The sequence below is a fragment of the Sarcophilus harrisii genome, chromosome 2 (genome assembly GCF_902635505.1).
Source record: "Sarcophilus harrisii chromosome 2, mSarHar1.11, whole genome shotgun sequence".
Taxonomy (NCBI): Eukaryota; Metazoa; Chordata; class Mammalia; order Dasyuromorphia; family Dasyuridae; genus Sarcophilus; species Sarcophilus harrisii.
The window spans coordinates 251,325,832-251,397,920 of NC_045427.1; the positions used below are offsets into that span (position 1 = coordinate 251,325,832).

Consider the following 72,089-nt stretch of genomic DNA (forward strand, 5'->3'; position numbering starts at 1 on the left):
TTAAATTACCATAATTTTATTGCTGTCATATTTTCAGTCATCTGGAAAGAAAGAAAACTTGGAGAATTTTCTTCTCTCTCTCACTCTATCTTACCCTCATCCTCAAATCAAATCAATTCCCAAATCATTTTAGTTATATTACCAAAACATCTTATGAATTGGTCCTTTCTTTCTTTTCACATAGTTGCTTTCCTGGCTGTAGGTGATAATCTAATTATTTTGACAATTTTTAATGGAACTGAACTGAAATGCAATAATTGAGACTTTTAAAATAGCTTCCAAATTGGTTTCATTATTTCCAGGCTTTCCTATCTCCCATCCAATACTGACATAGTTGCTAAAATACTTTTCCCACTGCTAGTGATAGATTTTAACAGCTTATTCTTTTTATTTGCTTCCCAAAAAGAACAAATGAAAATTCTTTATTTTATTATGAAAATACTTTATGTTGCATTAAAAAAGAATAATTAACTTTTTTTGCTAATCTTGTTTACTCTGCTCTCTCCTCTGCACATTTCCAGGGATGGTCTAAATGTTTGCAATACAGTTGTTGATTGTCAGTGCCAGTTGAGATCTTTGTTTTTATTCATGTTTTACAAAACTTAGTGCTGCTTTATTCAAAAGCCTCCTTTAAGCTATACAGTTGAAAGTAATCTCTCCTTCCTCACTATTTATTATCCCTATTGGTCTTTTGTATTACTTTACCTTCTACACATATTTCATTATATACTTTTAATCTTGGGGTCAGGATAGAGTTAGGTTCAAAACCTTCCTCTGCTCCTTAATAGCCTTGTGGTGATAGGCAAATAATTAAACATTTGTAAATCTCAGTTTGGTCATCTGTAAAACAAGAATAAGTGCACAATATTGACTTTACAAGACGGTGTGGAAAATCAAATAGGATAGTGTGTCTGTGTGGTTCCTTTTAAACCCTAAAATTCACTGTAAATGGCAATCATTCTTTTTTATTACTGACATATGTAATGATACCTTTGAGATATATATATGTAGATGACATATATATATATATATATATATATAGAGAGAGAGAGAGAGAGAGAGAGAGAGAGATAGATGATATATATAATGATACCAAAACATAACCTGATTAATGGAAGAATCCATTACTGTTTTCTTTGTAACTTTGTATACTGCCAAGGAAAGTGCAAGGGCATCATAAGCATTAATAAACCTAAACTTTAGATTTATTTATAAATAATTTATAAATTACAAATATAATTTATAAATAAATAATAAAAAACAAAATTTAATTAAAAGATGCGATTTTGAATATTTTAGAGAATGGACAAAAACTTGCAGTCTCATGGTTCTTATAGGGCCTAATAATGGTCATCCAAATAGTGCTTAAGAAGGAAATTATCTTTATTGTAATTCCTTGGCCCAGGCATTCACATTAGTAAGGAACTATATTTTCCATTCAATTAACAAATCTATGTAGAAATCTATTTGGTAGACAACTATAAAACAGGAATCCTAGTGTATTAACCTTGGTCAGTCAACCTACCAGCTCGAGATGAAGATCTCAAGGAGCAGCCTTTTCACTGAGACATATTAAGATAATGAACAAAATGAAGTTTTCCCCACCCTGTGCTACAAGAAGGAAGAATATATATATGAACTTTCAAAAGGAGGGAAAAAAGATGGGAGATAATTTTGGATAATAACAAGCCTAAAAAGCAGAAGAGCAATCCTTATGAGAATTATTAAGGAACCATTCTGATTTTTCCCTAGGTTTCAAAAGGAAATAATTATCATCTCATTCTGATATTACCAGATGAATTTGACTAAAGGAACAGAAATTTTACCCACCTGTACTTAGGGGGAAAAAAGGTTCTATACAGCATATGTAAGGAGAAAAAAAATCTAGAAAAAGACATTAATGAAAGTGACAAGAATTTTTTGAAAAAGTAAATGCCTCATAAAATTAACATGTTTTAATAGATGCATATAAATCTCTACTAAACTCCTCTTCATCACTCCCCTATTTCTGTCAATAGCAACACCATCTTCCTTGTCACCTAGGATCCAGATCTTGAACTCATTTTTGATTCCTTTTTCTCTCTCTCTCTCTTACACTACAAGGTAGTTCTTTGTCTATAGTAACTGTTGTCTTTATTCCCTCCTGCTTATTCATACTATTATCACCCTAGTTCAGAAATTGATCTACCAGAGAATTATATAATTTTCTAACTTTTATATCACCTTTAAGTCTCTTCTTTGTCCAGTTTATAATCCACAAGTTGCCAAAGTTATATTCCTGTAACCAGTGACCCAGTACTAAACCTGTAGTTCTATGCAGATATGCTCCAATTTCTTAGAAATTTTGTTGGATTAATTTGAGACAATTTTGGAGATGTGTATTGTTTCAAATATTATGGAAACTATTTTTCCATATAGACTAAAATATCTATGCACTTTGAACTAGAGACTTTTCTGCTAGATATATGCCTTCAAAGGAGCACTAATGAAAAAGAGACTCCATATATCAGTACACCAAAATATTTATAGCAGTATTTCCTTTGATGCTGTGGTAGCAAAGAACCACAAACAAATAATATGAGCATTGATTGAGGAATGACTAAATAAATTGGGGTAGATATAATAAAATATTAACATGTCATAAGAAACAATGAGTTATAAGACTAAACAAATTTGGTAAAATTTCTAGGAATGAATGCAAAGTAAAATAAGCAGAACCAGGAATATAATACTCATGTTAATGACAACCATGGCAAATAGAGACATGTCAATGGAATTTGTTTGGAACCACCAAAGAAATGAAACTGGATATTGTGAATTTTTTCCCCCAAATTGATGGGTCTGAAAAGAAGAGATATGAGAACTCATATACTGCCACATTTTTATGGGGCATTACAAATGTATTGTATTGTACATTACAAATAATAACAGATTGTTTTCACATGATGATTTATCCTCTTCCTGTTAAAAATCATTTCCTGTTTGAAATGCTAATGCTCTAGGAAGGGATGGAAGTAGAATGCAGAGGAAAAATCTAGGCAATGTAAAAGTAAACAGAATGAATAAAATTTATTTAGAAATAAATATGGCTCTCTTCAACAATGAGATGATTCAAACCCAATTCCACTTGTTCACTGATGAAAAGAGCCATCTACACCCAGAGAAAGGACCATGGGGACTGAGTGTGGAACACAACATAGCATTCTCACTCTCTCTGTGGTTGTTTGCTTGCATTTTGTTTTCTTTCACAGTTTTTTCCACTGACTTTTTGATCTGATTTTTCTTGTGCAGCAAGATAACTGTATAAATGTGTGTGTATCTATCTATCTATCTCTATATATATTGGATTTAACATATATTTTTAACATATTTTACATGTATTAGACTACATGCCATCTAGGGGAGGAAATGGGGGGAAAGAGAAGAAAATTTGGAATAGAAGATTTTGTAAGAGTCAATGTTGAAAAATTACCCATGTATATGTTTTGTAAATAAAAAATTTTAATTTTAAAAAAGGAAAAAACAGAAAGACTGTCTGATACTTCTAAAATATAGTTTTTGATACATATTCAATGATCATTTTAGACCGAGTTTCTTCTCCCCTTTTCAATTGTCTATAATGACATCAGGCATTGTGGGGGGAAAAAAAGATGACCTGAAAGCTGCTTCCAGAGGTGGTTGTTTTTTCTTTAAATACCTAGAATTTCTGTTTCTTTTTTAATGAAATGTGTATATGTGTGTATGTATTTCACATGAATAAGTGCTTATCAGTATGTGCAATATGTCCCCATCTGAACATCCCTCTCATAGGGGTCCATCTATGCCCTGTATATTCATCCTTAAATTGTATAATATGAATCAGTGGCTGGTTATTACTCAGTTTCTCTTTGTAAAAGTATTGAACAGTGCTTGGTTTTAGCACCTAAAATCTTTTTAGACATTCATGGGAATTTGGTAAATTCACTTGAGGATTGAAAATCTAAATTTCAAATCTTTCTCCCAAGCAATTATCAAATTAAAACTAAGTCATGTTTCAATAGATAGCAAAAGATCACAAAACTAAAAAATGTAAGAAATTTTCAAAATCAAATTCAAAGGACAATTTTTATATGTATTTTCCTGAAGTCTTCTATAATTTTGATTTTAACATTTAAATTAATTGCAGTTTTGAGGGTCTCCAAATCAAGAGAAAACATTCAGATGCACAAAAATTGGCAGAAACACAAGTGAAAAGCATTTCTGGTACATTATTTATACACTATTTTGCAAAAAAAAAAAAAAAAAGAAGAAGAAGAAGAAGAATTTTTACTTGTAAAATCTATACTTATATGAATATGTGTATGCATGTGTATATGCATAATTGGTCATTCTGAGAGTCATCCTCTGAGTCCAATAAAAAATTTGAATTACATCATAATTTTAAAAGGTTGGATTGGAGCTGATATGCCGGTTTCTCAGTCTAATCATAGCTGCTTTCATCTCCTTATTCCTCAAACTATAGATAATTGGATTTAGGAGAGGAGTGATAACTGAGTAAAACACTGAGAAAAACTTGTCTAAGGAATAACTACTAACTGGCCAAGCATAGATTAAGATGACTGGTCCAAAGAAGAGTGTTACCACAGTAATATGAGCCGTTAATGTGGACAAAGCCTTAGATAGTCCAAAAGGAGAGTGACGCCGGACAGTAATTAATATCACAGTATAGGAAATGATCAAAAGAATGAAGGAGATCAGAGAAAGCAGCCCACTGAATGCAACAACAAGCAGCTCCAAGACATACGTGTCAGTACAGGCAAGTTTCAACACCAGAGGAAGATCACAAAAAACATCATCAATCACATTAGGTCCACAGAAGGGCAGACTCACCATAAAGACCATTTGGCTCATAGTGTGCACAAAGCCAACTGTCCATGAAAGCAGCACACTTCCTACCAGAATTCCATGGTTCATAATAGTCGTATAATGGAGGGGCTTACATATTGCAATATATCTGTCAATAGCCATCACAATGAGAAGAGTCATCTCACTGCCTCCCAAAAGATGAGCCAGAAACATCTGTGTCATGCAGCCCCACAAAGAAATAGTTTTTCTTTCCCTAAAGAAGTCAATGATCATCTTGGGGACAGTAACAGTGGAAAGAGTCATGTCAAGAAAGGAAAGATTGGCCAGGAGGAAGTACATGGGGGTTGAGTGCAAGTGGGAGTCCAGAGCTATGATAAATATAATGAGACAATTTCCAGTCAAGATTGATACATAAGCAAAGAAGAAGATCACAAAAAAGAAAATCTCAAGCTCCCAAGAATTGGAAAGACCTAACAAAATGAATTCATTTAGCACAGAATTGTTCTTCATCTTCACCAACTTATTATATTTCAAGCATCCAGAAGATCTCTGTAGGAAAGACAATTTGAAATGAGTCACAATTTTAGGTACGTTTTCTTGGATATCTGGAAAAGGAAAAAAAAATACACATCAAAAACTTGATATTGAATACAAAAACCTCTGTGAAATTCTTTTGTTTAAATTATTTAATTTTTAACAACTACTGTTTCCTCAGAAATATCCTTAATAATAATAGATAGAACACAAAGAGTTGTCATGAAAATATTTACCAATAAATAAAAGACTTTACTGAATAATATAATAAGTTATTGTGGACATATACAGCAAATTTCTATATCTACTGTAAATATGTTCTAGGTGAGGTTATCCATCTATGACAGGATACAATTTAGAAACAAAAACAATAAAGCATTAAGTAGACACCGTAATACTGACCAATGGGAAACAAAATTTCCCAGACAGGAATGACCATTGTAATTTGGATACCATGAAGAATCAGGCTATTAAAAAGTTCACTATGTATTCAATAAACCTTTTCTAATCAGAATTAAACTACCAGAAGTAGAAACAAAAATGAACAATAATCTTGGTTTAATGAATAGCTCCATATTATTCCTGCTTTTCTTCCTATTTAAAAGCTCCAGTATTTATTAGTTTGAATTCAGACACATGATAAATCATTTTTTTAAAAATTTTATATGCTCTAGTTATCAGGATTACTCTCTTGGATTCCCTCCTTCAGCTTTAAGATTTTCCTTTATAATATTTTAAAACATTTTTTCTTGTGTGTTTTCCTAAAGCATTGACTAATCCCTGACTAACCTCTTGCAAATTCCTGTTGGTTCTCATGTCCTGATAACTCTCAAATCTTTCTCCTCTTCTCTCACACAATTAATTACCTAACAATTTACACCCTGATCACCTTCTAACTTGATAAATATTTGTTCTACTGAATTGGATTATTTTAAGATCTAACTTGCGTCATTGATATGAATCATTATCAGCTGCAATCTACTTTTCTTACAGCAAATAACCTTCCTAAGTGACAGGAAATGTGTGAAAATTCACTCAATGGATTCTGCTAGCTACCCATTACAAAAAGAATAAAAAGTTTCATGTACTGAATGTTACTCTATTACAAAGTTATTTTCTAGAGCTCTCTCCAATGCTACTTCATTTTTTCTATCATCTCAACTATCACTACTGTTCAGATACATACTAAATAAATATAACTATCCCTGTCTTCATCATGAACTGAAATTCCACATTTCTATCTAAAAACTGATGATCTCTACCAGAATAATCTGTCAAGTGTCTGAAACTCAACTTGTTCAAAGACATGTCATGGATCAATTTCTATCACTTGTCTTCTTGTTGATGGTGATGAATTTCTGATCAAGTCAAAAAAACATTAAATAAGCAACTAGTACACTATGTATGCTATATTAAATGAGGCAGTTGCCAAGACAAAAAATAACAACATCCCTAAAAGAAATTTAGATGATAAACTAGAGGAAAAGGTCAAGGTACAGTAGAGAGCACATAAAAATGATTCTCTATAATCTAATCTCATCCTGAATAGCTTGTCTCTATACTTTTACTCGTGTTATCTTCAATGCTTGAAATGTCCTTCACTAAAGTTTCCTATTTTTAATGCTCATAAATAACCAACTAGTTAGTACGTTGTATAGAGATCTTGTCATGGAGTCAAAATGATCTTCATTCAATCCAGACTCAGACGTTCACTAGCTGGATCATCAAGAACAAGTCACTTTACTTCGATTTGCCTTAGGATCATCAACTATACAACATGGATAATAACATTACTTATATTGAAGTTTTTTGTGAGAATTATACAAGGTTATATTCCTATAGTTTCTAGAAAAGAATAGCTGCCATATGCATGCTTAGTCCTCTATTTCTTTCCTCCGTGTTATATCCTATGCTACCCAATTCTATATTGATTTTTTTCTTTCTGTCAATATCTTTCTTCTCTTTTCCCCAGCCTTTGTTCAATCATTTGGAAATTCCAGATGCTTCTATGTTCCTATCATCATTCTAATTTTACTTCATAGTCTCCAGCCAATTCTTAATTTAATTTAGACCCTCATCACTTTTCTCCTTGAAAAGTGTTTGTTGAGCCTTTTTTAACCTCATACCCCTATTTTATTCTGTCAATTTTGCATGAGCTTATAGGTCTACATGTTCTCCAGATAGAAAAAGCTTTGTGTGTACATGGCTATAATTAAAATAAATTAAAATGAACAATCTAAATTCACTTGAATTTTTTTTTTACTCTTTCCCATATCTAATCCAGTCTTCACAAACTTGCCAAAACAATTTTTATAAATGATAGCACTGAGCAATTCATGATAAATATTCTCTAGTTTCTTAATATTATAAGTAAAATATAGTATGAACTTTGAAGCCTGACATCAAAGGCTATTCATGTATACTATATTATAGGTAAAGAGGACAATTATCTGTGAACTGATATCATTTTGTCTTCTCTCTCTGAGTAATTACAGACTGTCTTCCATGTATCGATCATACTCATTCTTCATTGCTGCCTTTTCAAACCTGCTTCCACACCACTTCTTCCACAAAGCTTGACTTTATCCACACAACTCAGTTATTTCTTTCTCTTACAACTTATTCTCTTATATTTTCTCCTTCTCATGCTAAGCACTCTCTATTTATACCACATTTATGCACATGAGAGGCAGTACATTGGAGTAGAAAGACCATAATATGTGGTTTAAAAAAATGTTAATGCTGTCATTGACATTGCTAATATTTGAGTGGCTATGCTCAAGTTATATAAGAGTTGTTCATTTTAACATCTGAAAAGTGGAGACCATTATTATTGTAATGAATACATTGAAGGATTTTTTAAAGGATAATAAATATTGTGGGGAAATTCTTGACAAACCTAAAGACAATGTAAATAAAAACCATTATTATTATTGCATCCAATAGCTTTACATTATTAAATTGCTAACTCTTTCAGTTCACAGTCTATATAATTTTCCTTTTTTATGCCACCAATGTGAAGGGTGTATTAAGCAAGAGTATAGAATAAATTTTAAGAGTACTTGCAGAATTGAATAGAAATTTGTTAACTAGATCAAGAAAATAAATGACAAGCACAATAGATCTCCTTGACTTCATGGTATCTAGAAAAAAATTGCTCAAGTGCTGGCTAAGAATGACTCATTCTTTTTAAAATCATATCATTCCTGTATTGGAATAGATATCTGACCTTATCTAATACCAAACAAATTTTTAATGCATAAGAAGATAGGCCTGAGAAAGTTAAATTGTATTCCCTCCTTCAGGGAAGAATACATTTTTTCTAAAGTCTATTAGATAGTTGTTACACAGAAATCCCAATATATTAGCATTGGTTATTCAACTTACCATCACTGGACAAAGATTTCAAAGAGATATAATAAACACAAGGAGACTTTGATCCTCCTGATTATTTTTCTCTGAATTCATGGGAAAAGCTTTATATACATAGTCATGTGTCTGTGTGTGGGGGGAATTATGAGAAAGCCTTTATGTAATAATGAGCTAAAAATCAGAAAAGCAAAATCCCAGGGGAGTTTATAGAGCCATATTTTTCCCCTAGGCCACATGAGAAAGAATAGTTCCCTGTTCATTAAGGTCTTTAGTAAATTTTGCAAAAGGACAGAAATTGCACATTTAAACCTGCTTTTAAAAATATTCTCCTGTATATCACATGGAAGAAGAGAAAGACTACTGATGGAGCATCAACTAAGTACATATTTAGTCACTGGAGACTCTTCCCTTCCTATCTCTCTGCCAGAATTTGTCTTCTACCCCAACACCTTATTAAATACCAAATGCAGGGTCCTGGTTCAGTTATAAAAGTTGTAAACCAAAAATTCAACACCAATAAATGTCTATTGGAGCAGTAAATACCTAGGAAATGATAAGGAATTCAGACTCCTTTTCATTAATTTTTTATAAAAATAAAACCTTTTTCAACTCCTACCCATTTTAATCTGTCAATTTTGCATGTATTTATATGCCTGTATATTATCCTCCAAATAGAAGAAACTTTGCATGTACATAGGTGTTCATATATTGTCTCTGCCACTAGATTTGGGGTTCTTTAAAGGCAGGGACTGTCATATGTCTTTTGGGGAGTATCTCCAGTAACTTTCAAAGCACACAGCATGCAGCAGGCATTTACAAATCTTTATTAATTATTAAGTAATCCTACTGACCACCACATACTCTATCACAGGGCTTCTTCAACTTTTTCCACCTATGACCCCTTTTACCAATAAGTTTTTACACAACCATGGGTATATATTCATATAAAATAGATATACAACTCAAATATTTACTGATAATAAGTCATAATTTCATAGCCTCCACATTCAGTTATACAATTACCTACAGTGTCATGGGTCATAGTTTAAGAAGCTTTTCACTATGATACAGTGACACTGTCCTCTTTGCTGTTCCTTGAACAGGACATTCCATTTTCCAACATCAGAAATTTTCACTGCTTATGTTCAATACCTGGAAATTTTCCCTCATCATCATCTTCTCCTAGTTTCCTTGATTTTCCTTCAAGTTTCATTGTAAACTCCATTCAGAAGGAAAAAAAAACTTTCTTTTTTCTCATAATATCTTCAATATTATTCAACTTCATATAGTATATGTATACATAATTGTTTACATATTTTCTCCATATTTTTCAGTGAAGTGCAAGAGTGACAGAGCGATTGTTTTTATTATATTCCAGATCATTAGTATTGAACAGAGTGCTTAATAAATGCTTTTTGAACATTAAAGAGGTGGGCCAAGATGGCAGAGTAAAATCAGAAAGTTTCTTGAGTTCTCCCATTTTCCTTTGAAAATCACATGAAACTAAGCCTCTGAACAGAGTTTGATGGAAAGAAAGCACTCTCCAGTTTCAAACAGAGTGAAAAAATTTCAAGAAACAATATTATCACTGGGTGAAAAGATTGTTCTGGGAAAGGTGATGATAAGGTCTTAAAAGAAGGAATTAAGATTGTAGTGTGCTTTCTAGAGTCCCCCAATTGGGGTACCAAAATGTGCTATGCTTTCTAAAGTCTCCACACTGGGGTGCCAAAATATACCATCCTAACCACCTCTCTGGAGGATCTCAAGACCAGCCCAAGTCCTTGGTCTTAGTGGAGAAATGATAAAGGCAGGGGACCCACTAAGATGGTCAAATAAGGAGTCCATTTATTTCTAGTCTTCTCAGCCCCTAAATACCTTAGTACTATTACATCACTATGGCACACTGAGCATGTGCCAACTATAGAACTATTATATCACCACATCCGCCACAGCACATTGTGCAAATGTTAACTATAAGCATCCTGATGCTATTGATATGTAAATCCTTCTTTACTGTAAGAATCCCTTGCTTCAAGTAGAACATAAGTGGTCATGCCCTTCTTGACTTCTCAGGAATGGCGAGAGGCACTAAAGGGAGATGGGGAACCAAACCAGACATTTACTGTCAGCAGGTTCCTTCTGGGCTAAAGAGTCTTATACCTTACCCAGAGTTCCCCCCTATCTGCAGCCCTCTATAAAGATCTTCAGTCCTGCCACAGTAGAGGAGCAAATCAGTGGGGCAGCTTCCAGTCCCAGTTCAGAAGGCAAATTCTGTAAAATAAGGCTATTTCTTTTTGAACAGAACAGGCAAAGCTAGCCCTTGAAAACACAAGGGGATCCTGTGCTCAAAGTCAAGATTCAAAGATGCACAGGAAGCTTGGGTCAGTTCCCCCTTTGTCCTAGGAGAAGAGCCTGAGCTTAAAAGTAACAAAAGAGGAAATTCCAAAAGGAAAGAAAATGAGGAAAAAACAGAAAAGAATCTTGATCATAGAAGGCTACCAGATCAAAACACAAACTCAAATGAGGATAAAATGTCCTCAGAAGAAATCTCAAAAAGTGATATGCGTTGCTCTCAAGCCAAAGAGGCTTCTTGGAAATGCTCATAAAACACTTTAAAAGGAAAATAAGAGAGATATAAGAAAAATGAGAAAGAAAATGAAAGGTATGTATGAGAGAGTCAACAGCTTAGAAAAGAAAAAAATTGTCTGAAGAAAACAACTCTTTAAACAGTAGAAGTAAGTGATTGGAAAAAGACATACCAAAGTCTACTAAAGAAAATCACACATTAAAAACTAGAACTGAGCAAATGGAAGCTAATAATATTTTGAGACAGCAAGAATCAAAGAAACTAAAAAGAATTTTAAAATGGAAGAAAATGTGAAATACCTCATTGGGGAAAAAAAACAGCTGATCTGAAAAATAGATTCAGAAGAAACAATTTAAAATTTAGTGGAGTAGCTGAAGACCATGACCAAAAAAACAAAAACAAAAACAAAAACAAAAAAACAGCTTAGATAATACTCTACAAGAAATCATTAGGAAATTTCCCCACTATTCTATAAAAGAGGGGGAACTGCTGATTGAAAGAATCCAATGATCACCTTCAGATAGAGATCTCACAAGGAAAACCCCAAAGAACACAATTGTAACAACTACAATCTCAAGGAGAAAAAAACACATGACTGCGGATAGGATGGAGAGAACAAAAGTACATACAGAGGAGAAAATATGATGAAGGGAAACACAGAACTGGTAATCATAATTGTAAATGTGAATGGGATGAACTCTCCCATAAAACAGAAGTGAATAGCAGAATGGATTAAAAAAACCAGAATCCTGCAATGTGTTGTTTACAAGAAAAACATTTGACATAGAGAGACACATACAAAATTGTTAAGTGGGAGCTCAATTCTCTGAGACTCCACAACTGTGGATCATAGCATCTGAAGGAGTTGCAGGGCAACCTTTGCTGACACAGGTATTGCAAACTGGGAATAAAATTTATTGGAGGCAGAGGGAAGAGGAGACAGGTCAGACAACACAATGGCCTCTCTATCAGAGAGGTCAGAGAACAGCAACTGCCTCTCAGTCTCCTTGTATCATTCTGTCACATCAGGAGATCTATTCTGCAGGTCTGGTTTGGATCTCCAGCAGCCACTGTCAGGTGGCTCCCGGTAGCACAACACAACATAAAGACAAAAGGCTGGAACAGAATTTATTATGCTTCAGCTGAAGAAAAAAAAAAAAACAAAATAGGGGTAGCAATTCTAATCTTAGATAAAGCAAAAGTAAAAATAGATCCTAAGAAAAGTAATAAGGAAGGAAAGTATATCTTGATAAAGGGTACCACAAATTGTAATGGGCTGAGGCTTGAGTTGATGCACTAAGGTCCCAAGCACGTGAGGCTAAATAGTAATTGGACTATACTCTAGTAATCTACATGCTTGGACAAAGAATGGCCCCCACCCACTCTCTGTGTAAGTCCTGATGTGTTGTATAGGAAATGATGATTTTGGTGGGTGGAGGCAAAGAGACAGGAATAGAGGCTGGGAGAGATTGGGCCTGGGTTCTATGCTGGTAGCTGCTGGTCATGTGGCTGCTGGTCTAGCTAGCTTCTTGACTCAGCTGCACACATTGCTATAGCTGATTCTCTTCCACCTCCGATCTTTCTTCATTGAGAATAAAGATTGACGATTTTCCCCTAACCTGAATTCCTGATTCCGGCTGATTTTAAAATACATGGTCTTCACAACAAATAATAAAGCAGCAATAATATTCAATGTGTATGCACCAAATGGTAGAGCAGGCAAATTCCTAGAGAAGATTTCAAGCTAGTTACAGAAAGAAATAGACAGCAAAATTATTCTAGTGGGGGACCTCAATCTTCTCCTCTTAGAATCAGATAAATCTAACCGCAAAATAAATAAGAATCTAGGGAGGTTAATAGGATCCTAGAAATCCTGGATCTAATAGACCTTTGGAGAAAATTGAATAGGGATAGAAAGAAATGCACCTTTTTCTCTGCAATACATGGCATCTACAAAAAATTAACCATATATTTGGGCATAAAAACCTCACAATCAAATGCAGAAAGGCAGAAATAATAAAGGCTTATTTTTGAGACCACAATGCAATAAAATTATATTAAATAAAGGGGGAGGGCAAGATAGACTAAAAACCATTTGGAAATGAAATAATCTAATTCTAAAGAATAAGTGGGTCAAACAACAAATCAAAGAAACAATCTATAATTTCATTCAAGACAATGACAATGAGACAAGATACCAAAACTTATGGGATGCAGCCAAAGCAGTTGTTAGGGGAAATTTTCTAAATAGCTACATGAATAAAATAGAGAAAAAGGATATTAATTAATTAGGTTGCAATTAATAAAGCTAGAAAAAGAACAAATTAAAAACCCTCAGTTAAATACCAAATTGGAAATTCTGAAACTCAAAAACAGATTCATAAAATAGAAACTAAGAAAACTAACTTTTGCATTAATAACTAAAAGTAAGAATTGGTTTTATGAAAAAACAACAAAATAGATAAACTTTTGGTTAATTTGATCAGAAAAAGGGAAGAAAAAAACCCCAAATCATCAGTATAAAAAATGAAAAGGGTGAACTTACCACCAATGACAAAGAAATCAAAAGCAATAATTAGGAGCTATTTCAACCAAATGTATGGCAGAAAGTCTGACAATGTAACTGAAATGGATGAATATTTACAAAAATATAAATTAACCAAGTCAACAAAAGAGGAAATAAAATACTTAAGTAGTATCATTTAAGCAAAAGAAATTGAACAAGTCATTAATGAACTCCCTAAGAAAAAATTTCCAGGACCAGATGGATTTACAAGTGAATTCTACCAAACATTTAAATAACAAGTAATTCCAATACTCTGTAAACTATTTGGAAAAATAGAAAAAGGAGAAGTATTGCCAATTTCCTTATTTGGCACAAATATGGCACTAATGCCAAAACCTGGAAGACCAAAACAGAGAAAGAATATTACAGACCAATCTCCCTAATGAATATTGATGCAAATTTTTTAAATAAAATATTGGCAAAGAGATTACAGCAACTTACTAGCAGGATAATACACAATAACTAAGTGGAATTTATACCAGGAATGCAGGGCAAGTTTGATATCAGGAAAACTATTACTCTAATCAACCATATCAATAATAAAATCAATAGAAATCCTATAATAATCTCAATAGGTGCACAAAAAGCTTTTGAAAAAATATAGCACCCATTCAGATTAAAAACATTATAGAGCATAGGGATAAAAGGAGGTTTCCTTAAAATACTAAGCAGTACCTATCTAAAATCTATAGCAAGTATTATTTGTAATAAAGAGAATTGAGTGCATCCCCAATAAGATCAGGAATTAAACAAGGATGCCCATTATTGTACTAGAAATGTTGGCTTTAGCAATAAGAAAAGAAAAAAAAAAGGAATCAGAATAGGCAATGAGGAAATAAAATTATTACTTTGTAGATGATAGGATGATAAACTTAGAAAATTCTATAAAATCATTCAATAACCTACTAAAATAATTCACAGGTTTAGCAAAGTTTCAGCTTATTAAATAAACACACAAATCATCAGCCTTTCTATATATTACTGAGAAAGCCCATCAGCAAGAGATAGAAAGAGTAATTCCATTAAAAATTTTGGTGAACAAAACAAAATGCTTGGGTGTCTACCTGCCAAGAGAAACCAAACTATGAACACAAGTACAAAGTACTTCTCACACAAATAAGGTCAGATCTAAATAATTGGGAAAATATCAATTGTTCAAAGCTTGGGCCAAGTTAAGATAAGAAAAATGACAATTTTGCCTAAATTGGTCTACTTGTTCAGTGCCATAGCAATCAAACTATCAAAACATTATTTCTAACTGTGTTACCCTGGACAAGTCACTTAACCCCAATTGCTTCAGCAAAAAAAGAATAAACCATAAAAACAGCTAATGCTTTCAATAAAGAGAATAGCAACAATGAGAGACTAATTAAGACACGTCATCTGAAACAATTAAGAACTTTAATAAAGGTACAAGATGAAAAATAAACTCACATAAATATCAGCATTTCTCTATATTACCAACAAAATCCAGTAGTAAGAGAGAAACAGAGAGAGACAGACAGACAGACAGAGACAGAGAAGCAGAGAGAGAGAGAGGAGAGAAAGAGATAGAGAGAGAGACAGAAACACACAGAGAGATAGAGAGACAGAGAAAGACACACACACACACACACACACATACACATATATATATATATTATATATATATATATATATAGAGAGAGAGAGAGAGAGAGAGAGAGAGAAAGAAACTTCCATTCATAATAACTATAGAAGAGAAAGAAAATTATAGGTCACTTTCCCTAATAAATATTGTTGCTGAAATCTTAAATAAAATATTAGCAAAGAGATTATCGCCAGAATAATACTCTATAACCCAGTAGGATTTATATCAAGAATGCAGGGCTGGTTCATTATTAGGAAAACCATTAGGATAATTGACTGTATCAATAACTAAGCTAACAGAAATTATATGATTATCTCAATAGATAGGGAATAAGCATGTCACAAAATTCAACACCTATTCTTATTACAAATACCCGAGAGCATAGGATAAATCAGTTTTCCTTAAAATGATCAGCAGCATCTATCTAAAATCCATATATCTAAAATTAAACATTAAATATAGTGAGGATAAACTAGAAGCATTCCCCAAAAAAAAAACAGGGATGAAACAAGATTGTCCACTATCACCATTACTATATTACACCATTATACCAATATTATATTAGATGTTAGATTTAACAAAAAGAGAAAAAAAAAGAAATTAAAGGAATTAAAATTGGTAATGAAGGAAAAATTATCATTCTTTGAATATGATATGATGGTGTAATTAGAAATCCTAGAGAACCAACTAAAAATACTAGAAACAATAACAAATTTTGTAAAGTTGAAGGACACAAACCAAATCCAAATCCATATAAATCACTGTCATTTATATATATTTCCAACAAAGCCCAGAAGCAAGAGATATAAAGAAATAGTTCATTTAAAACAATTGTAGATAATATAAAATATTTGGGAGTCTTCCTGCCAAAACAAAGAGAGGAACTATATAAACACAGTTACAAAATCCTCTCCACCTAAATATAATTAGATATAAACAATTGGAAGAATATAGTGTTCATGGAGAGGCCAAGCAAATATAATAAAAATGATAATCCTACTTAATTTAATATCCTTATTCAGCATGAAGAAATTACTTTACAGAGCTAGAAACAATAACAGCAAAATTTATCTAGAAGGACAAAAGGTCAAGAATTTCAGGGAAATTAATGGGAAAAAATGTGAATTAAGGTGGCTGTAGCAGACCTAAAAATATGCCTTAAAAAATAGCAGTCATTAAAAGCATTTGGTACTGGCTAAGAAATAGTTGATGAATGGAATAAGGTAGGCTTACAAGACACAATAGTCAATGTCTATAATAATCTAGTGTTTGGTAAATCCAAAGACTCCAGCTTCTGGGTTAAGAACTCACTATGGACAAAAAATTCTGGGAAAATTGGAAAATTGTATAGCAGAAACTAGGCATTTACCAACACTTAAAAACCTATCCTGAGATAAGGTCAAATGATTTAGACATAAAGGGCGATATTATAAGCAAATTAGAAAAATGAGGAATAGTCTATGCGTCAGATCTGTGGAGAGGGAAGGGTTTATAGTCAAAGAAGAATTAGAGAAAATCACGAAATGCTAAATGGATATTTTTCATATGACTAGGAATGGTTTTAATTTCTTCATCTGAAAATTGTCTGTTCATATCCTTTGACCATTTATCAATTGGAAAATGGCATGAATCCTTATAAATTTGAGTCAATTCTCTGTATATTTTACAAATGAGGCCTTTATCAGAATCCTTAAAGGTAAAAATATTTTCCCAATTTATTGCTTTCCTTCTAATCTTGTCTGAATTAGTTTTGTTTGAACAGAAACTTTTTAATTTAATATAATCAAGATTATTTATTTGGTGTTCCATTATAAGTTTCAGTTCTCCTTTGGTCACAAATTCCTTCCTTCTCCACAGATCTGAGAGATAAATTATCATATATTCTTTTAATTTGCTTATAATATTACTCTTTATATCTAAATCATAAACCCATTTCAACTTTATCTTGGTATATGGTGTTAGGTGTGAATCAGTGCCTAGTTTCCAATTTTCCCAGTAGTTTTTGTCAAATAGTAAGTTCTTATCCCAAAAGCTGGGGTATTTGGATTTGTCAAACACTAGATTGCTATAGTTACTGACTATGTTGTCCTGTGTCTATGTAGCCCAATAGTATTGACTACGTAGCCTATGTCACTGATAGATTATTCTATTTCTTAGCCAATACCAAATGATTCTGATGACTGGTGCTTTATTATGTAATTTTAGGTCTGACACAGCTAGGCTACCTTCATTGGCATTTTTTTCCTAATGAAAAATTCCCTTGAAATTCTTGAACTTTTGTTCTTCCAGATGAACTTTGTTATTATTTTTTCTAGATCTGTAAAATAATTTCTTGGGAGTTTGATTGGTATGGTACTAAGTAAGTAGATTAATTTAGGTAATACTGTCATTTTTATTATATTTGTTCAGCCTACCCATGAGCACTTGATATTTTACCAACTGATTAGTTCTGACTTTATTTGTGTAGAAAGTGTTTTATAGTTGTGTTTATATAGTTCCTGACATTCCCTTGGCAGATAGATTTTCAAATATTTTATACTATCAACAGTTATTTTGAATGGAATTTCTTTTTGTATCTCTTATTGCTGAACTTATTGGTAACATACATAAAAATGCTGATGATTTATGGGTATTTATTTTGTATCCTGCAACTTTGCTAAAATTGTGAGTTGTTTAGTAGTTCTTTAGTTGGTTCTCTAAGGTTCTCTAAGTATATCATCATATCATCTGCAAAGAATGATAAGCAGGTTTCCTCATTTCCTATTCTAATTCCTTAACCAAGTTCCTTTGCTTTCAGAAAATCAGATTCTAGGTCCTTTGATCCTTTAAGGTGGAAGATGTTAGCTCCTGGGTAATCCTGATTGTAGCTCTTCGGTATTTAAAGTGTTTCTTTCTGGTTGCTTGCAATATTTTTCCTTTGGCCTAATAGTTCTGAAATTTACCCATGATATTCCTTGGAGTTTTCATTTTGGGTTCTCTTTCAGGAGATGATCAGCAAATTCTTTCAAAGGCTATTTTACCTTGTGATTCTAGGACATCAGGGTAGTTTTCCTTTATGATTTTTGTAAGATAATATCTAAGTTCTTTTTATCATTATGGCTTTCAAGAAGTCCAATAATCTTTAGATTGTCTCTTCTAGATCTATTTTCCAGGTCAGTTATTTTACCTAAGTGGTATTTCATATTTTTTCTATTTTTTCATTTTTTGGGTTTTTTTTTTTTTTGACTGATTCTTAAAGTCTTATTGAGTCATTCACTTCCATTTGTTCAATTCTATTTTTTTTTAGTGTATTACTTTCTTCAATTACCTTTTTTAAACTTCTTTTGCATTTGGCTAATTGGATTGTTTTCTTCATTGCATTTTTTTTCCATTTCACAAATTCTGTTTTTGAACATGTTGGTATCTTTTTCATATCTATTTTGTTAGAAGTTATATACTTTCCTATTTCTTCAAATCTATTTTTGTTGAGGAGTTATGTGCTTTTCCCATTTCAACAAATCTATTTTGTAAGGAGTTTTCTTCAGATAATTTTTGTTTTTACTTTTCCATACCCACTTGCAAAGTTCTCATTTCCTTTCCCCATTTTTCCTCTAACTCTCTTTTAAGATCCTTTTTTAAATCTTCCCCAGAACCCTTGTGAAATGGGGACCAGTTCGTATCTCCCTTTGGGACTTCATTTGAAGTTGATTAGCCTTTAGGAACCTCACATTTGGAGGTTTATTATCTCTCTCCATAAAAGTTGTCTATGATCAGAGTTCTTTTTGCTTTTTTATTCATTTTTAAGGAGTTGAGATCTGTTTTTAAGGCAGATAACTGCTTCAGTTTGCCCTGGAGTCAGTGTTTCTGACTGACTTCTAGTCCTGGGTGATCAAGCATGGTGTCTAGGCTCAGCTAATTATAATTTACCTTTTGTAATTGCTTTTGGGTGATCTTACAGGAAATCTGCTAACACCTGCTTGCAACCAGGACAAAGTAGCCAAAGAACCTCACAGAAGATTCTCTGGCATGTGAAAGCTATAGCACTCTGGCTCCCTGTCCCAGCTCCTTGTCCTGGGCTCCCTATGCTGTGGTCTAGGCTTGGCAAACTGTCCCTCTGCCTGTTTGAAACATGTGATGTTCTTTGTTTAGGCTTCCTTAGGAAACCTCTGGGAGCAGTCTTCATTTCAGTTTAGTAATTGTTGGAATCTTTACAAAGTGTTAAGCCATTAGAGTTGATAGAGACAATAATTATCTCATTTAGCATGGTTCAATATGATTGATTTGATCTTAGAAGGAGATATTTTGGGCCAGAACTTGAAACAAGGTACTAAGTACAACCGATAGAAACGCTGCTTGTGTTTACACCTCTAGAGAGCTCATAGAAGTAAGAAATATTTAAGTTCTCATTGGAGTTCACATGTTTGGGAGATTTCAGAATTTAGAAAGAGATATTTGAATTCACACCTCCCTTGAAGCTCTTAGGGCCAGAGAGCACACTGGGAGATATCCCACAATCCCACTCTCAGAGAAGCAGCTTAAATACAGTTCCAGTGAGCCACTCGGGAGAATTTCTTTGGAACATTGACTGGGGTCGGAGAGGAGCACTCTGGGAGGAAGCCCACAAGCCCTATCTTTGAGGCAAGAGAGATTCATTGTATCTTCCAACTTGGTGCTGGCTGGAGGCTGAAGAAAGCAGAGGCAGAAACCAAGGACAAAGCTACAAGAGCTCTTGGAACCAAGCACAGAGATAGGCCTGAGCTAGCCAGGCTGTATTGAAGGACACAATAAAAAATCTGAACTTTTATCAGCTGACTGTGATTTTGGATCTTATTATTATATTATTATTATTTAAAGAAGAAAAAACACCAACATTTTGAGCAGACAAAATCTCCTCAACCCAGAAATTAGAGTGAGTACAACAAAGAAATTTTGTTAAAAGAGTTAAAGTAGAATTTCAGCTAAGATGGGACAGATATTTAGAAAACAGCCTTCTGTTTCTGTTCAAGGAAAATGTTTAGAGAGCATTGTCAAAGTTATGGAAAGCCAAGGTTTGATTATAATTTTGGAGCAGATCACTGAACTTTTACAAACTGTTAAGAATATATATCCTTGTTTCTCTCTGGAAAAAGAATTGGATTTAGACAAGTGGAAATTAATAGGAGAAAAACTGAGTGAATACTACAGATCTAATTCAAATTCAATGGAGTGGAAATTAGAAGGAGAGGATATTTGTCAATTCTGCAATAAAAATGCAATTTTCAAAGACATACTTAATACATATAATTTTATATAACTGGCTATAAGAAGTTATTTAAGTGTTAGAATGAAGAAAAAGAAAGTGCAGCAGGGAGAGCTGCCAACTAAACTAAGTGATAAGCAGGAAAATTCAGATAAGAATAGAGTTAATTACAATTCTGAGTGTGATACTTCACAGCAGGAGGAATTAGATCATTCCTCATCTCATCACCCTCCTCCCACAATTAACCCTTCATGGGTGGAGGAAAAAGGGGGAGGGAGAGAGGTAGAAACACAGTCAGCTTCTCCTGTGAAGCAGAATATGACAAGATTAGAAGAAGCATTAATTAAGGCAAAAAATGAAGGAGAAGATATATCTGATTTTATAAATGCATATCCTGTGATTGAAAAGCTTGACTCTTCAAGTCAAAAGGAAAGAAAATACCGTCCTTTTAATTTGGAAAAAATTAAAGATTTGAAAAAAGGTTGCACTTTTTATGGGGCTTCATCCTCTTATGTGAAGATGTTACTAGATAATTTGTCTTATGAAATCTTAACTCCCAACGATTGGAAATCCATAGCGAGGACATGCTTAGAACCTGGACAAAATTTGTTGTGGCTTTCAGAGTATCATGAATTATGTAGGATTCAAGCCCAACACAATAGGCAAACAGGAACTATTGGCAAATCACTTTTGACCAACTAGCTAGTGAAGGTCAGTATGCAGAGAATTCAGAACACATTTATTATCCCATAGCAGTGTATGAGCAGATTTCTAAGGCTGCAATAAAAGCTTGGAGTTCTCTCCCTGGACAGAAAGATGGAAGAAAGGCTTTCACAAAAATAGAGCAAGGTCCCAATGAACCTTTTGCTGATATTGTGGGACATTTGCAAACAGTTATAATAAGAACCATTGGAGACAATGCAGCAACAGAAATGATGACCAGACATCTGGCTAAGGAAAATGCCAATGAGGGTTGAAAAAGAATTATATGGGGACTAGACAAAGATGCTCCTTTAGAGGAGATCATAAGGCGCTGTGCCACAGTGGGCACAAATACTTATTATGCCCAAACTATGATGAAAATGGAAAGACAGAGTCCCTCTTGGCAAGGGACTTCTAGAGAAATTCGTCGATGTTTTCAGTGTGGAAAAGTTGGACATTTGAGAGCTCATTGTAGATATGGAGATAGAATGAGAAGACAGGTTGAGAGAATGAAACCCAAAATCCCATGTCCAAAATATAGCCTAGGCTTTCACTGGGCCTCGGAATGTAGATTGACCCAGAGAAGTGAGAGGCAGGGCCCAGCTCTTAAGTATCAATCAAAGGACAGGTGGGGCATGATAGCAGCTGAGGTTACACCCAGAGAGTTTTTAGAAATTCAGGACTCTGATGTTATTAATCAACAGAAAAGTAATCAGGATTACAGTTGGGAAGAATACAGGTTTTTTAACCCAGAAGAGCAGTGTCCAGTGCAAACAGTTCCAATGTAATTGCCAGATGATGAGGAGAAATCCCCAAAGTGGTAAATAGAAGGGAGTTAGATAGGTTAACTGCTTGGGGAAGAGGGTTTACTTGTATCTCCACAGGAGGAGAAGGAATCAGATGGGTGCCAACGAGCCGTATTCACCTTGTCCATCAGAGAGAAACAGAAAAAGAGAAAGACTTCAAAACAAAGAAGATTCAAGAAACATCTGATACTGAAAGAGCATGGCTGATAATGAGACTGTTAAAATAACTTAAAAATCTTCATGAATCATTGGATTTTCTAACACAAGATGAGACTCTTTCAGTTCTTGAAAGCCAGCAAGAATCATTGGATTCCTTGAGATGAAAAATTGTTGATGAGACTATTGCAGTACTTCAGAGCTTACAGAAATTATTGGATTCCTGGCACATGAACTAATGAACAATGGATTCCTTTGGGACTATTTTTAGGACTTATGGAGATGTATAATTCTGTATGTTGATTCATGTTATGAAAAATTGTTTACTTCAAACTTACAGGAATTATTGAATTCCTGGCACATGAATTAATGGGCAATGGGTTCCTTTTGGACTATTACTAGGACTTATGAACATGTGTAAATTCTTCATGTTGATTTATGTTATTTGTTAACATTACTACTAGCCTGTGTTATATTGCTATGTGCTTATGTAATTATGTGTAATGCCTCCCATATTGATGGATTTATGTACACCTTGTTTCATCCTTGTTTCAAGTGAGTCCCTCTAGAAACCCACTAATCTGATTTGATTTTCTATTTTCCTTTGGTGTTTTCATCTCCCTTCCTGAGATGTCAGGGAGGGCGTGACCACCTTCTTTTTATAGTGTTTTCACTCCTTTTTTGAACAGTCAAGGAAGGCGTGATCACCTTTTTGGAGTTCTTACCTCCTTGAGAAATCAAGGTGATTATGATCGCCTATGTTCTAAATCAAAAGAAAAGGGGAGATGTTGGAATCTTTACAAAGTGTTAAGCCATTAGAGTTGATAGAGACAATAATTATCTCATTTAGCATGGTTCAATATGATTGATTTGATCTTAGAAGGAGATATTTTGGGCCAGAATTTGAAACAAGGTGCCAAGTACAACTGATAGAAACAATGCTTGTGTTCACACCTTTAGAGAGCTCATAGAAGCAAGAAATATTTAAGTTCTCATTGGAGTTCACATGTTTGGGAGATTTCAGAATTTAGAAAGAGATATTTGAATTCACACCTCCCTTGAAGGTCTTAGGGCCAGAAAGCACGCTGGGAGATATCCCACAATCCCACTCTCAGAGAAGCAGCTTAAATACAGCTCCAGTGAGCCACTCGAGAGAATTTCTTTGGAACATTGACTGGGGTCGGAGAGGAGCACTCTGGGAGGAAGCCCACAAGCCCTATCTTTGAGGCAAGAGAGATTCATTGTATCTTCCAACTTGGTGCTGGCTGGAGGCTGTAGAAAGCAGAGGCAGAAGCCAAGGACAAAGCTGCAAGAGCTCTTGGAACCAAGCACAGAGATAGGCCTGAGCTAACCAGGCTATATTGAAGGACACAATAAAAGATCTGAACTTTTATCAGCTGACTGCGATTTTTGGATCTTATTATTATACTATTATTATTTAAAGAAGAAAAAACACCAACAAGTAATCACCACATAAGTAGCCAGGGGTTAAAGTCCAAATTCTTTATTATCTCTTTCAAAGTCTGGTCTCCTTACCCGGGGCCTGGTTAGCTTTCTTAGAGGCCTATCTCTCTCCTTGGTTCCAAGAGCTTGAGCTCCCACCTGTCTTCTCTGCCCTCTGAATCTCTCTGAATGAATCCTGGCTTAGGCTCCTAGCTTATATGCTCTACACTGAGTATAAAACAATCATTATATCACTAGGAAACTATTATTTGTTGTAAGATTAAATCAATCATACTGAATTTAGAGAACATCATGCTAAACTAGATAACCATTGTCTCATCAGTTCCACTAAATACCTTGTTTCAAGTTCAGAGTTCTGCTCCATAACAGAAACAGACACGTTCTGAAGTTCTTCGAGGTGTCTTCTTCGGGAAATGTGTTGTACTGAAAATATTTGTGGGTTTTGTCACTCCAAAACCAGTTTAGAGACTTAATCTATTGTTGGTTTGAGAGAAGGTGAGAGGGGGTCATCGTGTTTGCTCTTTGCCATCTTGGCTCCACTGTCATCATATCTAAACTATATAGAGAATTGACTCAAATTTATAAGAACACAAGTCATTCTCCAATTGATAAATGGTCAAAGGATATGAACAGGCAAATTTCAGATAAAGAAATTAAAAGCATTTATGATCATATGAAAAAGTACTCTAAATCACTATTGATCAGAGAAATGAAAATTAAGACAATTCTGAGGTACCACTATACACCTCAAAGATTAGTTAAGATGACAGGAAAACATAGTTATAAATGTTGGAGGGGATGTGGGAAAATTGGGATGCTAATACATTATTGGTGGAGTTGGGAACTGGTCAAATGTTGTGGAGAGCAACTTGGACCTATGCCCAAAGAGTTATCAAACTGTTCATACTCTTTGACCCTGAAGTGTCTCTACTGGTTCTGTATCCCAAAGAGATTATAAAATAAGTAAAATAATCCACATATGCAAAATTTTTGTAGCAGCTCTTTTAGTAGTGGCAAGGAACTGGAAACTGAGTGGATTTGAGGGAATGGTAATAAGTTATAGTATATATTTGTTATAGAATATTATTGTCTTATAGGAAATGATCAGCAGGATAATTTAAGAAAGGCCTGGGGAGGCTTACATGAACTGATGCTAAATGGAGTGAGTAGAATCACAAAATTATGTGATAATCAACTGTGATGGACTTGGCTCTTTTCAACAATGAGATGATTCAGGCCAATTGTAACAGACTTGTGGTGGAGAAAGCCATCTTCATCTAGAAGAATATTATGGCAACTGAATATGGATCACAATATAGTATTTGAAACTTTTTGGTATTGTTTTATTGCTTCTTTTGCCTTCTTTCTTATTTTTTTCCTTTTTGATCTAATTTTTCTTGTGCAGCATGATGTGTAGAAATATGAAAAAAAGAATTACATGTCTTTAAGATATATTGAATTGTTTACTGTTTATAGGAGGAGAATGGGAGTAATGGAAGTAAAAAAAAAACTTTGAACAAAGGATTTTGCAAGAATGAAAGTTGAAAACTCTCCTTGCATGTATTTTGAAAATTAAAAGCTATTATTTAAAAAAATAAAGAACTTAAAATTTAAAAATAAAATAACTGTAAATAATACAAATCTCTTGAGAGTCTAATTGCTGTGGTAAACTCAAGAACTATGTGAACACCATTATAAAACACTTTCCACACTAATAAATTCAGATGTAACAATTGGAAAAAAAATTGTTCTTGGGTGGGTCAAACTAATATAATAAAAAAACTCTACCTCAATTAATTACTTATTCTATGCCATAGGAAGCAAAATACCAAAATTATTTTAACGACCTATAAAAGTAATAACAATTTTTTTGTTTTTAAAGTTTTAAAAATAATAACAAAATTCATCAAGAAGTTCAAAAGTTCAAGATTATCAAAATAATTAATGAAAAAATGATAGGGAAAAGTAGTCAAGCTATATTATAAAGCAGCAATAATCAAAACTACTTGATACTGGCTAAGAAATATTGGTGGCCCAGTGGAATAGATTCAGTACCCAAGATGCACTAGTAAATAACTATAGTAATCCACTGTTTGATAAATCCAAAGACACAATATTTTAGGCAAAGAGCTCACTGTTTGGTAAATATTTTAGCAACTGCCAGGAAAATGGGAAAACACTAGGTATAGAATAACTTATTTTAATTTATACCAATATAAAGTCAAAATGGGCACACAGTTTAGATATAAAGAGCAATATCATAAACAGATTAGGAACTCAAGAAATACTCTGCTTGTCAAATCTCTGGATAAGGAAGAACTTATGACCACAGAAGAGATAGAAAGTATTATAGGATAAAAATTGATAATTTTGATTATATTAAATTATTTTACAAATAAAATTAATACAACAAAGGTTAGAAGAAAAGCAGAAATCAAGGACACAATTTTTATTGAAAAAGTTTCTGATAAAGGTTTCATTTCTCAAATATACGTAGAGCTGAGGCAAATGTATGAATACACAAATCATTCCCCACTTAATAAACGATAAAAGAATATGAATAAACAGTTTCCAGATAAAGATATCAAAGTCAAGTATAGTCATATGAAAAAAATTCTCTAACTCATTAATAATTAGAGAAAAGTAAATTAACACAACTGGGAGGAACTGCCTCACACCTAACAGGTTCACAAATATGGCAGAAAAAGGAAAATAAGTGATTGAGAGGATGTGGAAAAATTGGGACATTAATGCATTATTAGTGGAGTTTTGAAATAATAAAACTGTTCTGGAAAGAAATTTGAAACTATTCCCAAAGGCCTATATAAAAATCTTAACAAACTGTTTGAGTACTACCATTACTAAATCTGTATCCCAAAGAGATTTTTTTAAAGGGGGAAGAGTAGAAGGACCTACTCATAGAAAACATTTATAGGAGCTCTTTTTTTTAGTGACAAAGGATTGGAAAACAAGGATCTATTCATTAGTTGGGGAATGGTTGAATATGTGGCAACTCATGATTTTGATGGAGTGCTATTGTGCTATAAGAAATGACAAGCATTATGATTTTTTGAAAACCTGGAAAAACACGAACTGATATAAAGTGAAAATGAGCAAAACCAGGAAGACATTGAATAAAGTAAGAAATAATGTACAATGATCAACTGTGAATGTCTTAACTATTCTCAGCAATACAAAAATCAAAGACAATTCTAAAGAATTCATGGTGATCAATATTATCAATTTCCAAAAAAAAAAAAAAAAAATTGAGAATCTCAATGCAGATGGAAGAATACTATTTTTTACTTGTTTTCATTTTTGCATGACTAATATAGAAATATATTTTGCATAACTATTTATATAACCTATTTAAATTGCTTAATATCTCAGAAAGAAAATAAGTGAGGCACTAAGGGAATAAAAAATGTAAACCTAAACTTTTTTTTTAAAATTAATGTTAATATATTGGATTACTTGCTCTCTAGGGAGGGGAATGGGAGGAAAAGAAAGAAACATTTGGAACATAAAGTTTTGTATGGGTGAATGTTGAAAACTACATTTGCATGTATTTTGATTTCTAATTTTATTCTTTGTGATAACTATATTGGCCACTGAGACAACACTGGCACTTGAGCTAGTACTCAATAAAAAACTTAAATGAATCATTTATTGAATGGTCAGCATTATTATGACAATTCTCCATGTCCATATCATGATTATTGAGGATTTGTATATATACCTCCAAATAAAATTGCTAAGTATTTCAAATTCTAGGACTTAAGGATTAGATAATGAGATTTCCAATTTGATGTCCTTTAATTGTGCATTTATTATCAGATAGGACTACTAGGCTAATTTCTTCTTTTTTTTTTCAACAAAATAGCATATTGGTAGGAGGACAACTCACAAGACTTCTGAGGAACTGAGGTCAAAACTATTCTGGGTTTTTTGTTTGTTTGTTTGTTTGTTTTGTTTTGTTTTGTTTTGTTTTGCTAAGGTAATTGTGGTTAAGTGACTTGCTCAGAGTCACACAGCTAGAATGCATTAAATATCTGAAACCAGATTTAAACTCAGGTTTAACTGACTTCAGGGCTGGTGCTCTATCATCAAAACTACTAATAGGTAATAATAATAGCTAATAACAGCTAACAATTTTTATAAAACCTCCTATTGTCAGGCATTGTGCTGAGCACTTTAAAATAATTGATCCTCAGAACAAATCTAGGAGGTGAGTGGCATTATTATCCCCATTTTACAGACAAACTAAATGAGGCAAACAGTGGTTATGTGAACTGTCCAGGATCACATAGCCTATAAGTTTCCAAGGTTAGATTTGAACTAAGATTTTCCTGACTTCAGGACTGGTGTACTATCTTCTAAATTAGTCCACTAACCATCTAAAATCAGGGCTACGATAACCAACTTTCTCAAAAGCGATAACACCAGAAAAAAAGGATTGTATAAATCATTCTGGCTGGTATACTTCCTATGTGTATTATCATTCAATTCAGCATTTTATTTTTTTGATCACCTACTATTTATCTGGGACTGTGCTGAGTGCCAGAAATGGACAGAAAGTGACAAGGAAAGGGAATAGACCTTTAATGAGAACCTATTAAATGCCAAACATTGTACTAAATGATTTACAATATCTCATTTGATCCTCACAACAACCCTGGGACATAGGTGATATTACTATTCTCATTTTACAGTTCAAAAATTGAGGCAGATATTAAGCTACTGGTTTTGGGTCACTGTCGCTTCCAAGAATTAGTGAGCCTTAACAAAATGAATTTATTTAGCACAGGATTACTCTTCATTTCAGTGCAATAGTGTAATCACTGTTTTATGTCGTACAATACAAGGCAAAGTGCCCAGAGGCTACTTAAACTTATCTCACTCAAAGAGCATGGTTGAATCATTATGAAAGCTATGTTTAAATAGGGCCATAATCCACATAATTACAAGCCACTATTGGCATGAAGCATGCGTGTGTGCGTGCACACACACACACTTACATCATTGTGAATGAAACCAAGTGATTTTTTAAAAAGCTTGTGGAGCAATCTTTAGGCCATCTTGTTTCTACAATGTGTGCTTTTTTATTAGGCAATTAAAAAGGAGAAAATACAGTCACTTTAAACATTTAGTATATGTAAAAATTAAATCACAAGATCAATCAGTCAACACATCTTTATTTATAAGAATTTATTTATGTATTTTGCTTTTATATTGCTTAGATTCCTATAAATATTCTTCTCCCCATAATTCCATTTCTTCCTGCAACCATCATTTAAATTTTAAAATTGGTGGGAAAAAAATAAAATGTTCTACATATTGAAAATACAACTTCTGCTTGATTCTAAATTTTTCTTACTCAATACTTACTTTATGGCCCATGGTCATTCCATTTACTACTTTTGTTCCCCCAACTGCCTCCCCACTGGCCATATATTCTGTTTTAAATTTCATCCTGGATTTGTGACCCAGAACTTGATAGTTACCAATTGACACCTTTTATGCTCTTGTACATTATCAGGCTTTTCTGTATGAATCTGGGACTTCTTGACCAGTGCACAGCTTCAGTTCTTGTTGTCTCCATGGTTAAGCTCAAGAAGGTAATTTCTTCCCTATCCCATCCCTGGCTGCCCATCAGCAAACCAGGATATTTCCCATTTCTGACCACTTAGAAAAGTTACTCACTGTGATTTTTTCAAATGTCCTGATTAGAGAATTAAGTCTAATATATTCTAAATACATGTGAAGGAATTGTGGAGTAGATAAATTTTAATGGGTAATCTTGTCAAGGGAATGTCACACTTTGTTGAAGGAACATCATCTATGATTGAAGACAGTTTTCCCTGGTATAGCATCAAAGATCTAGCCTAGATCCACAAGTGTATTGTCATTCATTTTTTTGTTTTTTGTTTATTTTTAATTTATTTTATGTGAAAAAAAACAGAATAAGAGAAAAAGAAGTACAAAACAAAGCAAAAGAGGACATTGTCATGTGCTCAGCAGAACATCAGGAAAGATTTAAAACATCTGACAACAAATTACCAGGTCAAGAAAGAAAGTGTATGTGTACGTGTGTGTCTATGTGTGTGTGTGTGTGTGTGTGTGTGTGTGTGGAGAGAGAGAGAGAGAGAGAGAGAGAGAGAGAGAGAGAGAGAGAGAGAGAGAGAGAATGAATATATATATATATATATATATTAGTAGAAGAAATAAAATTCATGAATGTCCAGTTTTTCTTTACTTCCTTGTAAATTATTCTTTTATTCTGTGCTGTGCACCTTATTTACTTTATTTTCCTCTTTTCATCCCACCATCATCCCAAGCAAGCTATTGTTAAGATATAATTTTGTATATGTAGATATATACACATATACACACATACACCCCACATACAAACACACATATCTTTCCTATTCCTGCTGACTTCCCTAATTTTCCTTGCTATTTCTTAAACATCCTTCAGCCAAAGATCCTTCCCTTGTCTTCTTCCCTCACCCTTTGCTTCCTCATCTGCCCATCTCTCTTCCCTTATTATTTTATAGATTTTGGTGGGTACTACACTCATCCTGGTATATATGTAGCATTACCCATTTAATCCATTCCTGATGTGAGTAAGTTTTCAGAACTCTGAGCCCTTCTCCCCCATCTAATGTATCTGTATCTAATCATTCTCTGCAACTCATCTGTATAACTTCATTACTATTTTATCTTTACTCTGCCAATATTTCTCTTGAGCTACCTTATTGCTGATGTGAATCTTAAACATATGGTATACATTTCTCATGTAGAAAAAACAAACAATTTGTCCACGTTGATTTCCTTCAAATTGATCTTTCATATTAACTTTTATATGTTAAATTTTCTATTAAGTTTGGGTTTAATCAATAGAAAGTCCTAGAAATCTGCAAATTCATTGAATGTCTATTTTTTTCTCATTCAATATTATAGATAATTTTGCTGGGTGCCATTTTTTGGCTGCAGGGTAGTTCTTTTGATTGTGGGTAAATAAGATTCCAGGACCTGTGTTCATTTATCATAACTGCTAAGTTCTGTACAATTCTAATTGTACCTCCAGCATATTTGATTTTTTTTCTTGCAAGTTTTTTCCTTTGATCTGGGGGCTTCAAAATTTGGCAGTAATTTTTTAATGTATTTTTCAGAAAGGATCAAGTTGAGGTGGTGATTGGTGGATTTTTTTCTATTTCTGTTTTCTCCTCATGTTCTATCACTCCAAAACAATTTTCTTAAACTATTTCCTGCATTATTTTATCAAAGTTCTCTTTCTGGCCACAACTTTCAGGCAGTCCAAATTATTCTTACATTTTATCTTCTTGATGTGTTCTCCAGATTTGTTGTTGTTTTGATGAGGTGTTTCACATTCTATTCTATTTTCTCATTCTTTATAACCTATTTTTTAAATTGCTTTGTCTTTCTGGCTTAACTGGCTTATCCTTGCTCAATTCTAATTTTCAAATAATCATTTTCATCTTTGAGACTGTATCTCCCTTCCTAGTTGGTTAATTTTTTTTCATATTATTGTATTTCTTGGATGATTTTTATTTTTTGTTACTTTATCCTCAATGTCTCTCATTTGATTTTTAAATTTTTTTTTGAATTCCTCTATAAATTCTTTCTATGCAGGAAACCATTTCATATCACTCTTTGGGATAGAACCTTCTTTATTTCAGTGTCCTCTTCTGAAGATGAACCTGGTCTTCCCTGTTTCCATAGTAAGTTTCTATGGTGGGGTTCTTTCTTCTTTGCTGGTACATTTTTCTTTTTAATGAAAGGTATTAGTGTAAGCACCTGTAACCCTGGGGTAGGAGTTTGGTGGCTCTATCTTCCTTTCAACTCTCCACTCTAACTAAGAACCCCAAACCAAGAACTCCATCCTCCTGCAAGTGCCCACATCTAGCAGCATCTCTGTCCCACTGCTTCTGCACGTAGCAGGTATACTGGTTACTTCTTGCCCAGGGCCGTGTCTCAGCAACACAACTGGGTCTGACATTCCCAATCAATTGAGGTTTACTTTGATTTCCTGGATTCAAACCCCAAATCCACAAACGATCCAGGAAGTGAAAGTCTTTGTGGTTCCTGATGAGGTTCCAGTCACACCTATCTAGTCTAAGAAGTCCCCACTTGGTGTTTCTGCAGGGTTGGCTAGAAGGTATTTGCACTATACATGTATATTCTGCCCTGAATCTTCTTGATTTTTTACCCGTCTATGTTCACCCTGAGGCACAAATTTGATCTATGTGTGGGTGAAATCTGGAGAGCTTAAAATTTACCAATATACTCTGCCATCTTCCCAGATTTCTCTCCTTATCATCAATTTTTTAAATTGCAGAATATAAATGTTTAAAGGGTGATGTTGTGTATACTTGACTATATTTTCAATCCAAAAATATCATCACTCAGCCATTACATTGATTATCTAGAGATAAATATATATACATCTTATCTTGGAAGGGTGGAAACAAGCACACTACTATGTATCAGGCATATTCCAAGTACTTTATAATGTTACCTTATTGGATGCTCATAACAACAATTGGGTAGGTGCTGTTATTATCACCATCACACTCTGATATCCTAATGTTTAAATACTCCAACTCTGAGCAATTAATTAAGAAGAATAAAGATTACAATTCATCAAGACACATTTGAGCTCACCAGTTAACTGAGAATCAGGGAAACTATGTTAAAGACTAGAATATACCTCTGAAAGGTTATGCCTTATTCAGCAGGAATCTATCAATCAACAAGTATCTATTAAATATCTGCTAACTGCCAAGTAGTATGGTAGTCACTAAGGACACAGTTATAATGAACAAAAGAAAACCTATTCTCAAGAAATATATTGTCTAAAAAGGAAAGTCTATTAAAATATTGATATAGAAACACCGCCTGTGATTTCTTGAATAGAGAGAATTTTCAGAAAAAGAAACTTCCAGTACCTTTGCAAGCTAAAACTTATTCTGAAATTTAGAATCTTAAAATATTGCTCAGAGAACTTGAGGTCAAGTAACTTAGCTGAGATCATACAATTAGTGAATGTGAAAGGTAGTCTTGTAGCCCAGACTTCTTTGCTTTGAAACTAGTTTATATTCTTTATTCTATGTTTCTTCTGATGCTTCTTTAGTAGTAAATAAAAATAAATGTGAATAAATACAAATACAACATAGGGAGGCAAATGGGACACTAGAAATTAGTAGGATCAGGGAAGGCTGTAAGTAGAAGTTAGTATATAACTGAGACTTAAGAAAAGAGAAGGATTCTATAAGGTACTGACAAAAAGTGAGTAGATTCTGTGTCTAGGGGAACAAAACTGCTAAAAAGACTAGTAATCTCTTTATAGAAGACATATTAATCAGTAGGAAAATATAGGCATATGAGGGGAAAATTATAGTGGCGAATACCTAAGTCAGAATCATTCACAGAAAAAATAAAGTGGCATTGCCATGTGAATATAAGGCAGATAAATTAGGGGAAAGGAGAAATTGGATAAAGAGTCTAGAAAGTATATCATAGCCTTGGTAAAGAAGTGTATTATTATAATGATAAATAAATTCAAATATCTAAACATCTTCTGGAGCTCCCCCTCTACCAAAATAGAAGTATCGGACAAATTTGTGACTTGTCTTATTGATAATTTAATCTTTCAAAAAGCAGAAGAAATACATAAGGAGCTGCTATTTGGATCCTGATTCTGACAATATGGAGTGGCTGAAGTAGACATGACAGATCCTTGAAAGAAATGACAATATGTTACTTTCCTAAAATAATTTATCTGTTTCTATTTTCATTTTGGACAATAGGATGGCAAAAGGCAATGTGTTGAATTTGGAACCATAAAGTCCTGAATTCAAATTGTAACTATGCAAGTGACTATTTTTATAAGATTGGACAGGTCCCTTTACTTTAATGAACTTCATAATCCTCATTTTGAAAATGAAGAGGTTCAACTAAATAATTTCTAAAATCCATTCTACTTTAACTCTATGGTATAAGAAGCTACTGTCTCTTGTCCCTTCAGATGAAGAAAATGTCAGAAAATAACTATTTGAAATAGCTTCTGAATCTATCTATGGGATAGAAAAGCATAACTAGTAGAGGAAAACTGGGCTTTAATCCAGGAACTTGGCATTTTGGGGAATATGTTTTTTCCTTACTTTCTTCTCTAATCAGCCACCCTTATTTATGTCTAATACTCTCTAACTGGCTTTATGCCGTGGCTCACCCATATCCAGTGCAATTAACTTTCTTTAGTTTTCTATCCTGCAATGACCACTAGCCAGGAGTGTGCTGGTAAATAATTAGCAATTAACCCTGATGTTTGGGGGAAATTATATACAAAACACATTTTTATGTTTAATCTACATTATTAAGATTTTCCCATCTCTTTTGCAAATCTATATAATTAACCAAACAGTGAATAAAGCCTAATTTAAAGATTTTGCTAATTTTCCAGGTATAAATCCTTAGACTGAATATTTAACAATCAACTCTTGCCAGCCACTTTGAGCTGATTCTACCATGCAACTAGGATCCAATATCTTATCACCACATCTTCCACATATTCCAAAGTCAGTAAGACTTATTTGACAAGGGGGAAAAATGGAAGAGGAGTCCAAGAACCCGGCTCCAAATCACAGCTCTATCAATGATATGGGCAAGCCATTCTTATGGTGCTAATGTCATTGAATCCCAGGACAAAATGAAGTGACTGTCACAGTGCTTTGCCTTTGTCCATGCCTCAGGTTTGGTGGCACTACAGGAGTGTGATTGTCCCTGCTGAACTAAGTATGAATAGAAACCCAAGTTCCTTGTAGAAAGGGCTGCCATGGAATAGTAATGAAAATGAAGGCCACTGTGAATGGTTCAGGGTGGACTCCTGGGGCGTCCCTGCTCTGGTCTAATACTGATCTTTCCTTGACAGAAATTCCCCAAGCAACAATCTGACAATCTTTTGCCAGAAGTATCATCACTCTTTTTATTTCCCCTTGCTATTTACCTCAGCTTCTAGGATTCCTTGTTAGGGTCTTAGCATGACAATTTTATCATTTAATAATGGGTTGTTCATAGATAGATAGATAGATAGATAGATAGATGATAGATAAATTATAGATAAAAATAGATATACATAGATAGATGATACACAGATTCTGTATGAATGATATATTGATTAAATGATAAATAGATGATGAAGTTAGAAGATAGGAAGATAAATAGATGATAGATTGACAAATGATAAATAGATAAATAGATGGCGAAATGGACATGGATACAGTAACAATGTTTTTTTAAAAACAATTTTGAATGACTAAATCATTTTGACTCTTATAAATATCTAAATTAACTTCAAAGGATATACAAAGGCACTAAATCCATTCATAGAAATAACTGATTAATAGAAGGATTTATAGAAGTTTACTATATATAAGATAAATGTATTCAATGCAGGGAGAGACATGTGTTTGTCTATTTGTGTCTGATGGTAACCAAGTCTAGGGTAGGGAGGGAGAGATAAGAAAAAAATGGGGAAAAAAGGAAGTTACATGATAACTTTGTTGTAAATTTAAAAGAAATAGCAGATTTGATAGATTTGAATTGTAATGTGCAATCATTTTCTTTTCTATTCTACCATATTATGGAAATGTTTTGTTTTATTTCTTAACTTCAGAATAAAATACATTTTTTTTAAAAAAGAGATAGATAGGTGTCATTGTTGAAACAGGTCAAGTGAAACAAGGCACATTCTTGTGTATAACTAGTAAAAAAAATGAGATTAGTATAGTTCCAAGTGTTGAAGCAAACTGTAAGTAGATATTTCAAAAATGAGTCAAGAAGTGTTTGTCAAAATAAAATTTACTCCTGGAGCATCTTCCAAAATACATGGAAAACATTTTAAATCTACAGATAATTTGTTAGCAAGATCAATCCATACACACCCCCCCACACACACACACACTCACACTCACACTCACACTCACACACATACATATACTTGATAATTCCACATTATTAAATAAAAAGCATCATATCACAAGAATCACAACTGGTTTCTATATTGTACATAATATATGTATATATGTAACTATAGATACACATACACAATCCATTCACATATATAGATAATTGTGTACAAAAATTTTGCTTATATAAATTATATATGCACATTTGTATGTTTCTAGGAATGCATATAGGTAAAATTATGTACAAATATGTATGTGTGTGTGTTTATACACAAGTTTCCAGGCTCATATAGGCAAGAACAATTTGACCCATACATCTCCAAAGTCATCCATGCTCTCTAAACTTCCAAGCTTTTAAAGGAGTTATCATACGACAAGCATGATTGATATATATATGTGCTGGTATGCTCTGCATATTGTTATTTGGATATTGTTTCCTCTTTTAGAATGTGAGCTCACTGAAGACAGGGACTGTCATTTAAAAAAAGGGAAGAAACATGTCTTATTTAGACTAGTGACTGACAAATAGTAAGGGTTAGTTAAATGCTTATTGATTGACTTACTAACTGATCCTGCATTTATGGATAAATTGTACAAAGGATGAAGACGGGAGTAGAAATCAAGGTCTTCACTTCTTAAAGGGAACATATATTCCATTTTTATTTGAAAGAAGATTTATAAAATTATTTGTATCTTCTTCATTTCTAAACCATTGGGAGTGATTAATGAGAAGACATCCACTAGTCTATTTTTAAAGATATTCTGAAATGTTTGCATGGTTTCCTGTTTTTTTCAGCATACATTAATCCTCACTTCTTTCAATCTATTTTGTCCATGCTGTTTCATAAATTTTCTCAAACTACAAATCCTGAGCTCAATAACTGAGGAATTTCCCTTATCATTAATGATTACTGTCTAATAAAAATTAAGAATCCTTAGTCATGTTCATACTGGTATGCTGCAAGATTGGGAAGGGATTCTGGAGTTTGAATTTTGTAACATCAATTTCTGTCCAAATATGGTTTTTAGAATTAGCCATAGCAAGAAAGTTGGGTGATGCTTTGACTCTGGTTGGTATGCCTTCATTGCTTTCCTTTTTCTCTTGATCGATCTGGCTCTGACACAATTTGACTATATTTTTGTTTTATGTTCCCTTCATTTTCAAATATAGTCTTCTCCCTACACCATAACACAGAGCTATTTATGCCTTGGAAAAAATGTAGCAAAATATAGTAAGCAAATATGACAAATGTGAAATAGCCTATTCCCATTTAACACCACACCTTTACAAAGAAAGGACAGAGGTATAATTTGTTCCTCTTTTCTTCATGTTCAGTCTTGGTCATTATAAGTACATTGCTAGTTAGAAACTATTACATAGAGGATAACTCTTACATAAGTGTTCCCCCCAACTGGGGTTAAGTGACTTGCCCAGGGTCACACAGCTAGAAGTGTTAAGTATTTGAGATCAGATTTGAACTCAGATCCTCCTGACTTCAGGACTGGTGCTCTATCCATTGCACCACCTAGCTGTCCCTACATAAGTGGTTTTTAAGAAATATCTTAAAACACAGCAAAACAGATAGATAATAGATTTGGAGTATTTATCTTCTCAAGAGACAGTAATAGTTCATACTAAAAAATGTTGATGTCATAGTAAAATATATGACTGCTAGATTCATTATGGACTTCAAAGGAAAATTAGAATAGATGGATTATAGTCTTAAAATTTTCAACTTTATAGGGTGGAAAAAAGAAATATCCTGCTCTAAAATAGCACTCTGTGCCATTGACAAGGGACCTTATTACCAACTAACATATTTCTTATGCCTATGATTCTCCCTATGATTCTCTTTGCCTTAAAATTCTCTCTTCAACTTATGTTTTCATGTTATTATTTTATTCTAATTTCTTTTTTATATCCATACTCAAAGAACAAGCCATTTACACTTCCTGTCTCCTTTTCCTCTTGTTTTTTTTTAACTTCTCAATACTTTGCATCTAGAATCTAAAGTCATCACTCAACTAAAATTGTTCCCTCTAAAGTTAACACTTTTTGTAGTTTGCCACATGAAGGACAGTTCATCTTTGCCCTGAATGCTCTAAATGTTCTTTGGTAACAGAGATACTATAGCATTAATGTGGCCTACCATGCATTTCTTATAGTTTTGTTTACACTTCTACTTCTACTTTAAATTCACTCTTCTTCACAGGTTAAACAATCAATTTTGTTAAATTTATATAATTTTAATTGCTTTAAAATTATGGTAAAGGACAAAACAAATACAATAGATGGTCCAAATGCTGCTACAATGTTTTTACTAATTAGCTATAATTTTTTTATTCAGAAAGATATACAAAAATCTTATGCCTGTGCATTTATAGGCATATAACTTTGGCCTCCTGTTGGTATTGTCTTCTTGAAATCTTTCTGCATCCTTTATATGATTTGAAGTCAGATGACATTTAAATTCTTTCCCCTGGACAGTTCAACATGACTTAGTAACAAATAGCTACTATATCATTCTCGTTAACCATATATAGAAAGCTTCCATCCCACCTCTCATCCTCTTTTTAACTCATGTAGAATTTAATGGAAAGCCTCTATTTTTGAAGAGTTCTCCAAAAGTTGCAGAGTTCATTTATTTCTCCTGTTGATAATAAAATTGTAAACCAGTTGTGTTTTAGGTTACAACAAAAGAAAATAAAATTTGAGGATTTAGAATAGAATGAGAAGTTAGAAATCACCTAGTCAAGGAAAAATTTTCAATTCAAATCTTTATTGAACTTTGCTATAATTTAAAACTCCAAAACTGAATTAAATTTCAATTATTTCTTCATTTAAATGAAAAACCTTCCAAAATAGACACAGAACCAAAAAAATCCAAAATATTAATGATAGATGGTTTTGTGAATAAAACTTATTTGTCTGTTAAAAGTAGAAATATTTATAAATGAATTAAAATAATAATAGTTATACTTAAAAGAAACTTATCTTGGTTGTGGTATAAAATCTTTCATTAACAGGAGGATTATTTTGTAGTTTTCAGTCTTTGGCTGCCTGATGAAGTCTATGGACAATTTCTCATAATAATATTTTAAATAATTGAATTTGATTAGAAATTGGTGAAAATAAAATTTTATTTTATTTCCTTCCTTCCATCCAAAGTCATGGACTCCTCTGAAATGTATCCACAACTTCCTCAGTGATCCTCAGAGACTCCATGCAAAGAATCCTAGAGGGTAGGCCTAGAACTGAAGTGCCTATTCCTCAGTCTAATCATTGCAGCCTTCATCTCTTGATTCCTCAGACTGTAGATAACTGGATTTAATAGAGGAGTGATAACAGAGAAAAACACTGAGAGAAATTTGTCCAATGCATAGCTACTAACTGGCCAAGCATAGATTAAAATACTTGGCCCAAAAAAGAGAATCACCACTATAATGTGAGCAGATAATGTGGACAGAGCCTTAGAAAGACCACTTGGGGAACGACGTTGGACAATGACCAAGATAACAATATAAGATATAAGTAAAAGAACAAAGGAGAACAGTGAGAGCAGCCCACTGTCAGCAATGACAAGAAGGTCTAGGATATAGGTATCAGTACAAGCAAGGCTTATCACCAGAGGAAGGTCACAAAAAACATCATCAATCACATTAGGACCACAAAAAGGCAAGGTTACAGCAAAGGCCATTTGGCTCATGGTGTGCACAAAGCCAACAACCCATGAAAGCAAGATACTTCTTAATAAGATCCTCCAGTTCATGATAGTTGTATAGTGGAGGGGTTTACAAATTGCAACATAACGATCAACAGCCATGACTACGAGAAGAGCCATCTCACTGCCCCCTAAGAGGTGAACTAAAAATATCTGTGCCATGCAGCCCCATAAGGAGATGGTTTTTCTCTCCCTGAAGAAGTCTGTGATCATCTTGGGGACAGTAACAGTGGAAAGAGTCATGTCAAAAAAAGAAAGATTGGCAAGAAGAAAGTACATGGGAGTGGAATTCAAACGGGAGTCAAAGGTAACCATCAATATAATGAGACTGTTTCCAACCAAAATTGATGTATAGGCCAGGAAGAATATCACAAAGAAAAAAATTTCGAGTTCCCAAGAACTGGTGAGCCCTAACAAAATAAATTCATTTATCACAGAGTGATTCTTCAAATCCATCTAGTTGATTAAATGTCAAGAATCCAGATCTCTGTAAAGATAAAAATCCAAATAAAATCACAATTTTGGATGAATATTCTTGAATACATGACAATATGGAAAAATATTCATATTAAAGAAAATATTAGAGGGTGAAAATTTTTGAAACATCTCCAAACTGAATTAATTCAAGAAATATTTTAAAAGCAACATTAAAGAAATCAATTTAGCCTAAAAACAGAGAATTAAATTAACATGCAATTTGAAGTTGCACTATGCTGTGGTACGACAGATAAATTATTTTGCAAATTGTGGATGAATAGAATAATCATAAGTCATCTGCTCACTCTTCACTTCCAGCTCACTCTCAGAACCAACCTCCTACCCCATTGGTCTATTGTATCTCCACAAAGGGTTTTTGTAACTCCTTCTCTCCCCCTGCCCCATGAATGAGTATTGTCCTTCCATCTTCTCCTATTTTTCAGCTCTCACTTATGTTTTGTCTTCTCCTTTTAGAATGTATGCTCCTTGAGCGTATTTCCTTGGGTTTTTTGAATCCCTAAGATTAAATACAATACTGGAACATAGTGAGCACTTTAAAAAATACTCTATTATCAAACCCTGCTCCAAAGACTTACCAGCAATGTTATTTTGGCCAAGTCACTTAATTCAGCCTCAGTTTTCTCTTTTAAAATGGAGATAATCACTCTCTGTTATTATTTGCTTGCATTTTGTTTCTTTTTTCTCAGCTTTTCTTTTTCTTCCTTCTTGATCTGATTTTTCTTGTACAACTGGATGGCTGTGTGGATACGTATATACATATTGGATCTGGCATGTGTTTCAGCATATTTGGCATATATTGGACTGCCTGCTGGGTGGGAGAGGGAATTGGGGGAAAAAGGGGGAAATTTGCCACATGGGGTTATGCAGAGGTCAATGTTGGAAAAATTACCCATGCATATACTTTGTGAATAAAAAGTTTAATTAAAAAATAAAAATAAAAATGGAGATAATAATAATCCTTACCTCCCAGGATCTTTGTGAAGATTAAATGAGGAAATATTGGTAAAAAATTTCAAAAACCTTACATCATGTAAATTATAACTATGAGCTATCATTTTTTAATATTTGTTTATTGGAGTTGTTCATCTTCTGTAAAAATGAGGGGGTGGTATGAAATAGGCTTTAATGTAGCATCTAGTTCTATCCCCATGATTCTAATTATTCTCTAAAGTTAACTGCTTTTTCAATTATGTATTAAACAGTAAAAACAGCCAAACTAGTTTGAGACCTAGATTAGCAAATATCTTAGACCAGAGGTTCTCAGTCTAGGAGCTCAAGGGTCTTGAGGTGTTCAGAACATTCATATAAATATAACAATGATAATCACCTTGATCTTCATTTTACTCTGATGTGGGCTTTGAGAGATTTTTTTTTTTGATGTTCAGAAAGCATTTTCATACTTCATAAGTTTGGGCATCTATTTTTTATATTTTATAGATACCTAGAATGGAAGTCTTCAACTATAAAGACTGCTATGCAAGTCAAATTGATATGCAGATAATAATGATTATCAGTCCTAGAAGACTATTGATTACCTAACTGATATTGATTACTTTGTGTTTACTCTGTACAAATATTTTACCTACTTGTCTGTGCATATGCTTATGTTTTGTCTCAGAATCTCATCACTTAGAGCCCAAGAAGCGAACTTAGCTCCAAAAAAGTGCAATAAATTTAATAAAATTCACAGAGGTGAATGTAATAGTACAACTGATGCAACTTTCTATTCAGATCTAGTTGCTATCAATAAAAAAGGCACATTTTTGTCTTGTTTATGATTTTACATTGTTCCCAACATAGGATTGTACTTATATTAATTGTCCAAGCACTTTTGCAAATTGTGTAAATAACAAAGCATTTCATCAAGAAAATAATAAACTAGGCTATGTTTTACTTCCAAACCAACACCGTCCCCTTACATTTCATTATATGTCAAATCCAAAATCTAACTTTTTCATGCACCCCTGACTGAATGGTAATTCTGTTTGCAATTGGGAAGACTCATCTTCAGCAATTGCTATAAGCACATAAAGACATCTCATGAAAAAAATCAAAAAATGCAGAATCAAATATATATTTATTGAACAATGTCCCAAAGTTAGCATTGTTACTTTAGTTCCAATGTAATCTGGGTAGAGAGATGTGGCTAAAAATTGAAAAAAAAAATGAATATTGTATAGGATCAATAGGAACTAACACTTCAGGAATGAGATTGACTATCTCATTGACTATCTCCTATATTGAGTAGAGGAGAACATGAAAAAAAAAAGCAGGCAACTAAATAGTTCAATAAACACTATATTATCAGAATTAAATTATCCATATGACAATTTAAAATATATAAAACCATATTTAGGAAAGCAACAACAATTATCATTGCTTTTCTTCCTAATTACAGTTTTTTTGTGTAATTTTGAATTAAAACTTGGCATGTGATATCCAATATTTTCTCTTTTTTCATAATTATAACTTTTTATTGACAGAACCCATACCTGGGTAATTTTTTGCAACATTATCCCTTGCACTCACTTCTGTTCCGACTTTTTCCCTCCTTCCCTTCACTCCTTCCCCCAGATGGCAAGCAGTCCTATACATGTTAAATATGTCACAGTGATATCCAATATTTTCAAAGAAAATTCTGTTCTCTCTTCTTTAGCAACACTCAATACTCTCTTAGATTTCCATTTCTCTTTTGGGATTTTCCTTTAAAATATTATATATATATTTTTGTTACTATGTGTTACACTAAATGTTTAGCTGTCCCTTTTCCTATACATTTCCTTGAAAATTCTTATTTCTTCTATCTTCCCAATATTTCTTGAACATATCTCCTACTTTTTAATCACACAACTACTTACTTTCATTCAGACTCTCATCACCTCTTTCACTGAAACATATTTGCTGAATTGAAATGAATTTTACTATTTTAATAGAGTTATAACTTCTCAAACTGATTCTAGTATTTCTTCTTAGGTAATAGGTTTGATGATTTCACTCCCTGGTTCAACACTCTCAAGTGACTTCCTATTGCAAAGAGAATAAAATGTTTTATGTTTTGTGCATTAGTCTAACATATGGTCTCTGAAATGGTAGATTTGTTCTGTCCCATTGACAATAATATCACCAAATACGTACACACACACACACACACACACACACACACAAACACATACACACACACACACACACACAAGCTTTCCCGTTGGCTTTAACCCTACATTTCTATCACCAGATTTATCACTACCTGAATTATTAGCCAGTCATATGAACCTTGAACTGTCCAAAAACATTCTCATAAATCAATTTCTATCACTTTTCTTCTGGTTTGATGTAGTGTTTTAAATCAAGTCAAAATAATCTTCCTAAATGATAGGTCTAGGAAGGTAATTCATTTGGCAATGTTTTCTGGTGTCTTTCTGTTGCAAAGATAATGAAATATAAAATTCAACATATGATACTAAAGCTCATTCTTTTATAAATCCCATTGTCTCTTATTCAGTGATAACCAATATTCTCTTAAATTTCTATTTCACTTTGAAATTTTCCTACATAATGTTTAATTTTTTTTTTGGTCCTAAGTGATGTCTTAAGGCTTTGTATAACACCTCATTACAAGTTAGAATGAGTCTAATAAATGGTAGCAGAACTGAAAGGCAATTTATTTATTTGATCAGGAAAATTATGGATAACCACATTAGATATTCCTATTTGATAATATCTTGGAATAGTCACTCAGGCCCTGGATGATAATGAATCACAGGAAAATCAACAAAGAATCAGAAAGGAGGGATCTCAGAAGCCATATAGCTTTATCTACTCATTTTAAAGTTGAAGAAACTAAGGCATGGGAAAGTTAATTTATATTTATCCTAATAATTTATATTTATCTGGAAAAACCAGAAAATAGTGAATAGTATATATTCACTATTAATTTACCAAAAATATATAGAAATCCATTATGTGGTTATTACACGAGTATCCCAATATATTAATATTAGTCATCCAACCTACCAATTCTAGAGAGACTTCAAGGAGCAGCTTCTTCAATGAGATAGAATCACTTTGAGATTATGACTCTCTTGATTATTTTCCTGTGACTCTAAGAACAAAGTCTTATATAAACTTACTCCCATGAAAAAAAGACAAGAAAAACCTTAATTTGATAACAATCATGAAGTTAGTAGAGTAAATCCCTATGGGAATTATTAGAGAACCTTGCCAATTTTCTCTAGACTTCAAAAGGATTTTTCTTTTGTAATTAAAGGTAAAACTTCACCAAAATATCAGTCATTAATCATCTGAACCTATTTCTGATAGGTTAATTACATAGTAAAGGGCAACTTCTTGTCTACTGCTTAGAGCACCAAACTGATGACATCTGCAAAAGTTATGCTCTACTCTCTTAGCTAATCTTCTATTGTCAGTGTTTGATGAGAAGCAGCAAAATAAAGTGAATTTTTGATCATCCAAGGCCAATATGCAGTTCCATATCCAGTCTTTTGATTCAGAATTTGTTCTCACATTTTAGAGATTAATCTGGAATAGGCTCCAACATTGCAAATTTAAAGCAGTCAGGAGATCTATCTAGGGGAACCTAGCATCTGGTAGTACAGAAATCTAGTGTTATGGAAGCCCAAGAATCCAAAAATCTAGTCTATTTTGGGCTTCCCACCAGACCACTGAGAAGGAATCTCTGAAATCCAACCCAAGATAATTGATATAATAACTCATTGCTTACAAAATCATATTTGGTAATGAACTTTCTGGGACCAATGATGTGTAGAAACTGCTAAATTTGAAATTTTTCTTCTCAGAGACCATCTTTATAGGAGAGGAAAATATGTCCCCAACATATAAGGTGAAAATGTGTGTGGTTTTATTCTTACTTTATCTTTTTGTTTGTTTGTTTTTGCTGAGGCAATTGGGTTTAAGTGACTTGCCCAGGGTCACACAGCTAGGAAGTGTCAAGTGTCTGAGATGAGACTTGAACTGAGGTCTTCCTGACTTCAAGGCTGCTGCTCTATCCGTTGTGCTATCTACTGCCCCCTTACTTTATCATTTAATTAAATGTCTCTTTATAAAATCTAATTGTTTTTAATTGTTTAAATGGAACTGGGGCATTAGTCAGTAATTTATAAATAATGCCACACTAGGAATGAGAAACATTAGAGAAAAATATCCAGGAAATTCAGTCAAATTTACAAGAATAAAAACCGTTTTCTAATTGACAAATAGTCAAAGGATACAAATAGGTAGTTTTCAGAGGAAAAAAATCTGAGATAGCAACAGCCATACAAAAAAACTATTTTGTTGCTGTTCATTCATTTCAGTTGTACACCATTCTTTATGACCTCATTTGGGTTTGGGGGATTTTTCTGATAAAAATATTGGAGTGGCTTGCCATTTCCTTCTCCAGCTCATTTTATGCAACTGGAAACTAAGGCAAATAATTGACTTACCAAAGATGACACAATTAGAAAGTGTCTTAGACCAGATTTAATTGGAATTTTACTGACTCCAGGCCCAGCACTCTATGCATTGTGCCATGTATCTTCCCCCCCCTCCCCTTAAAAATAATCAAGAAAGAAATTAAGAAGGTAAAAAGAACTTTAGAAAAGTTAGACACAGTACACTTTTGGAGAAAATTGAATGGGAATAGAAATTCATATACCATTTTGGCTATAGTACATGACACCTACAAAAAAATTTCCCCTCTCAAAACTAGGTAAATATAATCAAAAACACATCAGAAAGAAATTAAAGAGATGAATAGAATTTAGAAAAGTTAGATATATTCCTAAAGAAAATTGAGTAGAAATGGAAAGAAATATATCTTTTCCATGACACCCACACAAATATTGAAGATGCATTAAAGTATAAAATCTTCACAATCCAATGCAAAGAAGAATTGTTAAATTGTTAAAAATCCTGTTAAATCTTTTCATATCATAATGCAATAAAATTACATTTAATAAAGAACAACTGAATGAGTACATCGAAGGACAAGTCTTAGAACCAATAATTTCATTAAAAAGAATGAAAATGAGCCAACATACCAAAACTTAGGAAGCACAGTCAAAGCAATACTTAGAGAAAAATGTATATCTTTAAATGCTAACTTCAAATAAAATAGAAACAGAGCAGGCAAATGAAATGCAACTTAAAAAGCTAGGAAAAAAAAACAATATAGAATCTTCAATTAAACACCAAACTTGCAGTCTGGAAAATCAAAGGAGAGATTAATAAAATTGATAATTAAAAAAATTATTGAGCTAAGTAAAATTAGAATTTGGTTTTACCTTTTTGGAAAAACCAGAAAATAGATAAATATTGGTTAATTTGATTTCAAAAAAGAAAAAAGAAAACCAAATTACCAGTATCAAAAACAGAAAAGATAAATTTATCACCAAAATAAAAGAAATTTTAAAAATTATTAGGAAGTATTTTGTTCAATTATGGGCCAATCGATCTCATAATCTAAGAAAATAAATGAATACATACAAAAATATATTCTAAAGAATTAAAAATATAAAAGAAATGTTAAATAAAACAACTCTGGGGAACTACCTCATATTCATCAGATTATCTAAGATGACAGAAAAGGTAAATGTGTAAAGCTGGAATTGGTTGATGACAGAATTTGTTTTCTATGGCTCTACATAATTGAAATTTTTTAACCTTCTTAATTAGTAGTAAGAATGAGAAGCAAAAGGGAAAAATTTAGGACTGAAAATAAAATAAAATTTAATTTTACAAAAGTGAAACATAACCCAAACCTTCAAAGTTACTTATAAAACCCCAAGTGGAAGATATAATCAGCCTGGCTCTGATATAAGGAGCCATATGTTACATGTCACAGTTATTTTATTGATAATTTAATCTTTCAAAATAAAAGACTAAGGAAATAACATATATGCTCAATACATATATAGAACTTTATTTTACCCTGCAGAAAAATAAAAAGGAGATGGAATATGGGAAAGGAGAAGGATGATAAAAGAGAGGACATATTGGGAGAGGGAGTAGTCAATAGCAAAACACATTTGAGGAGGGACAGAGTGAAAGGAAAGAGAAAATAAATGGGGGAAAATGCAATTAGCAATAGTAGCTATTAAAAAAATAGAGGCAAATCTTTCTGAAGTAATATTATTGTGCTCTGGGAAATGATGAGCAGGATGCTCTCAGGAAAAAAACAAAACCTGTAAAGTCCTCCATGAACAAAATGAAATATACTGTATACAATGTAATAGCAATGTTCTGGGATGACCAGCTGTAAATGACTGTTTATGTTCAGTAGTACAATCATCCATAACTCTGTAGGACTTAAAATGGAAAATCTCTCAAACCAAAAGCAGATTAAGCCTTTGGACTGATTTTGGAGTGACAGAATCCACAAATATTTGGAGTACAACACAGTTCCAGAAGAAGTTACTTTGGAAGAAATTTAGAACAGAGCTGTTAAGAGTTGGACAGGGGGACAGTCTGCCTAGCTCAGACTTCAGCAATAAGATACTAGGGCAAGGAGCTGGAGTGGGGAGCCAGAGCACTGTGGTATCTGTGCACTGGAAAATTTTATGTGAGGTGCTTAAACTACTCTGTGTGGTTGCAAATAGGTGGTTTAGCAGATTTCCTGTAAAACACTCAAAAGCAAATACAAAAGGCAAATTGTAACCCAATGAACCCCAGAAGAACTCGGAACTTGTCTGCAATTACGCAGCACTGGAAATCAGTAAGAAACACCAGTCCCAGGGCAAACTAAAGTCACTGTTACCCCTTTGCCATAAGAGCAGAGCTTGACCTTTAAAAATATGACCAAAAAAGCAAAAAGAACTCTGACCATAGACAATTTTTATGTAGAGAGATAACAGACCTCAAACTCTGAGGTTCCAAAAGGCAAATCAACTCCAGATGAAGCCCGACAGGAAGATATGAGATGATCCTCACTTTCTTGGAAGATTTCAAAAAGGATCTTAAAAGAAAGTTAGAAGAAAAATGGAGAAAGGAAATGAGATCTTTGAAAGAGGGTATAGAAAAAGAAAAACAGAAACTATCTGAAGAAAAAGCCTTAAAATATAAATATGGTGAAATGGAAAAGCATATAACTCCCCACAAAATAGATATGAAAAAGAAACCAATTCGCTGAAAAACAGAATTTGTGAAATGGAAAAAAATGCAATGAACAAAACAATTCATTTAAAAATACAATTGGCCAAATACAAAAGGAGCTAAAAGAAAAGGTAACTGAAGAAAATGATATACTAAAAATTAGAATTGAACAAATGAAAGTGAATGACTGAATGAGACATCAATTATCAGTCAAACAAAACCAAAAAATAAATAAATAAATAAATAAATAAAAATAGAAGAAAATATAAAATATCTCATTGGAAAAACAACTGACCTGGAAAAATAGATCTAGGAGACACAACCTAAGGATTATTGGACTTTCTGGAAGACATGATGAAAAAAGAATTTAGATATCATCCTTCAGGAAATCATCAAAGAAAACTGCCCTGGGGTCCCAGAACCAGATGGTAAAGTAGCCATTGAAAAATTCAACAATCAACTCCTGAAAGAGACCCCAAAATGAAAACTCCAAGGAACACAGTAGCTAAATTTCAGAATTTTCAGATAAAAGAAAAAATATTGCAGGCAGCCAGAAAGAAACAATTCAATATTAAGGAACTACAATCAGGATTACCCAAGACCTAGCCGCTTCCACCTAAAAGGATCAAAGGGCTGGAATCTGATATTCTGAAAAGCAAAGGAACATGCACTACAGCCAAGAATAATCTATCCAGCTAAAATGAGCATTATCTTTCAGGGAAGAAGATGGACATTCAATGATAGAGGTGAATTCCACCTAATTCTGATGAAAAGACCAAATCCAAACCCCCAAAAAAATTAATAACCAAAAACAGAACCCAAGAGAAGCATAAAAAAGGTAAAAAGGAAAGAAGTTTTGAGAACTATATTTCTGTTATGAGTATACTTAGAGAGTGTGGGTATAATTTGATTTTATTGTGATGATCTGAAAAAGAAATGAGGTAGAAAGAGAATTGTACTGGAAAAAGGAAAGTGGAAATAAAATGAGAGAAATTACATCTCATGAAGAGTCAAAGACGGCCTATTTTTTTTTAATAATTATAACTTTTTATTGACAGAACACATGTCTGGGTAATTTTTACAACATTATCCCTTGCACTCACTTCTGTTCCGATTTTTCCCCTTCCTCCCTCCACCCCCTCCCTCAGATGGGAAGCAGTCCTATACATGTTAAATATGTCACAGTATATCCTAGGTACAATCTATGTGTGCAGAACCAAACAGTTCTCTTGTTGCACAGGAAAAATTGGATTCAGAAGGTAAAAATAAACTGGGAAGAAAAACAAAAATGCAAACAGTTTACACTCATTTCCCAGTGTTCCTTCTCTGGGTATAGCTGCTTCTGTCCATCATTGATCAATTGAAACTGATTTAGATCTTCTCTTTGTTGAAGAAATGCACTTCCATCAGAATACATCCTCGTACAGTATCATTGTTGAAGTATATAATGATCTCCTGGTTCTGCTCATTTCACTCAGCATCAGTTCATGTAAGTCTCTCCAGGGCTCTCTGTATTCATCCTGCTAGTCCTTTCTTACAGAACAATAATATTCCATAACATTCATATACCACAATTTACCCAACCATTCTCCAGTTGATGGGCATCCATTCATTTTCCAGTACCTAGCCACTACAAACAGGGCTGCCACAAATATTTTGGCACATACAGGTCCCTTTCCCTTATTTAGTATCGCTTTGGGATGTAAGCCCAGTAGTAGCACTGCTAGATCAAAGGATATGCACAGTTTGATAACTTTTTGGGAATAATTCCAGATTGCTCTCCAGAATGATTGGATTTGTTCACAACTCTGCCAACAATGAATCAGTGTCCCAGTTTTCCCGCATCCCCTCCAACATTCATCATTATTTTTTCCTGTCATCTTAGCCAATCTGACAGGTGTGTAGTGGTATCTCAGAGTTGTCTTAATTTGCATTTCTCTGATTAATAGTGATTTGGAACACTCTTTCATATGAGTGGTAATAGTTTCAATTTCATCATCTGAAAAATGTCTATTCATATCCTTTGACCATTTATCAATTGGAAAATGGTTTGATTTCTTATAAATTAGAATCAATTCTCTATATATTTAGGAAATGAGGCCTTTATCAGAACATTTAACTGTGAAGAAGTTTTCCCAGTTTGTTGTTTCCCTTCTAATCTTATTTGCATTAGCTTTGTTGGTACAAAGGCTTTTTAATTTGATATAATCAAAATTTTCTATTTTGTGATCAATAATGATCTCTAGTTCATCTTTGGTCATAAATTCCTTTCTCCTCCACAGGTCTGAGAGGTAAACAATACTACATTATTCTAATTTATATATAATCTCGTTCTTTATACCTAAATTATGAACCCATTTTGACCTTATCTTGATGTATGTTAAGTGTGGGTCCATGCCTAATTTCTGCCATATTAATTTCCAGTTTTCCTAGCAGTTTTTGTCAAATAATGAATTCTTATCCCAAAAGTTGGGATCTTTGGGTTTCTCAAACACTAGATTGCTATTTTGTCTTGTGGACTTAACCTATTCCACTGATCAACTAGTCTATTTCTTAGACAATACCAAATGGTTTTAGTGACTGCTACTTTATAATATAGTTGTAGATCAGGTACAGCTAGGCCACCTTCATTTGATTTTTTTTTTCATTAATTCCCTTGAGATTCTCGACCTTTTGTTCTTCCATATGAATTTTGTTGTTATTTTTTCTAAGTCATTAAAATATTTTCTTGGGAGTCTGATTGGTATAGCACTAAATAAATAGATTAGTTTAGGGAATATTGTTATTTTTATTATATTTGCGCAGCCTATCCAAGAGCACTTAATATTTTTCCAATTATTTAAATCTGACTTGATTTGTGTGGAAAGTGTTTTGTAATTTTGCTCATATAATTCCTGACTTTTCTTTAGTGTTAGAATCCTTATAAAGTGATGTCAGTTGCCTAATTTAGCATGGTAGTTAGCAAATTCCCTAGCTCATTAATGTATTTAAGTACTCATTGGAGTTCACACTTTTGGGAGATTCACAAGTCAGTATTCAGTATGAGATTCACATGTCAGAAACCCACAATCCCACTCTCAGAGGAAGAGTCAACCTTTGAGAGAGCATAAAAACAGCTGAGCTCAGTCAGCAGAGTTCAGTTCAAAAGACTGAGAGGGGAGCGTCAGTCAGTTCAGAAGAAGCCCACTATCGGAGGCAGAACCAGATTTATTCATCCCATCTCACATCATTGTGGTGACAGGCTCTCCTCCTTCGCTTCTCCACTGAAAGATAGGCCTCTAAGAAAGCTACCTGTTCCCAAGCAAAGAGACAAGATTTGGAAGGAGAAAAGAAATGTTTGGATTTTATCAGCTGGCTGCGTTTGAAGTGATTATTGATTTGAACTGATACTAAGGATGCCTCCAGAAAACCTCCCCAAGAAACCTGCTCCCAGAGAACAATTATAGTATAAAAAAGAAGTAAATACTACACTTTGGTAGATAGATTCCCAAATATTTTATGCTGTCGACAGTTATTTTGAATGGAATTTCTCTTTGTATCTCTTGCTGTTGGATTTTGTTGGTGATGTATAAAAATGCTGAGGATTTTGGGGGATTTATTTTGTATCCTGCAACTTTGCTAAAGTTATGAATTATTTTTAATAGCTTTTTAGTAGAATCTCTGGGGTTCTTTAAGTATACCATCATATCATCTGCAAAGAGTGATAGTTTGGTTTCCTCATTACCTACTCTAATTCCTTTCATTTCTTTCTCAACTGTTATTGCCAAGGCTAGCATTTCTTTTTTTTTTAATAACATTTTATTGACAGAACCCATGCCAGGGTAATTTTTTACAACTTTATCCCTTGCACCCACTTCTGTTCCGATTTTTCCCCTCCCTCCCTCCACCCCCTCCCCCACATGGCAAGCAGTTCTATACATGTTAAATAGGTTGCAGTAGATCTTGGATACAATATATGTGTGCAGAACCGAACAGTTCTCTTGTTGCTCAGGGAGAATTGCATTTAGAAGGTATAAAAAACCCGGGAAGAGGAACAAAAATGAAAGCAGTTTACAGTCATTTCCTAGTGTTCTTTCTTTAAGTGTAGCTGCTTCTGTCCATCCTTGATCAATTGAAACTAAGTTAGATCTTGTCTTTGTTGAAGAAATCCACTTCCATCAGAATACATCCTCATACAGTATCATTGTTGAGGTATATAATGATCTCCTGGTTCTGCTCATTTCACTCAGCATCAGTTCATGTAAGTCTCGCCAGTCCTCTCTGTATTCATCCTGCTGGTCATTTCTTACAGAACAATAATATTCCATAACATTCATATACCACAATTTACTCAACCATTCTCCAATTGATGGGCATCCATTCATTTTCCAGATTCTAGCCACTACAGGCTAACATTTCTAATATAATATTGAATAATAATGGTGATAGTGGGCAACCTTGTTTCATTCCTGATTTTACTGGGAAAGGTTCCAGTTTTTCCCCATTGCATATGATGTTTATTGACAGTTTTAAATATATGCTCCTGACTATTTTAAGAAAAAGTCCATTTATTCCTATCCTCTCAAGTGTTTTTTATTAGGAATGGATGTTGGATTTTATCAAATGCTTTTTCTATATCTATTGAGATGATCATATGGTTTTTGTTAATTTGGTTATTGATATAATCAATTATGCTAATAGTTTTCCTAATATTGAACCAGCCCTGCATTCCTGGTATAAATCCTACTTGGTCATAGTGTATTATCTTGGAGATGATTTTCTGTAATCTTTTTGCTAATATTTTATTTAAGATTTTTTTTTCATCAATATTCATTAGGGAGCTTGTTCTATAATTTTCTTTCTCTGTTTTCAACCTACCTGGTTTAGGTATCAGTACCATGTCTGTGTCATAAAAGGAATTTGATAGGACTCCTTCAATCCCTATTTTTTCAAATAGTTTATATAGCATTGAAGTCAATTGTTCTTTAAATGTTTGGTACAATTCACATGTAAATCCATCTGATCTTTTCTTTGGGAGTTGATTAATAGCTTGTTCTATTTCTTTTTCTAAGATGGGACTGTTTAACCAATTTACTTCTTCCTCTGTTAATCTGAGCAAGATAAGTTATCAAATTTATCGGCATAAAGTTGGGCAAAGTAACTCCTAATTATTGCTCTAATTTACTCTTCCTTGGTGGCAAGTTCTCCCTTTCATTTTTAATACTAACAATTTGATTTTCCTCTTTCCCTTTTTAAATCAGATTTACTAAGGGTTTGTCTATTTTGTTGTTTTTTTCATAGAACCAACTCTTAGTTTTATTAATTAATTCAATAGTTTTTTTTTTTACTTTCAATTTTATTGATCTCTCTTTTTATTTTTAGAATTTCAAGTTTAGTGTTTGACTGGGGTTTTTTAATTTGTTCCTTTTCTAGCATTTTTAATTGCAAGCCCAATTCATTGACCTTCTCTTTCTCTATTTTATGCAAGTAGGCCTCTAGAGATATGACATTTCCCCTTATTGCCACTTTGGTTGCATCCCACACATTTTGGTATGGCTTCTCATTATTGTCATTTTCTTGGGTGAAGTTATTATGTCTATGATTTGCTGTTTCACTCATTTATTCTTTGCTATGAGATTATTTAATTTCCAATTATTTTTGGTCTATTTTCCCCTGGTTTTTTATTGAATGTAATTTTTATTGTATCATGGTCTGAAAAGGATGCATTTACTATTTCTACCTTACTGCATTTGAGCTTGAGGTTTTTATGTCCTAAAATATGGTCTATTTTTGTATAGGTTCCATGAACTGCTGAGGAGAAAGTGTACTCCTTTTTGTCTCCATTTTGTTTTCTCCAGAGATCTATCACATCTAACTTTTCTAGTATTCTATTCACCTCTTTGACTTCTTTTTTTATTTATTTTGTGTTTTGATTTATCAAATTCTAAGAGTGCAAGGTTGAGATCTCCCACTATTATAGTTTTGCTATCTATTTCTTCTTGCAGCTCTCTGTATTTATCTTTTATGAATTTAGATGCTACACCCCTTGCTGTATTTGGTATGTTTAATATTGATATTACTTCATTATCTATGCTACCCTTTAGCAAGATATAGTGCCCTTCTTTATCTCTTTCAATTAGATCAATTTTTGCTTTTGCTTGATCTGAGATAAGGATGGCTACCCCTACTTTTTTGACTTCACCTGAAGCATAGTAGATTCTGCCCCAACCTTTTGCCTTTATACTATATGTATCTCCCTGGTTCAGGTGTGTTTCCTGTAAACAACACATTGTAGGATTGTGACTTTTAATCTATTCTGCTAACCGCTTCCTCTTTATAGGGGAGTTTACCCCATTCAAATTTATGGTTAAAATGACCAATTCTGTATTTCTTGCGATTTCTTGCCGTCTTGTTACCTCCTGTTTATGCTTTTCTCCCTTCCTTCCCCCTAAATTTGTGAGCACCACTTGCTTCTCACAGCCCTCCCTTTTTAGTATCCCTCCTCCCACCTTAGAGTTCCTCAACCTTACTCCTTTTCCTCACAATTTCTACTTAGCTTATTCTTTCCCTTTTCACTTTTCCCCTCCCACTTTTCAATGAGGTGGGAGAAGTTTCAGCATAAATCGAATATGTCTAAAATTTTTCTATTTAAGCCAATTCTGGTGGCAATAAGAAACACACTATGTTCATCCCCCTCCATTCTTTCTCTCAGATGTAATAGGTTTCCTTTGTCTCTTCATGAGATGTAGTACCCCCACTTTACCCTTTCCAGGTACAATTTTCTTTCCACCTCTAGTTTCTAGAACAAGGTATACATGTATTCTTTATATATCTTTATAACAGAAATATAGTTCCCAAGACTGCTTTTACCTTTTCTTGAGTTCTATATTTGTAGATCAAACTTTTTGTTAAGTTCTGGCTTTTTCATCAAAAATAGGTGAAATTCACTTATTTCGTTGAATGTCCATCTTCTTCCCTGGAAAAAGATGCTCATTTTGGCTGGGTAAGTTATTTTTAGTTGCATACCAAGTTCCTTAGCCTTTTGGAATATCATATTCCAGCCCCTTCAATCCTTTAATGGGGACACTGCTAGGTCTTGAGTAATCCTTATTGTGGTTCCTCTATATATGAATTTATTTTTTTCTAGCAGCTTGCAATATTTTTTCCTTCGTCTGATAGTTCTGGACTTAGACCACTATATTTCTTGGTGTTTTGATTTTAGGGTCCCTTTCGGTAGGTGATCGATGAATTCTTTCAATTTCTATTTACCCTCTGTTTCTATAACTTCTGGGCAGTTCTCTTTGATAATTTCCTGGAAAATAGTGTCCAGACTCTTTGTTTCATCATATTTTTCTGGGAGTCCAATAATTCTCAGATTGTCTCTCCTAGATCTATTTTCCAGGTCTGTTGTTTTTTCAAGAAGGTATTTGACATTTTTTCCATTGTTTCAGTTTTTTGGTTTTGCTTGACTGATTCTTGGTGTCTCCTCGAGTCATTCAATTATATTTCTTTCATTCTGATTTTCAATGAAGTATTTTCTTCACTCGCTTTTTTTACATCTTTTTCTAATTGTCCAATTGAGTTTTTAAGAGAGTTGTTTTGTTCTATGGAATTTTTTTTTCCATTTCGCCAATTTTTTTTAGAGAGCTATTTTCTTTTTCTAGTTCACTAATTCTGTTTTTCAAGGATTTGATTTCTTTATTCACTCTATCTTTAAATGAGTGGGATGACTTCTTCAGACTCTCTTGCCAAGCTTCCCTTTCCTTTTCTCATTTTTCTTCTAGCTCTCTTGTGAGAGCCTTTTTAATTTCTTCTATGAGATTTATCTGTGTTGAGGACCAGATCATATCCTCCTTTGGGGATTTATCTGGAGACAGTCTGTTTTTAGTCTCCTCAGGGTTTAAAGTCTGCTCTCTATCCATATAGAAGCTATCAATGTGTAAGGTCTGTTTAAAGTTTTTGCTCATTTTGTCAGAGAAGAATCAAGGCAGACAAACTAACAAAAAAAAAAAAAAAAAGAAGACAAATGCAATCTGCGTTTTTGGGGGGGGTTGGGGGGCGGGGGTGTTACCGAGCTTCCTTTACAGACTGTGGGGGGCAGCAGAGATACACTAGCAGGACAGCAATGGCTATGCTGTGTCTGTGCTCTGAGACTCTGAGAACGTGCTGAGACACTGTGGGTGGATGTGGCCAGGTCCCAAGAGACCCTAGCTTTTTGGGGTTTAATTCTTCATCCCCTGTGTTTTTAGCTTCTCTTCTTGTCTACTGGCTTGCTGCCAGGGCAAAGTATCCAATACTGTAGTAAAGCTCTCCCCACAGAGGCGTCTGAGATCACATCCCACCCCTCTCCAGTCTGTTCAGCTATGAGCTACCTGCAGTGCTCTCACTGCTGCTGCTTGCCCTCAGCCTAAGTCCAATCTAAAACTGTTCCTGCCCTTGAGCAAAAACAGACCTTTTCTGGTGAATTTCAAGGATGTCTTCTCTTAGTAATTATTTATGGGTTTTTTTTCAGTCAAGCACTAATTCCAAGGCTTGTCATGAATTAAATTCTGAGAGAAAACGCGGAGCTTAAGTAGATGTGTGCCTTCTGTCCACCATCTTGGCCGGAAGTCAAAGAAGACCTATTATAATTGAGGGGAAAATGGGAGGGGGATAAACATTTTGTGAATATTACTCTCATCAGATCTGGCTCAAAGAGAGAACATCAGACATAGTTGGTTTCACAAAGAAACTAGTCTCACCTTATAGGGAAGTGGGGGGGGAGGGGAAAAGAAAGGATTAATAGAACGAAAAACAAGAAGTAGTAGGGGAAAGGTATAAGAAAGGGGGAGGGGCTGTAAAGGAGAAGGGTTATTTGAGGGAAGTAGTGGTTAGAAGCAAAATACTGAGGAGAAAAAAAGGGGGAAAGGAGTGAGAAAGGCGTAACTTGGGGTAAATAAGATGGTAAGAAATATAGAATCAGTCATTTTAACTGTCAATGTGAATGGGATGAACTCTCCCATAAAATGGAAATGGATAGCAAACTGGATTAAAAGAATCCTACAATATGTTGTTTACAAGAAATACATTTAAAGCAGTGGTACATACAGAGTAAAGGTAAAAGGCTGGAGCAGACTCTAGTATATTTCAGCTGAAGTAAAACAAAGCAGGGGTAGTGATGCTGATCTCAGATCAAGTAAAAGCAAAAATGGATCTAATTAAAAGAGAGAAGGAAGGAAACTATATCTTGCTAAAGGATACTATAGATAATAAAAAAATATCAATATTAAACATATATGCACCAAGTAGTATGGCATCCAAATTCCTAGAGGAGAAGTTAAGAAAGCTGCAAGAAGAAACAGACAACAAAATTATACTAGTGGTCTATCTCAAACTAGCTCTCTCAGAATTAGGTGAATTAAACCACAAAATAAATATGAAAGAAAAGGAGGTGAACAAAATGTTAGAAAAGTTAGGTAAGATAGATCTTTATAAAAAATCGAATTCAGTCAGAAAGAAGTATATTTTTTTCTTGGTGGTTCATGGAATCTATACAAAAATTGAACAAGTATTAGAGCATAAAAACCTCAAAATCAAATGAAGTAATGCAGAAATAGTAAATGCATTTTTTTTCATATCATAATGCAATAAAAATCACATGCAATAAAAGCCCTGGGGAAAATAAGCCAAAAATTAATTGGAAACTAAATAATCTAATTCTAAAGAATGAATGGGTAAAACAACAAATCATAGACACAATCAATCAAACACAATCATCCAAGAGAATGACAATAATGAGACAATATACCAAAATTAGTGGTATGCAGGCAAAGCGGTTATTAGGGGAAATTTTATATCTCTAGATGCTTACTTGCATAAAATAGAGAAAGAGAAGATCAATGAATTGGGCTTACAACAAAAAAGCTAGAAAATGGACAAATTAAAAATCCTCAATAAAATACCAAATTTGAAATTCTAAAAATGAAAAGATTGATAAAATTGAAAGTAAGAAAACTATTAAATTAATAAATAAAATAAAGAATTGCTTTCATGAAAAAAACAACAAAATAGATAAACCTTTAGTTAATTTGATTAGAAAAAAGGATGGAGGATAATTAAATTGGTAGTCTCAAAAATGAAAAGAGGGAATTTTCCACCACTGAAGAGGAAATTAGAGCAATAATTAGGAGTTATTTGGCCCAACTATATGCCAATAACCTTGATAATCTAAGTGATATGGGGGAATAGCTACAAAAATATAGACTGCCCATATTAAAAGAAGAGGAAATAAATTATTTAAATAGTCCCATTTTAGAAAAGAAAGAATTGAACAGGTTATTAATCAGCTTCCTAAGAAAACATCTCCAGGGCCTCATGGATTTACATATGAATTCTACCAAACATTAAAAGGACAACTAATTCTAATACTATATAGACTATTTGAAAAAATAGGGGAAGAAGGAGTTCTACCAAATTCCTTTTGTGATACAGACAAGTTGCTGATACCTAAACCAGGTAGGATGAAAATACAGAATGAAAATTATAGACCAATTTCCCTACTGAATTTATTGATGGAAAAATCTTAAATAAAATATTAACAAAGAGATTACAGAAAGTCCTCCCTAGGGTAATATACTATTACCAAGTAGTAGTTATACCAGAAATACTGGTCTGGTTCAATATTAGGAAAACTACTACCATAACTAACTATATCTATAACCAAACTAACAAAAATCATATAATTATCTTAATGCATGCAGAAAAAACATTTGATAAAAATACAACACCCATTACTATTAAAAATACTAGAGAGTATAGGAATAAATGGACTTTCCCTTAAAATGATCAGCAATATCTATTTAAAACTATCAGCAAGCATTATTTGTAATGGGGACAAACCAGAACCATTCCCAATAAGATCAGAGGTGAAACAAGGTTGCCCACTGTAGAGGGCCGCAGATAGTGGGGGAATTCGGAGTGAGGTGTAAGACCCTTCATCCCAGAGGAAACCTGCTAAAAATATCTAGTTTGGCTCCCCATTTTCCCTATGGAATTTCTCACTTCCCTCCCTGAGAAGTCCCTGTCTTCTACTTGAAGCAAGGATACTTACAGCAGAGTGCTTATAATAAGCACTTACTCAGTGTGATTGATGAGATAGTGGTTTTCTAGTTTACATATACTTAGTGTGATAGAATAATATAGTCACTCTAGTTGGCATATATTTAGTGTGATGTAATGATGTAATCAGACTGAGATATTTAAGGGCTGAGAGGACTAGAGAAGAGAGCTCAAGCTCTATCTCAGACTCAGATACAGAGGAAACACAGAGAGAAGATACTCAGACACAGAGAACTGAGACAGAAACAGAGATCCTCCTGGCAGCTCTCCTGCCTTCATCACTCCTCCACCTAAGACCAAGGCTCATCCAGAGATCCCCCAGAGATCTACTTCAGATATTACAGACCACTATCACCATTACTATTCAATATTGTATTTGAAATGTTAGCTTTAGCAATAAGAGAAGAAAAAGAGATTAAAGAAATTAGAGTAAAGAAGAAACCAAATTATCACTCTTTGAAGATGATATGATAGTATTCTTAGACAACCCTAGAGAATCAACTGAAAAACTACTAGGAACAATTCATAACTTTAGCAAAGGTCCAAGATATAAAATAAATCCACAACAATCATCAGCATTTTTATACTCTACCAAAAAAATCCATCAGCAATAGATACAAAATTCCATTAAAAGTAACTGTTGATAGTATAGAATATTTGGGAATCTATTTTCTAAGGGAAAGTCAAGAACTCAATAAACACAACTACAAAACTTTCCACACAAATAAAGTCAGATCTAGTCAGTTGGGAAAATATCAAGTGCTCATGGGAAGGCCAAGTGAATGTAATAAAAATTACAATATTGCTTAAATTAATCTACTTATTTAGTGTCATCCCAAAGTCCCAAAAATTATTTTACAGATCTTAGAAAAAAATCATAACAAAGTTCATCTGAAGAACAAAAGGTCAAGCATTTCAAGGGAATTAATGAAAAATGCCAATGAAGTTGGCCTAACTGTGCCAGACCTAAAACTATATTATAAAGCAGTGGTCACCAAAACCATTTGGTACTGGCTAAGAAATAGAGTAGCCTATCAGTAGAATAGGTTAGATTCTCAGGACAAAATAATCAATGACTTTAGCAAATTCGTGTTTCACAAACCCAAAGACCTCAGATTTTGGGATAAGAACTTACAAAAACTTTGGAAAAATTGGAAACTAGTATGGCAAAAACTAGGCATTGACCCACACCTAACACCACATACCATGATAAGGTTCAAATGGGTTCATGATTAGACATAAAAAGGGATATTATAAGCAAATTAGAAAAACATAGGATAGTTTACCTCCCAGATCTGTGGAGAAGGAAGGAAATTGTGACCAAAGAAAAACTGGAATTTATTATTGAACATCAAATAAATGATTTTGATTATATTAAGTTTAAAAAATTTGGAAAAACAAAACTAATGCAGACAAGATTAAAAGGAAAGCAATAAACTAGAAAATATTTTTATATTCAAGCATTTTGATAAAGCCTTCATTTCTAAAATATATAGATAACTGACTCAAATTTATAAGAATACAAGCCATTCTCTAATTGATAAATGGTCAAAGGATATGAACAGACAATTTTCAGATGAAGAAATTGAAATCATTTCTAGTCATATGAAAAAGTGCTCTAAATCTCTATTGATCAGATAAATGCAGATTAAGACAACTTGGAGTTATCACTATATACCTCTTAGATTGGCTAAAATGGTAGGAAAAATAATGACAAATGTTGGAGGGATGTGGGAAAACTGGGACACTAATACATTGTGGTGGAATTCTGAATGTATCAGGCTATTCTGGAGAGTGATTTGGAACTATGCTCAAAAAGTTATCAAATTCTCCATATGCTTTAATCCAGCACTGTTTCTACTAGACTACTATCGAAAAGAGATGTTAAAGGAAGGAAAGGGATCCACATGTGCAAAAATGTTTGTGGCAACCCTATTTGTAATGCCAAGAAACTGGAAACTGAGTGGATACCCATCAGTTACAAAATGGCTGAATTTTGTGGAATATTATTCTTCTACAAGAAATAATTGGCAGGACGATTTTAGAGAGACCTGGAGAGACTTACATTAACTGATGCTAAGTGAAATGAGCAGAACCAGGAGGCCATTGTACATAGCAACAACAGGATTATATTCTGATGGATATAATTCTTTCCAACAATGAGATGATTCAGCCCAGTTCTAATGATCTTGTGATGAAGAGAGCCATCTACATCCAGAGAGAGGCCTGTGGGAATTGTGTGTGGATTACAGATAGCTTTTTCACTCTTTTTGTTGTTGTTTGCTTGCATTCTGTTTTCTTTCCCATTTTTTCCCTTTTTGATCTGATTTTTCTTGCACAGCAAGATAATTGTATAAATATGTATACATATATTGGAATTAACATATATTTTAACATGTTCAACATATATTGGGGAGATTTGTCATTTAGGGGAGGGGAGATGGGTGAGGAGTGTAAAATTTGGAAAACTAGGTTTTGTAAGGGTCAGTGTTGAAAAATTATCCATGTATATGTTCTGAAAATAAAAAGCTTTAACAAAAAATGAAATTGAAAATAAATGGGAAAAAAAGAATATTACTAGGAAAAATATTAAATAAATATTTCTAAGAAACAAATTTACATGTATAACCAAAAATAAAATAAAATAATTAGTGGCTCCCCTCAAAAAAGAAAAGAAGAACAAGAGGATTGGTATTTGGACACTGGTTTCATCCAACAAGTAATTACGTTTTTGAAGTAAAAATGATAAGGACCTTGGCAGGAAAGTGAACATCATCTGAGTATATGAGAGGTATCATATTCCCATGACAATCTCTCTTCTGTTTCTTTCTTCACTATAGACATTTGCAATATACACATTTAGTTAGAAGGCTTGAATTTAAATTGTGACTCCACAAGTTTTATTACTTTGAGTAAGTCAACTTATTTTTATATGCATCTCATTTTTAAAATGAAAGATTGTAATAAATAATTTCAAAAGTCCCTTCCAAACTTCTATTTATAACTTTATGAGTCTACCCTCCAGATGTCTCTTGACTTCCCAAATAATGGAGATACTTGAGAAGAGAGCGACTTAAAATAGTTTCTGAATCTACTCATGAATGGTATGTGTAGGCTTCATGTCAGTGGATGCTTGTAATTGTGGGAGTTTTAGCCTCTGTACTTCCCAGCTCTGTAATATGTAATATGAGTCAGAGGCCTTTAGTATTAAGCAGTCATTCTGACTGACATTTAATGAGCATAATTCATCATCTCTCACTAATTCTTTGATATGATGGGAGAATTTGGTAAAGAGACTCCATTTCCAGACTAATAGCTTCTGCAAGTTTTCACAATTAATTGCTTTTTCTGATGGTGATCAGATTTTAAGCAAGTTGTGTTTATAATTATAGCCAAAGAAAATAAAAGCAGAGATTAATCTAGAAGAGAGATTATAGTTCAAGATAGTCATGGAGAATTTCTTATGTGCAAATAATTTTGCTAAATTTTAAAATTCTAAAATTGAATTTAATTATAGATAATAGATCATTTCATTTTGGTAAGCACAAACACATACACATATGCAATCAATCATACTACCAAAACTCATTCCCAACATATTAATTATTGACAGTTTTGTAAATATAATTTAATTTTCTTTGTGAAAGTAAATATATTTTAAAATGAATTCAAATAACAAATAGTCATTCAGAGGAGGAATTTATCCTGGTTGTATAGTAAAAATTTTCATCATTACAAGCATTACCTAGAAAATTGGCCTGGAACTGATGTGCTGGTTTCTCAGTCTAATCATGGCTGTCTTCATCTCCTGGTTCCTTAAACTATAAATAATTGGGTTCAGGAGAGGAGTAATAACAGAGAAAAACACTGAGAGGAATTTGTCCAATGCATAACTACTAACTGGCCAGGCATATATTAAGATAATGGGTCCAAAGAAGAGAGTAACAACTGTGATATGAGCAGACAGTGTAGACAGAGCCTTAGACAGCCCTCCAGAAGAGCGACGGTGGACAGTGAGCAAGATGATAGAATAGGAGACAAGCAAGAGAATAAAACAGATCAATGAGAGAAGTCCACTATCAGCAATTACAAGGAGGTCCAAGATATAGGTGTCAGTACAAGCAAGGCTCATCACCAGTGGAAGGTCACAAAAAACATCATCAATCACATTAGGACCACAGAAAGGCAGGTTCACCACAAAAGCCATTTGGCTCATGGTGTGCACAAAGCCAACAATCCAAGAGAGAAACACACTTTCTAACAGAATTCGTCGGTTCATAATTGTGGTGTAATGGAGGGGTTTACATATTGCAACATATCGATCAATAGCCATCACTACAAGTAGACTCATCTCACTGCCTCCTAAGAGGTGAACTAAAAACATCTGTGCCATACAACCCCATAATGAGATGGTTTTCTTCTCCCTGAAAAAGTCTGCGATCATCTTGGGAACAGTAACAGTGGAAAGGGTCATGTCAAGAAAGGAGAGGTTGGCCAGGAGGAAATACATGGGAGTAGAGTGCAAGTGAGAGTCAAAGGTCACCATCAGTATAATTAGACTGTTTCCAACCATAATTGAGGTATAGGCCAGGAAGAAGATCACAAAAAAGAAAAGTTCAAGTTCCCAAGAATTGGTGAGTCCCAATAAAATAAACTCATTTAGTATAGAACTATTCTTCATCTTCACCTATTTGATATATTTCAAACATTCAGATGTTCTCTAAAGGAAAGAATCTGAAAAAGAAACATTTTTAGGTGAGTATTATTGAATATTATTGAGAATTATAGAGAGTATATTTTGATTTAAGACAAAAATAGTGAATATTAAAAGCAATTTGCATTGCACATATTTAACCTTTGTTGGATTGTTTGCTGTCTAGGATTTAGAGAACAAAAGGGGACAAAGGGAGAAAAATTTGAAACACAAGAAAATATGGAACAATTTGCAAAGGTGTATGTTGAAAACTATCTTTGAATGAATTTGGAATAATAAAAAGCTATTTAAAATGAAAAAAAGAGAAAAAAACATGTGGAATATATGTCAAGACCTTCATTAATACCAAAAAATATTTAAGATGGTATATTGTATAATAAAAAAAGTTAGGCATAAAAATCAATGACAATCAGAGTAACTTAAACTTGGCTGAAAAGACAGATTGTGTCCTACAACACTAACTATTTTGGTAGAATGAATCAATAACAAGTAATTTATTAACTGGGCCTCAGTTTTCTTGCCACTAGACATAAGGAGTTATACCAGATGGCTTTTAAGTTTGCTTTCATAGGCAGAGCTATAATTCTATTTTCCCAAATGATTACCTATAAGCTGTTCAAATTAGTACACTTAGGTAGACTTCCTGACCAATGATTCCCCTATGTAGATTATGTTGCCTTTTTGGAATTATTACTCAACATTTTCAAATAAATTTGGATTGGACATCAGAATGAACTTTAGTTCTAATAAGTGGATTTTGAATAATTGCTGCATATTATGAAAAGGTATTCATGTTTTGAAAAGTTTAAGAATCACTTTTCCATAATCCAATATTTAAGATGCAAATGCTTAGTCATCATCTATTCTTATTATTACCATTATTAATAATTTAATTGTTATATATGATTAAAGAACCAAGTATTTATTACTTTGTATTTACTGCATATACTATATATAAACACAAATATATATATATATATATATATTGACTTTATCACTTCTACACATTAAGAAGACTAATTTTCTACTGTGTATAGAGTAGTTAAGATATGAGATATTGAAAGTAACAAGATCATTTATATATCTTTTGTATGTTAATATCAGAGTCTAGTGATCCCTTTCTTTCCAAAAGAATAGGAAAGAGTAAAACCTGACTTCTATCCAGAGATTGAGTTTGGAAACATGAACAAACAGAAAAAAAATCTAACACAATGAAGAAATACCATGAGTTATAAGTTTAAAAAGTAAATGGAAAAGAAACAAATAACCCAAAATTAAGTATTGAACCCTGGGAAAAAATACTTTTCCTCAAGGATTCCCAGAGTGCATAGAAGTTACTCAAAAGATAAAATGAAATTAGAAATATTGAGGAAAATATCTTTAGAAAAATGAGTAGCTTAGAACAGAAAATCAAAAATATGACTCAAGTAAGAGATGCCCGGGAAAAAAAATGAACATTCAAAGTAAAGAAAAATAGAAATATTAGGACAAATTAAAAAGATGGAAAAATTATGTGATATATCTACTAAAAAAAGTTAGACATGTAGAAAAGAACAAAGAGAAAATTATTTAAGAATCATTAGGTTCCCTGACAAAAACTGAATAAACAAGTCACAAAAGTTCAAAAAATAATAAAATACACTAGAATCATTAAAACAGGAGGAAAAATTAAATTGGGAAAAATCTGTCAGTTAATCACAAAAGAAATCAAATTAATCTGCATAATTGAAATCCAGAAGGAAAAAACATATTGTAGAATTTAAAAAATACAAAATGGATTCAAATACTAAGAAACCACAGCCAAGGTCATACAATATTATGGATAATTATGATAAAAGAAAATAAATATTGAAATAAGGCATACCAAAAAGCAAACAAATATTTCTCTACACAAGTGTAACATCCTGCAAAATAGCATAATCCTACAAGGCAAAAATAGATCTTTGATACAGATAGCAAAAACAGAGGCAGAGAAAGATGATGGTTGGATAGTTAGAGCTAAAGAAAAAAAAGTTATATATGGATATGTGCTAAAAATGTAGATATCTATCTATCTATATACCTGTATCTATATCTATAATACATATATATGTATATATATATATATAATTCCTCTACCAAAGCAAATCAAAATCCTCTTTCAAATGCAAAGTATTAGAGAAGTACCTGGACCATTGAGTGGTTACAATTTGGACAAAGTCACAAAGTTCATATACATTCAAAATAGGACCGAATCCCACTTTTCCTGTGTCTAGAATCAGCTATGTAGTCTGTACAGCATAACGTATTGAAATTTTTAAAAAGTCTGAATCATGATCAAGTGCTTATTATTTAATACAGGAGAAGAGATAAAGGTCTCTATAGAATCCTACAGTCTTAAATGGTCAATGAAAAAGGGAAAGAAGACAAGCAAAATTGGTTATTTTATGTTTTGTTTGTTTTAAAGTGAAGAAAAGAAAAAGGGAGGAAGAATACACAGGGGGAAAATAGAAAGTAGAGGAACTTAAGAATTTTTCAAAATCAGAATGAGGTAGAAGAAAAATATATTAACATATAGATGAATGTTAAGGGAGATGAACATCTCTGGAACTAGGCAAGGGAGGCACACACGCGCATGTGCACACACACATACACACAGAGTGACAGACATACATGGAATTTGAAACATAAATTCATTAAATTAAACAAAAATTGGGGGCACAAGGAGACAGAAATAGAATAGACTGAGATTTAAAACAGAGGGTAGAGTTGAGAAGGGAATAATTAAGCAAAGCAAACTTCAATTACAGAGAGCAGTTCAGAAATGGAAGATGAAGCAAAAAGATATAAAAGGAAGCAGGGATCTAAATATGAATTTGATGAAGGGAGGAAGGCTAGGGAGAGAATCTGACAAGTTCCATTTAAAGTAACTAATGTTGATCCTATTTTTTCCTCTACTTCACTTTTTTTGAAGAGGAAAAGGGATAGGACTGGGAATGAAGAACAGAAAATTTATAAGAGCACATCATTAAGTGGAAACACAATTATAATCATAACTCTGAGTGTAAATAGGATGCCCTTAGCTGAGAAAGAAACAAAGAAGGAAAAAAAGAAAGAAAAAGTAAAGAAGGAACGAAAGAAGGAAGGAAGGAAGGAAGGAAGGAAGGAAGGAAGGAAGGAAGGAAGGAAGGAAGGAAGGAAGGAAGGAAGGAAGAGGGGAGGGAGGGAGGGAGGGAGGGAAGGAAGAAGAACAGGAAGGAAGGAGGGAAGGAAAGAGGGAAGGAGGGAGGGAGGAAGAGAAACAAAGAAAGAAGAGAAAGTGAGAAAAGGAAAAGAAAGGAAAGGGAAGGGAAAGGAAGAGAAAGGAAGGGAAGGGAAGAAAAGGGAAGGGAAGGGAAGGGAAGGAAGGATCTGATGAGAACTTTAGGAAAGTCTTTAGAAGTTGTGTGAACAATGGTTGGAAATAGTCTCAAGGGATATTTTAGACGTAACATGGAAATCATTTGGCTACTGATTAGATATAAGTGGGAGAAGGGGAGAAATATAATTTAAAAAAAAATTCACTTTTCTAGTTTTAGTTACTGTGTGACTGAGAAAATGATACCAGTAATCAATACAAGGAGTTGCAAGTAAGGACAAGTCAAACATGAAAGGTAACTCATGAAAAAGAATAAATTCCAGAAAATAAATGATAAGACTGGAAAATATGAAACTTTTTTCTTATTCTCATTTTTCTTCCTAAACTCTCCCAATCTCCAGCTTATTTCAACTATTCAACCTGGAAAAGTAGAGTTATTTTGGACTCTTCCTTCTCTCTTCCTTACCAAAACAGATAATTATAAGTCCTTCCAAGTCTACTACTCCAATATGACTCAAATCTTTCCCTTAGTTTCCATTCATAGAGATAATAACTAAGTTCAAGTTTTCACTTATTTTCACCTAGAAATTTATTGAATGAATTTGAAAAAGTGAATAAAACTGTTTTAATAACTTTTCTTTGCTTCCATTCTTTTTCATTTCTTATTCAGAAATTTTTCATCTTTTTATTTGCTGTGTATAATGGATTCTTTTGTCAATATATTGAAATCTATGAACTCAGAATGTTTGCAAATGCATTAAATAAAATCAACAGATTGATAAAAGAAATTAATTATATTAAAATAAAATTATCAAAATTCATTTTTTAGAAAAACAAGTACAGGCTCCAAGGTAAAATGCCATGTTCTAATTTATTCTTTACATAGCTGGAAAAATATATTCTTAAGTAATAGCTTAGTACTCATCTCAAAACCCATCAGTGGTTTCTTACTGACAATAGAATAAAATATATTCCCTTTAGTCTTGTTTTGGGGTGATTAATGGTCCCAGTGTTACAGAACAGAATAATTGCATATTTCCTCATCTCATTTTATTCTTCTCTGCGTTTACACAATGGCACAGGTTTCTGCCATGAATAGAAAATTCTTATTCATCATTTCCACTCATCAGCTCTAGTGCCCCTTATTCTATTAAACCTTCTAATCCATTCCAATAAAAATGGCCACATTCTGTTTGATTTTTCATATTATCTATTTTGTTCTTATCAAATTTTGTCTTCTATCTTGGTCTGATATTTATGTGAGCATGAGAAGCAGAATGGAATAGTGCTAGATAATGCTAGATTTAGAGGCAGAAGAAAATGGGTTCCAATTAAGTTTGACGATAAGCAAATTACTTAACTTCCCACAGTGTATTTCCTCCACTGTACAATTAGAATGAAAGATGCATGACCTCCTTCACAGTATTGTTATATTCAGCAACAAAATAGTGCATTTAGATTCTTTGTAATCAAATAGAAGGCATTATTAGAATAATTTATTAGAATATTGTCAATAATTAATAATAATAATATTAGAATACTTATTTGAAGGTATATAATACTTTCAAGATTTGAAAGATTTTCATATATTAGTTTGTTTAGATCACTTATTTCATTTAAAATTGTGTATATAAAGTTCTAAACAAACATAAAACGCCCATTAGCATAGGTGTCACCAATTATTGCCATAATTATTGCTTAAACAATACCCAATGTGACATAGATTTAGAAGTTGAAGAGTAACTAGGAAACTGAATAGAACCTGGTAGTTAGTTAATAAATGTTTATAGAATTGAATTTAAGTGAAACTTTGGTTCAGAAGAATGATAAATTTTCGGTTCTTTTAATTCAATAGGATCTAGAAATAATTATCCAGATGATATTTGAGGATGAATGTGTCTTCACTATCCTTCATTAGAAAAATCCATCTTTGCTATTCAGTTACCAAGTCTATATAGAAATGTCATTTGACTGTAATACAAAAATCCCTGTATACCTTAATATTGGCCATTTGACCTACCACCCCTACATGAAGACATCAAGGAACAACCTCTTCAATGATACAGAGATACAATGAAAATGATGGGTTTCCTGAGGCTCCAAGAAGACAAACATATATGTCTTGCCAAGCAGGCAGGGAAAAAAAAAAAAGAAACATTTTTAGATAATAATGAGCATAGACAGCTGAAGAGCAAATTCTCATGGGAATTATTAGAGAGCCATGAAGGTTTTCCCTTGGCTTTAATGGAGAGATTTGTTCTTTGGTCATTAAAGTATATGGTATTTCACCAAAGGGATCTAATTTATCTGAATTTGCTCCAGAAAACAGTTCATCTATGTGACACATTCATGGACAAAAGGGAATATTTATAGAAAAGAGATTAGAATGAAGGCAAATTTTGCCATATTTCTCATCATCCAAAATCCAAATTTTGTGGTTATCTTTGATTACTACCTCTCTCTTACCCTCCAAGATCATTCCATTTCAACATCTGTTTCCTCCAATTTTCCCTTGCTATTATGTTAATAATATCATGACCCTAATTCAACAAAACTATTTTAACAGTCTCTTAATTTCCCTGCTTCCTTCAATTCTCTTCCCTCTCTGGTCCATCCTATACACTGACACCAAAACAATTTCTTATGTAATATCTCAGAAACAAAATTCAGAGTTAGTAAATTATAATCAGCTTAGAAAATTAGGCTGAAAAATTGGCAAAAATAATAAAACTTGAAAATGGACATTTTTGAAGAAAGTCTGGAAGAGCAGATACACTAATCCTTAGTTGGCAAAAATGTCAATTTCTAAGATCATTCTGAAAAACATTTTAGAACTTTATCTTAAATGTTATTAAAAAATATAAACCCTCCAAGAATAAACTACCCAACTACCCAGCTAAGCTGAACATTTTTTCCCATGGAAGAAGAGGGACATTTAATGAAACAGAGGAATTCCATTGGTTTGTAAGGAAAAAACCAGATTTAAACAAAAAATCTGATCTCCAACCATAAGATTCAAGACTCAAGAACTGTGTGTCTGTTGTGGATATACATAAAAACCACATGTATAATTTGATTTTACTGACATAAAAAAGGGAAGTAGAAATGGAAAGGGTATAGTGTAAGAAAAAGGGAAAAGGAGAGATAAAAAGAACAAAACTACATCCCATGATGAGGCAAAGGAAACCTATTATATCTGAGGGAACTTAGAAAGGGGGAGTAACATTGTGTGAATCTTATTCTCATCAGAGTTGGCTCAAAGAGAAAATAATTGACATTTATTTTACAGAGAATCTTCTCTTACCTATTAAAAAGTGGGAGAGGAAAAGGGAAAAGAAAAAGAGTAATAAGGGAAGGGTACAAGAAAGAGGAAGGGATTCAAAGGGAGGAGAGAAGGATCCTAAAGAGGGAGAGCTATGTGATACAAGTGGGGCCCCTAAGTTTAATACTAGGGAAAGGGGTAAGGGGGGGCAAGAAAAAGAAAAGCACAATTCAGGAATATTATGATGGCAGGAAATACAGAATTAGTCATTTTAACTGTAAATGTGAATGGGATGAACTCTCCCCATAAAGGGGAGGCGGATTGCAGATTGGATCAAAAGTCAGAACCCTATAATATGTTATTTATAGGAAACACATTTAAAGCAGGAAGATATATACAGAGTAAAGGTAAAAGGCTGGAGCAGAATCTATTATGCTTCAGGTGAAGTCAAAAAGGCAGGGGTAGCCATCCTGATCTCAGATCAAGCAAAAGCAAAAATCGATTTAATTAAAAGAGATAAGGAAAGAAACTATATCTTGCTAAAGGGTACTATAGACAATGAAGAAATATCAATATTAAACATATATGCACCAAGTAGTATAGCATCTAACTTCTTAAAGGAGAAGTTAAGAGAGTTGCAAGAAGAAATAGACAGCAAAACTATAATAGTGGGAGATCTCAATTTTGCACTCTCAGAATTAGATGAATCAAACCACAAAACAAACAAGAAAGAAATTAAAGAGGTAAATAGAATATTAGAAAACTTAGGTATGATAGATCTTTGGAGAAAACTGAATGGTGACAGAAAGGAGTATACTTTCATCTCAGCAGTTCAAAAAACCTACACAAAAATTGACCATATATTAGGACATAAAGATGTCAAAATTAAATGCAGAAAGGCAGAAATAGTAAATGCTTTCTTTTCAGATCACAATGCAATAAAAACTACATTCAACAAAAAGTTAGGGATAAATAGACAAAAAAGTAATTAGAAACTAAATAATCTCATCTTAAAGAATGATTGGGTGAAACAGCAAATTATAGACACAATTAAAAATTTCACTCAAGATAATGACAATGATGAGACAACATACCAAAATTTGTGGGATGTAGCCAAAGCGGTAAGAAAGGGAAATTTCATATCCTTAGAGGCTTACTTGAATAAAATAGAGAAAGAGAAGATCAATGAATTGGGCTTGTAACTTAAAAAGCTAGAAAAAGACCAAAATAAAAACCCTCCATCAATTACTAAACTTGAAATTCTAAAATTAAAAGGAGAAATTAATAATATTGAAAGTAAAAAAAAAAAACTATTGAACTAATAAATGAAACTAAGAGCTGGTTTTATGAAAAAATTAATAAAATTGATAAACCTTTGGCAAATGGATTAGAAAAAGGAGAGAGGAAAATCAAATTAGTAGTCTTAAAAATGAAAAGGGAGAACTTTCCACCAATGAAGAGGAAATTAAAGAAATAATAAGGGGTTACTTTGCCCAACTTTATTCCAATAAATTTGATAACCTAA

The 72,089-nt window shown here is 33.2% G+C and overlaps 3 protein-coding genes across 3 annotated transcripts; all 3 read right to left on the minus strand.

The window, feature by feature from the left end:
* Window positions 1-4,419: 4,419 nt before the first annotated feature.
* On the minus strand, window positions 4,420-10,870 carry LOC100925823 (olfactory receptor 4K13-like). The gene is made up of 2 exons (XM_012544050.2): window positions 10,859-10,870; window positions 4,420-5,349 (listed from the first exon to the last, which is right to left on the minus strand). The coding sequence occupies exons 1-2, from the start codon at window positions 10,868-10,870 to the stop codon at window positions 4,420-4,422; spliced, it is 942 nt and encodes a 313-aa protein (XP_012399504.2).
* Window positions 10,871-39,085: 28,215 nt separating this feature from the next.
* Window positions 39,086-40,027, minus strand: LOC100925556 (olfactory receptor 4K13-like). Its single transcript, XM_003755763.1, has one exon. It carries the CDS (start codon window positions 40,025-40,027, stop codon window positions 39,086-39,088), a length of 942 nt encoding a protein of 313 aa, XP_003755811.1.
* A 22,969-nt stretch (window positions 40,028-62,996) lies between these two features.
* LOC100925298 (olfactory receptor 4K13-like) lies at window positions 62,997-66,140 on the minus strand. Its single transcript, XM_003755762.2, has 2 exons — window positions 66,132-66,140; window positions 62,997-63,938 (listed from the first exon to the last, which is right to left on the minus strand). The coding sequence occupies exons 1-2, from the start codon at window positions 66,138-66,140 to the stop codon at window positions 62,997-62,999; spliced, it is 951 nt and encodes a 316-aa protein (XP_003755810.2).
* Window positions 66,141-72,089: the final 5,949 nt, after the last annotated feature.

Coding starts and splice junctions, on each gene's coding strand:
- LOC100925556 (XM_003755763.1), bottom strand. CDS start 40,027: ATGGATTTGAAGAATCACTCTGTGATAAATGAATTTATTTTGTTAGGG.